General features: G+C 37.6%; 1 protein-coding gene across 1 annotated transcript; it reads right to left on the minus strand.

Moving 5' to 3' along the window:
* Nucleotides 1-16,157: 16,157 nt before the first annotated feature.
* LOC308414778 (charged multivesicular body protein 1B2) lies at nucleotides 16,158-50,590 on the minus strand. The gene is made up of 8 exons (XM_080910010.1): nucleotides 50,417-50,590; nucleotides 44,266-44,363; nucleotides 29,236-29,382; nucleotides 28,809-28,877; nucleotides 28,615-28,722; nucleotides 20,784-20,827; nucleotides 18,846-18,918; nucleotides 16,158-18,447 (listed from the first exon to the last, which is right to left on the minus strand). Exons 1-8 carry the CDS (start codon nucleotides 50,430-50,432, stop codon nucleotides 18,403-18,405), a joined length of 600 nt encoding a protein of 199 aa, XP_080766136.1. The 5' UTR covers nucleotides 50,433-50,590; the 3' UTR covers nucleotides 16,158-18,402.
* Nucleotides 50,591-63,028: the final 12,438 nt, after the last annotated feature.

The raw sequence follows: 63,028 nt of genomic DNA on the forward strand, positions 1-63,028 counted from the left end.
TATGAGTAGGGGATGATCTGAGTAGGGGGGATCTGAGTAGAAGAGGATGTGAGTAAGGGATGATCTGAGTAGGGGAGGATCTAAGTAGAGGAGGATTTGAGTGGGGTGATCTGAGTCGTGGGGATCTTTAATGAGAGGATATCAGTAGGGGAGGATCTTTGTAGGGGTATCTAAGGAAGGGAGGAACTGAGTAGGGGGATGTGAGTAGGGGGAACTGAGTAAATAGGATCTGAGTAGGAGAGGTTCTGAGTAGGGGAAGATCTGAGTAGGGGAGGAACTGAGTAGGGTGCATCTGAGTAGGGAAGTATCTCATGAGGGGATTATCTGAGTAGGGGAGGATCTGAGTAGGGGAGGATCTAAGTAGGGGGGATCTGAGTAGGGGAGTATCTGAGTAAGGAGGATCTGTGTAGGGCAGGATCTGAGTAGGTGAGGATCTGAGTAAAGGGGATCTAAGTAGGGGAGGATCTGAGTAGGGGAGGTACTGAGTAAGGGGGATGTGAGTAGGGGAAGATCTGAGTAGGGGATGATCTGAGTAGGGAAGGATCTGAGTAGGGCATGATCTGAGTAGTAGAGGATCTGAGTATGGGAGGATCTGAGTTGGGGAGGATCTGAGTAGGGGAAAATCTTAGTAGGGGGAAATCTGAGTAGAGGAGGATCTGATTAGAGGAGAATCTGAGTAGGCGGGATCTGAGTAGGGGAGGAAATGAGTAGGGGAGGATCTGAGTAGAAGAGGATCTGATTAGAGGAGGATCTGAGTAGGGGAGGATCTGAGAAGGGGATGAATTGAGTAGTGGAGGATGAGTAGGGGACGATCTGAGTCGGGGAGGAACTGAGTAGGGGAGAATCTGATAGGGGGGATCAGAGTAAGAGATGATCTGAGTAGGGGAGGATCTGAGTAGGGGATGATCTGAGTAGGGGGGATCTGGGTAGGGGAGGATCTGAATAGGGGATGATCTGAGTAGGAGAGGAACTGAGTAGGAAAGAATCTGAGTGGGGGGATCTGAGTACAGGGGATTTACTAGGAAAAAAAATCAGTAGGGGAGAATCTGAGTAGGGGGGCATCTGAGGAAGGGATGAACTGAGTAGAAGGGATCTGAGTAAGGGGGAACTGAGTAAAATAGGATCTGAGTAGGGGAGGTTCTGATTAGGGGGAATCTGAGTAGGGAAGGATCTGTGTAGGAGGATCTGAGTAGGGGAGGATCTGATGAGGGGATGATCTGAGTAGGAGAAAATCTGAGTAGAAGGATCTGAGTAGGGGGGGATCGGAGTAGGGGAGGATCTGAGTAGCAGATTATCTGAGTAGGGGAGAATCTGAGTAGGGAGGATCTGAGTAATGAGGATCTGAGTAGGGGAGGATTTGAGTAGAGGAATATCTGAATAGAGGAGGATCTGAGTAGGGGAGGATCTGAGTAGGGGATGATCTGAGTAGGGGAGGATCTGATTAGGGGGGATGTGAGTAGGAAAGGATCTGAGTAGTGGAGTATCTGTGTAGGGGAGGATATGTGTAGAAGAGGATTTGAGTAGGGGAGGACCTGAGTAGGGGGGATCTAATTAGGAGAAGATTGAGCAGGAGAGGATCTGAGTAAAGGATGATCTGAAAAGTGGGGATCTGAGTAGGGGAGTATCTGAGTAGGGGAAGATATGCATAGGTAAGGATTTGAGTAGGGGGGATCTGAGTAGGGAAGGATCTGAGTAGGGGAGGATCTGTGTAGGGGATGATCTGAGTAAGGGGGATCTAAATAGGGGAGGATCTGAGTAAGGGATGATTTGAGTTGGGGAGGATCTGTGTAGGGGATGATCTGAGTAGGGGAGAATATGACTAGGGGGAATCTGTTGGGAGAGATTCTAAGTAGGGGAGGATCTGAATAGGAAATGTTCTGGGTAGGGGAGGTTCTGAGTAGGGGGGATGTGAGTAGGAAAGGATCTGAGTAGGGGAGTATGTGAATAGGGGAGGATCTGAGTAAGAGAGGATTTGAGTAAAGGAGAATCTGAGTAGGGGTGATCTAAGTAGGAGAAGTTTGAGTAGGGGAGGACATGAGTAGGGGAGGATCTGAGTAGGGAATGATCTGAATAGTGGGGATCTGAGTAGGGGGGATCTGAGTAGAAGAGGATCTGAATAGAGCATGATCTGAGTAGGGGCGATCTGAGTAGGGTAGGATCTGAGTAAGGGGATCTGAGTAGGGGAGGATCTGAGTAGAGGATGATCTGAATAGAAGAGGATCTGAGTAGGGGAAGATCTGAGTAGGGGGGATCTGAGTATGGGAGGATATCAGTAGAGGGGATTTGAGTAGGAGAGGATCTGAGTAGGGGAGGATCTGAAAAGGGGAAGATCTGAGTAACTGGGATCTGAGTATGGGAGGATATCAGTATGGGGGATCTGAGTAGGAGAGGATCTGAGTAGGGTTGATCTGAGTAGGGGAGGATCTTAATAAGGGGTATCTGAGTAAAGGATGATCTGAGTATGAGATGATCTTAGCAGGGGAGGATTTGAGTAGAAGGTGTTCTGAGTAGGTGAGGATCTGATTAGGGGGGGTCAGATTTGGGGAGGATCTGAGTAAGGGTGGATCTGAGTAGGGGTGATCTGAGTCGGGGGGATCTGAGTAGGGGAGGATCTTAATTGGGGAGGATATGAGTAGGGGGAATCAGAGTAGAAAAGGATCTGAGTAGGGGTGGATCTGAGTTGGGGAGGATCTGAGTATGGGAGGATCTGAGTAGTGGATGATCTGAGTAAGGGGGATCTGAGTATGGGAGGATCTGAGTAAGGGATGAATTGATTTGGGGAGGGTCTGAATAGGGGATGTTCTGAGTAGGGGAGAATCTGACTAGTGGGGATCTTTTAGGAGAGGATCTGAGTAGGGGAGTATCTGAGTAGGGGAAGATCTGAGTAGGGGAGGATCTGAGTAGGGGAGGATCAGAGTAGGGGGGATCTGAGTAGGGGATGAACTGAGTAGGGGAGGATCTGATTAAGGGGGATATGAGTAGGAAAGTATCTGAGTAGTGGTGTATCTGTGTAGGGGAGGATATGTGTAGAAGAGGATTTGAGTAGGGGAGGATCTGAGTAGGGGATGATCTGAAAAGAGGGGACCTGAGTAGGGGAGTATCTGAGTAGGGTAAGATCTGCGTAGGTAAGGATTTGAGTGGGAGGTATCTGAGTAGTTGAGGATCTGAGTAGGGGAGGATCTGTAAAGGGAAGCATCTGAGTAGGGGTGTATCTGAGTATTGAAGGATCTTGTAGTGGGGACCTGAGTAGGGGATGATCAGTGTAGGGGAGGATCTGTTTAGGTGAGGATCTGAGTAGGGGATGATCTGAGTAGGGTGGTTTCTGAGTAGGAGAGTATCTGAGTAGGGTGGGATCTGAGTAGGGGAGGATATGAGTAAGGGGGAATGTTAGTAGGGGAGGATCTCAGTAGGAGAGGATCTGCATAGGGGATGATCTGAGTAGGGGAGGATATGAGTAGGGGGATCTGAGTAGGAGAGGATCTGAATAGGGGATGATCTGAGTATAGGAAAATCTGAGTAGGGGAGGATCTGAGTAGTCAAGGAACTGAGTAAGGGGATCTGAGTAGGGGTGGATCTGAGTAGGGAATGACGTGAGTAAGGGGGATCTGAGTAGGGGAGGATCTGAGTAATGGATGATTTGTATTGGGGAGGATCTGTGTAGGGGATGATCTGAGTAGGGGGCATCTGAGTAGGGGAGGATATGAGCAAGGGGATCTGAGTAGGGGAGCATCTGAGTAGGGGATGATCTGAGTAAGGGGGATCTGTGTAGGGGAGGATCTGAGTATGGGATGATTTGAGTTGGGGAGGATCTGTTTAGGGGATGATCTGAGTAGGGGAGAATATGACTAGGGGGGATCTGTTGGGGGAGGATCTGAGTAGGGGAGGATCTGAGTAAGAAAGGATCTGAGTAGGGGAGGATCAGAGTAGGGGGGATCTGAGTAGGGATGAAATGAGTTCGGGAGGATCTGAGTAGGGGAGGATCTGAGTAAGAAAGGATCTGAGTAGGGGAGGATCAGAGTAGGGGGGATCTGAGTAGGGATGAAATGAGTTCGGGAAGATCTGAGTAGGGGAGGATCTGAGTAGGAAGGATGTGAGTAGGAAAGGATCTGAGTAGGGGAGTATGTGAATAGGGGAGGATCTGAGTAGGAGAGGATCTGAGTAGGGGAGGATCTGAGTAGGGGATGATCTGAATAGTGGGGATCTGAGTAGGAGAGTATTTCAGTAGGGGAGGATATGAGTAGGAGAGTATCTGAGTAGGGGGGATCTGAGTAGAAGAGGATCTGAGTAGGGGATGATGTGAGTAGGGGGCATCTGAGTAGGGGAGGATCTGAGTAAGGGGATCTGAGTAGGGGAGGATCTGAATAGGAGAGTATCTCAGAAGGGGGGATCTGAATAGGGGAGGATCTGAGTAGGGGAGGATCTGAGTAGAAGTTGTTCTGAGTAGGTGAGGATCTGAGTAGGGGGGATCTGAGTAGTGGAGGATCTGAATAGAGGAGGATCTGAGTAGCAGAGGATGTGAGTAGAAGGGATCTGAGTAGGGGAGGATCTAAGTTGAAGAGGTTCTGAGTAGGAAATGATCTGATTAGGGGAGGATCTGAGTAGGGGAGGATCTGAGTAAGAAATGATTTGAGTTGGGGATGATCTGCGTGGGGATGATCTGAGTATGGGAGGATCTGAGTAAGGGGATTTGAGTAGGAAATGATCTGAGTAGGGGAGTATCTGAGTAGGGGAGGATCTGAGTAGGGGTGGATTTGAGTAGGGGAGGATCTGAGTAGGGGAGGATCTGAGTAAGAAATGATTTGAGTTGGGGATGATCTGCGTGGGGATGATCTGAGTATGGGAGGATCTGAGTAAGGGGATTTGAGTAGAAAATGATCTGAGTAGGGGAGTATCTGAGTAGGGGAGTATCTGAGTAGGGGAGGATCTGAGTAGGGGATGATCTTTGTAGGTGACGATCTGAGTAGGGGACCATCTGAAGAGTGGGGATATGAGTAGGAAAGTATCTGAGTAGGGAGGATCTGAGTAGGGGGGATCTGAGTAGGGGATGATCTGAGTAGGGGAGGATCTGTGTAGGCGAGTATCTGAGTAGGGTGGGATCTGAGTAGGGGAGGATATGAGTAAGGGGGAATGTTATTAGGGGAGGATCTGAGTAAGGGAGGATCTGAGTAAGTGATGATTTGAGTAGGGGATGATTTGAGTAGGGGAGGATTTGAGTAGGGGAGGATCTGAGTAGGGGAGGATCTGAGTTCGGGAGGTCTGAGTAGGGGATCATCTGAGTAGGGGATGATTTGAGTAGGGGAGGATTTGAGTAGAGGAGGATCTGAGTAGGGGAGGATCTGAATTCGGGAGGTCTGAGTAGGGGATGATCTGAGTAGGGGAGGATCTGAGTAGGGGGGATGTGAATAGGAAAGGATCTGAGTAGGGGAGTATCTGATTAGGGGAGGATCTGAGTAGGGGAGAATTTGAGTAGGGGGGAACTAAGTAGAAGATTGAGTAGGGGAGGATCTGAGGAGGGGATGACCTGAGTAGGGGAGGATCTGAGTAGGGGATGATCTGAATAGTGGGGATCTGAGTAGGGGAGTATCTGAGTAAGGAAGGATCTGAGTATGGGGGATATGAGTAGGGGATGATCTGAGTAGGGGAGGATCTGATTACGGGAGGATCTGCATAGGGGATGATCTGTGTAGTGGAGGGTATGAGTAGGGGGGATATGAGTAGGGGATTATCTGAGTAGAGGAGTATCTGAGTAAGAGATATCTGAGTAGGGGAGGATCTAAATAGGGGATGATCTGAGTAAGGGGGATCTGAGTAGGGGAGGATCTGAGTAAGGGATGATTTGAGTTGGGGAAGACTTGTGTATGGGGATCTGAGTAGGGGTGGATCTGAGTAGGAAATGATCTGAGTAAGGGGTTCTGAGTAGGGGAGGATCTGAGTAGGGGAGCATCTGAGTAGGGGTGATCTGTGCAGGGGATGATCTGAGTTGGAGAGGATCTGAGTAGAGGAGAATCTGAGTAGGGGGATCTGAGTAGTGGAGGATCTGAGGAGATGAGTATGTGAGTAGGGTGTGATATGAGTAGGGGAGGATCTAGGTAAGGGGGAATCTTAGTAGGGGAGGATCTGTGTAGGGGATAATCTGAGTAGAGGAGGATATGAGTAGGGGGGATATGAGTAGGGGATTATCTGAGTATAGGAGGATCTGAGTAAGGGGGATCTGAGGAGGGAAGGATCTGAATAGGGGATGATCTGTGTAGGGGAGAATCTGTGTAGGAAAGGATCTGAGTAGGGGAGGATCTGAGTAAGGGGATCTGAGTAGGAGTGGATCTGAGTATGGGATGATCTGTGTAAGGAGGATCTGAGTAGGGGAGGATCTGATTAGGAAGGATTTGTATAGGGGATGATCTGAGTAGAGGAGGATCTCAGTTAGGGGGATCAGATTTGGGAAGGATCTAGTTGGGGAGGATCTGAGTTTGGGGGATCTGAGTAGGGGAGGATCAGAGTAGGGGAGGATCTGAGTAGGGGAGAATCTGAGTAGGGGGTATCTGAGTTGGGGATGATCTGAGTAGAGGAAGATCTTGTAGGGGAGGCTCTGAGTATGGGAAGATCTGAGTAGGGTGCTATCTGAGTATGGGAGTATCTGAGTAGGGTGGGATCTGAGCAGGGTAGGATATGAGTAAAGGTGAATGTTAGTAGGGGAGGATCTGAGTAGGAGAGCATCTGCATAGGTGATGATCTGTGTAGCTGAGTATATGAGTAGGGGGGATATGAGTAGGGGATGATCTGAGTAGGGGAGGATCCGAGTAGGGGAGCATCTGAGTAGGGGGGATCTGAGTAGGGAAGGATCTGAATAGGGCAGGATCTGTGTAGGGGGGATCTGTGCAGGGGATGATCTGAGTAGAGGAGAATCTGAGTAAGGGCGATCAGATTTGGGGAGGATCTGAGTAGGGGGGATCTGTGTATAGGAGGATCTGAGTTGGGGATGGTCTGAGTTTGGGAGGATCTGAGTAGGGAGGATCTGAGTAGTGGAGGATCTGAGTAGGGGAGGATCTGTGTAGGAAAGGATCTGAGTAGGGTGGTATCTGAGTAGGAGAGAATCTGAGTAAGGGGGAATCAGTAGGGGAGGATCTGAGTAGGAGAGGATCTGGTAGGGGATGATCTGAGTAGGGGAGGATCTGAGTAGGGGGGATCTGTGTAAGGGATGATCTGAGTAGAGGAGGGTCTGAGTAAGGGGGATCAGTGTAGGGGAGGATCTAAGTAGGGGAGATCTGAGTAGAGTAGGATCTGAGTAGGAGAGTATCTGAGTAGGGAAGGAACTGAGTAGGGGAGGATCTGAGAAGAGGAATATCTGAGTAGGGGATGATCTGAATAGGGGAGGATCTGAGTAGGGGGATCTGAGTAGGAGAGGATCTGAGTAGGCAAAGATCTGAGTAGGGGTGTATCTGAGTATGGGAGGATCTGAGTCGGGGAGGGTCTGATTATGGGAGATCTGAGTAGGGGAGAATCTGAGTGGGGGTATCTCAGTAGGGCGGAATCTGAGTAGAGGAGGATCTGAGTAGGGGGTAATCTGAGTAGGGGGGAATCTGAGTAGGGGAGGATCTGAGTATGGGAGGATCTGAGTAGGTGGGAACTGAGTAGGGGAGGATCTGATTAGGGGGATATGAGTTGGGGACGATCTGAGTAAGGGAGGATCTGAGTAGGGGGGTCTGAGTAGGAGAGGATCTGAGTATGGGAGGATCTGAGTAGGTGATGATCAGAGTAGGGGAGGATATGATTAGGGGATGATCTGAATAGGGGAGGATATGAGTAGGGGAGGATATGAGTAGGGGATGATCTGAGTAGGGGAGGATCTGAGTAGAAGATGATGTGAGTAGTTGAGGATCTGAGTAGGGGAGCATCTGATTAGGGGAGTATCTGAGTAAGGGTATCCGAGTAGGGGTGGATCTGAGTAGGGGATTATCTGAGTAAGGGGATCTGAGTAGGGGAGGATCTGAGTAGGGAAGGATATGAGTAGGGGAGTATCTGAGTAAGGGGGTCTGAGTAGGGGTGGATCTGAGTAGGGAAGGATATGAGTAGGGGAGTATCTGAGTAAGGGTATCCGAGTAGGGGTGGATCTGAGTAGGGGATTATCTGAGTAAGGGGATCTGAATAGGGGAGGATCTGAGTAGGGGAGGATCTGAGTAGGGGAGGATCTGAGTAAGGGGATCTGAGTAGGGGTGGATCTGAGTAGGGGATGATCTGAGTAAGGGGGATCTGAGTAGGGGAGGATCTGAGTAGGGTAGCATCTGAATAGGGGTGGATCTGAGTAGAGGATGATCTGTTTGGGGGGAAGTGGTTGGGGGTATCTTAATAGAAGAGGATCTGAATTTGTGGGTATCTGATTGCCTGCTGGCCAGCATACTTTGTTAAATCCTAGTTAGACTATGAATTCTTTGAGATAGCTATGCACATATTTATAAACCAGGCTGTGGATATCAAATACTCATCTTGAGAACTCTTTCAGATATAGGCAGAGCCATAATGGCTTGAAAATTGTCTAAATGAAATCATAATTTTAGAAATCAGTGTAAAAATTTCAAGAATGCAAACCTCAAGAAACATTAAAAATAATTATGAATATTCAACATATACAACAAACATTATAAATTTTAAAATCAAACAGGTATTAAAAGTATCAAAAGAGGTATAAAAAGGCATATACAGAAGCAATGAGGTGAGTGTAACAATGTTTTATCAGAAGCCATACATAAGAAGGATCACATTGTCATGGAACCTTTATTGCAAAAACACAAAGCACTGTGCACCCATAATGTGCCATCTGAAAAAGCTCTCCAAATTTAAAATGGAAGACATGAAAAATGAAAACCCCCTCCAACAGAAAATTGCTGTTCTAAGCAATGCTAAAAAAAGTACTTGAGGTGGAAGGAAAATAGTACCTGAAAAAGTCTGAATATAATCATAAATAAATAAATAAAGTAATAAATAAAGTAACACATAAAATAGCAATGCTAGTCAAACTAAAGTGATATATGTACACATGTGTGAGCATATACACAACATCTACAATCACAATTAACATTAAAATTATTTACATCTCCTTATATGGTAGAACTTTTGGAAAATAATTAAGACATAATATGCTTATACTATAGGATCAAAATGCAAGCTGGAAGGAGAAATGGAAGTTATACTATACACGAAATGAAATATATTTCAGGTAGATTCTAACTAATTATAGCTAATAAGCCAACAAAGTAGATAAAACTTCATTGGAAAAAATGTTTGATTAATATGAATGTGAACCAAAGTTGAAATAAATGGAAAACAAAAGGATCAGTTTAAGGCTAAATATACTGTTTACTTTCACAATCTGCCACTTTTTTTATTGACATTAATCACACGAAGTAAGGATAGTCTAAATGCTCCAAGTAAAAGGCTGGATAAAGAAAAGTAAGACGTAAGTTGATACCACTTATAAAATGTTCACCTGCCATATAAGCACTAATAAATAACTTAATCTGTAAAATGATGGAAATGGGAACACATTAGTACCTTTAATCCAACAAAAATGGAAGTGTTTCAAGGTCCATCAGAAGTACTGCCTTCACAATAGTCACTTAATATGTCAATAAACAAGAGGACAGTTTTGAAAGTAGGCATTGTCAAGACTGATGCAGTTCTGACAATTTACTGAAGGCAAATTCAATTAAAAAGTGTCAACATATTCCTGCATGTGTTCTCTGCATGACCAATTACAAGTTGTTTAAATTCAACCAGGTCACAAATTTTCTGACAATTTAATCAGCAGGATCTTCCAGGTCAGTTCTGCCTCCCACTGATGCCATGTGGTCACATTATTCATTATATTTCAGCTAAGTGGCTCTTTGCATGAAAACACAGTTTAAACAGCAGTGTAGAATTTAAATACTGAAAAATTAAAGGTCATCGGCTCCAGGGGAGAAAGAAAGCAGTATGTTCTGACTTTGAAACAAAATTTCTAGCAGCATTCTATAATCTCCTTTGCTTTACTAAAAAAAATTAGCTTTTGGCATTAATATAATAAATATTAGTATTTGCTGCCTGAACAATTGAAATGTGGTAGGACATTAACATTTAATCGTGGAAATAAAATATGCTTGCAGAAGTGTATAGGTCTTTTGGGATGTTCAAAGTACTCTTTTTGTTAAATGTATGAAGGAAAACTTAGTTTTCAACTGTCATGGAGTTTATCAACTTCCAGGTCATATCAATTCGTCTCAGTCTGTTGTTACAGGCTGGAACTAATCTATACCACTAATGGAGGGCAAATTAAGGTTTCCTATGATATGTCTTAAAGGAAATCTTGATGGTTGTCGACTCTTCAATCATTTATCAAATACTTTTCAATTTTGAGTATGTAGGGCAGGGTGAAAGATGTAGGTGGATTTTTTTTATGCCGATGAAACTATTAATTTCATTTGTGAGACAAAGTGATGACCCTTGATGATAATGTATTTATAGAACTGTATCTTAAAAATCAAGACCAGTTCTCCTAAATGAAACTCTTAAGTGGCCACATACAGTCTCTCTATGGGCCGTTAGTTTAACTGCTGCTTTGCTGTAATGCTGCCCTTAAATTTAAGGATAAATACACCATCCCTGCTTCAGTCCATTCTTCAGATCCAGTTCAGGATCCTATTGCTTTTGATACACACAGTTTGTACAGTTCACAGGGAAATCTTAACTGATCACATGAACTTCGTGTCTTCTAAAAAGCAGTTCTTCTGTTTAATGGCTCATGCCAAATCAAGCATTTTGTTTACAGTGTGGAACACAAAGAGCTCAGATAATGGAGGAGACAGGGACAAAGAAGGGGACAGAATGTGAAATGGTAGGAAAAGCCTAGGATCCAAGATAAGTTGTCTTCAGATCACCACTTAGCTATGTCACTATTTCTGGAAACTCCTCTATAACTCTATAATGTCATTTTCTCTATAACCTTCATTTTTTACTGTATAAACAATAAAGATGTTATATATAAGGCAGCTAAAGACATTTCTATTTCTTGCCAAAGGATTTAATAATTCTAGGAATGCCTTGGTTTCTGACAGACTCTTTATCTCTACTTTTAGGAGAATAAGACTTCATAACCTCTTTTAGCAGTAAGGTTTACTTCACACTTCAAAGTGTATACTCATATTTTATATTAATTTGCTTCTAAAAATATTATTTATAGATAGCACAGTGAGTATCTTTGTTCTGAGTTGACAGGTGAAGAAAATTGAGGTTCAGAGACTGGAACTGATCAGTTAATTAATGCTTTGATGTCTCAATGGTCACTGATAACATGTCCTTAGTATACCTTTTAGAACTTTTATATTGGGTAACATAATAATTTAAATTTTACAGTGATGATGAAAATGTTGAGGCAGAAATTAACTTACTTACCTGTTATCTTAATTAGGGTTTCTATAGCTGTGCTGAAACACCATGACCAAAATGCAAATGAGGAAGGAAAGGATTTATGTGGCTTACACTTCTGTATCACTGTTCATCCCTGAAAGAAGTCAGTACAGCAAGTCGAACAGAGCAGGAACCTGGGGGTAGGAGATGATCCAGAGGCCACATGGTGGTGTTGCTTATTGGCTTGCTCCTCATAGCTTGCTCAGCCTGATTTCTTATAGAACCCAGGACCATAATGGGATGCACACTTCTCCATCAATCAGTAAATAAGAAAATGCTACCGATCTGCCTACAGCCTGATTGTATGGAAGCATTCGTTAAATTGAGGTTACCTCATCTCAGATGTCTTTAGCTTGTGTCAAGTTGACATAAAACCATTCAGCACACTTGTTATAATGAAAATGACAATATAAATGAGGTTTTAAAGTACTGCATATAAATATATGCCATGTATTGCAAAGGTAAATTCCTTATTGCACTTGGGACTAGAAGGTAAGGATAGAAAAAGCATATTAAGTTAAAAATATACATACTTTGGGCAGCACAGATACCTAGTAATATTGTAAACACAAATTATAAACTTCATTATCTTCTGGCATTTCTACCTCTACTAGTTTCTTAAAACCAATGAAGCTGGACACATTGTCATAGGTTCTACTCTTTGAAATGCAAGAAGTAGAATAGTAATCAGGGCAAAGGTTTATAATCCCTATTGGTCACAGGTGAAGATTTAAAAGGTATTGTCCTAGAAAAATATATTTAATTTACACATTCTCAATTCAGGATTTTGCCTTAAATTATTTTATATGTTATTTATAGGATCATTTCTTCTTCCTCCAAACACTCACATATACCTACTTCTTCTTGCTCTCTTTTCAATTCATGGCTACTTTTCCCATTAATTTTTAGGCTACACAAAGAACCATAGGCAACTAAGGAATGCTGAGAGCAGGAGAGTCTTCCTTAGGTAAGAGCAATACCAAGTGGTTAGTCCTGAAAAGATACATACAAGTGACATTATACGGATTCAACATGCTGTACTTGTGATTTTAGGGACACACAAGTACGTACACACACACACACACACACACAGAGATAGAGATAGATAGATAGATAGATAGATAGATAGAGAGAGAGAGAGAGAGAGAGAGAGAGAGAGAGAGAGAGAGAGAGAGAGAGAGACTGAAATTTTAATCTTCCCAAATGAAACATGTAGCCAAGGTTCAGCAAAAATATTAGTCCTGTCTAGTCCTGCAATCACTGGAGGGCTTCTAAGAGATTAGTAGTGTCCACCTTACAGAAAACTCAGTAGAAACTGGTGTTGTGTATAACCTAGACTTTTGTGAAATACTTAAATCTGAAACTATGTATTCTTTTGTTTGAGACTAAGTCTTGCTATGTAGCCTTAGTTGCCCTGGAACTTGCTATCTTGACTATGCCAGCCTCAAACTCATAGAAATACATCTGCCTCCACCTCTGAAATGCTGGGGTAATGGCCTTAAGTAATGTTACTGTTCATTCATGATAGAAAATTATGAATATACTTATGACTAAGATGTCCTTTACACTTTACTACATATTCTAAGTAACACTGGGAACTTACAAAATCCTAAATATAGTTCCTTCCTATTAAAAAAGAAAATAGAGCTGGGGATGTAGCTCAATGGTAGGGAACTTGTCTAGCAGATCTAGGACACTGAATTCAACTTCCATCATTGTAAAGGCATTTAGTGTACTAAATCTAATTAAAGCATTGATTCTCAAACTTTAGAATATACCAATGTAGCACAATATTCTATAGTATTTTTAAAACACTGCCTCTCTCCACTCATACACTAGGTATTTAATGAGGCTTTTTTTTCTTTTCTATTTTGTTTGTCTAGTTAAGGTAGGAGGCCCATGTCTATAGGCAGCAAAAACACTGATACAACTATAAGGTGTTCTTTCTCCTTTCCCTTCTTTCTGTCCTCTCTCTCCTCTCCTCTCTTTTCTTCAGCTTCATGAGCAATGGGATTACAAGTATTTACAACTACTACACTTGGCTTAATAACGTTTTCACGACAAGTTGCTTGTGTAGTACTGTTAGTGCCATTTGGAGTAGTACACTTGCAGAGACACTGCAATGTATTAGTTTTACGTTTCAGTATACCCTCTGAAGTCTCTCAAAATCTGTTCTAAATGGGACTTAGTTACAAAGCACAAATTTCCAATAATCATTCTAGAACTGTTTGTTGAGCACTGATGTCTCCAGCACATTCTCCCCAGTTTGGGAAAGATGTTATTGACATGCCAAATTCAGATGTAAATGTACACTAAGGCTAGTCAAACACATTAAGATAGTTGAGATCTAATTTTCTCCCAATAAAAACACAGAAGATGCTTTCTAGTGGGAGTGGTGAAGATATGACAAACGAAGTAATGATAGGTAGATTGTGCCTAATCCTGACAGATGTTGAAGTCATCAGATCTATGAGGGCCAAGACAGACTATGTATAATAGACTGACAGAATTTATGTACAACAGATTCTTCCCATGTCTTTCCAAAGTCCATGTCAAGCACTCCCTTTATAATATCCAGCCTTAGATTCCAATTCCACCCTATCCCTGGGAAGTTAACTTTATTGATGTTAATCTCTGCTCCAGTCAAAATTTACTTAGGCTTGCTATATTTCAGACATTTTTGCTAGAACAAGGCATTTGAGTTACTGTATTTAGATAAAGCCATATTTGCAGAGTTGGTGATACTATTAATAGTGTATGTGTTTCAAGGAATTTTCATAAAAAGTACCTCTAAGGAAGGATTACTGAATAGTGGGAAATCAGTAATACAGCAAATTGCTGAGGTTTGGTTTATTGCGATATATTGTAATGCTAAATTCTGTATCCCAAGGTCTAATTGTCTGAAGTGAACTTTTATATATGTCAGCTTTTGATGTGCAAACCTTACTCCTTAATTTAAAACTAATGGTTGAATAAAGATGCCAACAACCTGTAGCTGGGCAGAAAAGTTGTAGTAAGGGCTTCGGTTCCCAGGCTGGTGGTCTCAAGTAGGAGACCCAAGGCAGGAAAGAGAAGGAAGGCGGCGCAGAGAAGGTAGTGAAAATCCTGGAGTTCAGCTGCACCGGTGTTTTGGGCTTGATCTTGTAGAGATCACAGTATCTTCAATTGCAGTTATCTAGAATATGAGAATATCTTGCCCTGCTTCTCTTTAGTCTCAAAAAAACAAATTGTCATAGCACATTGCAAATACACTGTCAATTAGTATTAGAGGAATGAGTTTTGAATAACCAAATAATAATTATGATTGTGAAAAAAATCAGACTATGAAATTCTTCTGTTAAAAAAGTATTAGTTACTGTATCTTCAAAGAATTTTATTCATGTGTGTCTGAGTGTACACATTCATGTTCTTGTATCATATGTACACAGAAACCTACAGACATTAAAAAGGGGGTAGGGTGGATGCCCTAGGACTAGTTACAGACAGTTGTGAGCCACCATGTGGGTGTTGGCAACCACACCCAGGCCCTCTGAAAGAGCAGCCAGTACTCTTAACTGCTCAGCCATCTCTCTAGGTCTGTTTAGAATTTTTAAATGGGACTCTTATTTTCAGTTTATTTTGAAATCATTAGGAACAGACATCCATAGGAACCTGGAGGGCTTAATTCTGTCAGTTTATCATTTCATTTTTGCTCTCTCCTGATAAAACAAATGTTCTTTTCTAAGAACTTCTTAAACTCCACACCTCTTCTCATAAGTTACCTTTTCCATCTCTCATTCCTTATTCTCCATGTGGCATTTGTGAGTAATCAATTAACTAGGTAAAATAACCTAGTCTATAACGTTACCTAAAGTGGTTCACAGGCAACTAGATGGCAGTAAGCATTAAGACAGATGAAGAGATGGAGAATTACCATCAGTACCTTTATCCAATAGGGGAATGTGCAATGAGATATTTTAAGCATCTGAGTATATATGTTCAAACAAATACCATCATATGCTTAGATTACTGGTTTAGGAAAAAAGTCTAAGAGGTACATTTCCATTACAATGATAAAAGAATGAATAAATGAAAGGAAAAATAAAACTTAGTATCCATCAATTTATTTTTTTTAATTTAAAAATTTTGCACATGCAATGGAATGTGTGTAGAGGTCAGAGGACAATTTGCAGGAGCTGAATCTCTACATCTACCATGTGGGTCACAGGAACTGAACTCAGTTTGCCAGGCTTGGTGGCATGTATCTATATCTACTCAACTATCTTACTTGCCTCATCAATGTTTTAAAAACATTTTTTGAGATATAGTCTCATTATGTTTCTTGAGCTGGCCTGGAACTCATAGCCTCTCTCTCCTGACTGCTGGGGTGACCATGTCCAGTGTATTTTTATTTTAAAATTATGTGTGTGTCTATGTGCATCTATACACATGAGTTCAGGTACCCTGTGGAAACCAGGAACAATCACTTAATGCCCTGGAGGCAGATTTACAGGACATTGTGAGGTGACAGATATGCTGCTGAGACACAAAGGCAGGTCCTCTTGTAACAGTAATATGAGCTCTTAACTCTATAGCCCTGGCATTAATATTTTTAAAAGGTAAGTATGTCATGGTCACAACATAAATGGATGGGCAGTTAGTCATGGAGAAAAGCAGTAGTAATAAATCTAACAATTTTATTCAAGTTAAAAGAACAGAAACTATTTAATTTATACCAACAGAGAACTTATGTCATAAATATGTTAGTCCATCAAATCTCTTCTATGAGTACCTAGGGTGTTTCAATACAAACTTTGGATTAATGTTGCAGAATTTTCCCAGTATATAATAAATTGTACATCAAAAGATGTTAAAATTAATAAATAGTCATCATTAAATTACTAATAATTTAAACTTTAAAGTGGATAAAAACAGAGCAAATATTTACTGTGTTTATCTTCACATAATGTGGTGGCTTGAATGAGAAATTCCTCCCATAGACTCACATATTTGAAACTTTGGTCAGCAGTTGGGAAGGTTATGGTACAGGTCATGTACAACTCTGCTGGAGGAATTATTTTACCAGCAATAGGCACTGAGAGTGTACTGTCTTGCCACACTTCCAGTTGGCTCTCTCTGCTTCATGTGTACCAAGGACAGCATGATCTCTTATTCTCTTGCTCCTACTATCATGCACCCCTGCCATGGTAGACACTTTCTTATCCACCCCCCCTGGAATTGTAGGCTAAAATAAACTCTTTTCATTTATAAATTGCTTCTGGTCATGGTACTTAATCACAGCAACAGAAAAGTAACTAATGTAGAAGTTGGTACTAGAGAGTGAGCTGCTGTATCAGGCAGCAAAGCTGGAGGAGGTTAAGCTACCCAGGACCCTTGAAAGTAGTTTGAGACATTCAACACAGAGCTGCAGGATTTGCTTATTTGTATGCCCTGTGTGTTTTCAGTCTTTCTTTAGTCCAGTATTTCTTCACTATAACCCCATTCCTCCCTTTTAAAATGATAATGTATATTTTGTGCCATAGAAGTATATTAATTGCTTTTAGATTTTATCAGTGGCTACAGTTAAGAGACTGCCTTAAGCTTCACAAGAGATGCTGAACTTTGACATTTCAAATAGGATTGAGATTGGGAAAGATGATGGACACCTTTAAAGTTAGACTAAACACATTTTTCATTATGATATGGCTATGAGCCTATGGACATCAGGGAGAGAAATACGGTGGTCTGAAGTAGAAATGTTTCTCATAGGCTCATGCATTTGAATAATTGCTTCTCAGTTGGTAGTGCTTTTTGGGGAAGGTGTGGGGATATGCAATGTCACTGGGGCAGGCTTTGAGAGCTTCTAGGCCTGTCACACTTGCAGCCTGTTCTTTCTGCTTTGTGTGTGCCATCGAACATGCAACAGCTCAGCTTCCTGTTCTTGTTGCCACCCCTCCATACCATGATGGGCCCCTAATCCCCCTGGAACCATAACCAAAAATACATTCTTCCAAAAGCCACTTTAGGACATGGTGCTTATCACAGAAACAGAAAAAATAACTAACAGGCATAACAACCCACTCCCTCCCTAAAATTAGAGAAAATGAGCTAGGTGTGATGGAATATACCTAGAGACCAAGGCTGTAGGCTCACTGAGTTTCAGGCTTCTCTGGACTATATATTTCTGCCCTGTCTCTAAAATAAACAAGCCAAAACCCAACAAATTAATACAGAGATTAGACATGTGGCTCAGGAGTTCAGAGTACTGGCTGGTCTTCTAGAAGAGATGTGTTTGAATCCCAGCATCCACATGTTGGCTCACAACTGTCTTTAACTCTAGCTCCAGAGGAATCCAATGTCCTCTTGTGGTCTCTGTGGGCACCAGACACGCAAATAAGTACATAGTTAAACATGCAGGCAAAACAATCATACGTACAAAATAAAAATAAATTTAAAAATCCCATAGAAATTGATACAGCCTATTTTTGATACTTAAAGTAAGAAGGTCTGGGTTATGTAAACATATTAAATGAACATGCTTTCCCTGTTTTTATTTTTACAGAATCAAATAATAACAGAGAATAATTGAAAGTTACTTTCAATAAGTAAAAACAAAGTCTTTATTCTATACATTATTCTGACAGAATTACTTAGCAGTACTTTGGTGCTAGATGTTTGCTCTAGTATCTGTGAAAGATGCATAATGTACAGAAAACTAATGCTGGGTTTGCCAAAGACATCTACAAAAATATGGCCCTCACACTTTTACACATAATATACAGAACTATAACATCTGCCAATGTGGAAATTCCCTAGAATTTCTCAATGCATTGTTAAATACACAAGGCAAAAGAAAGCATCATATATAAATGATGTTCAAACATTCTGTCATGTATGTTTTTATGACTAGAATACAACTTATCTATATACACACACAAAGAATGTTTCAGAAATACACAGAGAAAACAGAAGCACCAGTTATTTGAGTTACACTTGATCACGAAGACGAGCAAGCCTCTGTGACAGTTCATCCTAGAGGAAGCCAAATTAACATATTATCAAAGGTCAGAACAAATACTAACCAAAACATTTTAATCCATTTTCATTTTAAACACAATTTAAAGTATTATAAATGTATACAAGCATTAGGCATTTAGTTTTTTTAAATATCACAAAAGAAATTGAACTTAGAGCAATATGAATGTTAGCAAGACAATATAAAAAATGAAATGTGCACGCCCACCATTACAGAGCTAACGCCTTCTCATATTTTCTTCATTTATAATGATATGTCATAGTAGAAAAATATTCTTTATAAAAAAGGTGAATATTTTCCTCATATGAAAATATGTTACATATAAATATACATTTCCTAAATTTAGTTTAAATATAAATGAAGTACATGAATTAAAATAAGATTTGATCTCTACCTGCTCTGTAGAAGCAACGCTTGCACCAACAGACCCTGTCTGACCCTGTGGTAGCTCCATATTGAGATCAAGTCTAAAGATAAAATTAAAAATAATCAGAATAAATGAATGTTAATATAGACATTTTATAATAATTATATAGGTACTGTAAACTTCAGCAGTATAACCTTTTATTACTTTAAGTAAAAATAAAACCATATTAACATGTAAGTAAATTAGAACCTGAATGTCTTCAAAATAAATTTGGATATGTGACTGATGATTTTTTAAGTATTTTCCTTGACTCTAAATTTTCCTTGAGCTAGATAAATGTATCTGTATCTGTTTAGTGTTCAGTTCCTGAATTATCTTAGTAAGAAGCAAGAATCTCTCGTTTTTTTATTATTGTTTTTTAGATTTTTCATTTATTTTTAAATTTAGTTTCATTAATTTTAAATCCAAAGTATAATTTTCCATTGATTGAAAATGTTCTTTTCTTATACAGTATGTCTTGATTATGGTTTTCCCTCCCTCTACTCCTCTGTGTTCTTCCTGACCTCTTCTCCCCTCTGAACCACTGCCTTTCTGTCTCTCATTAGAAAATAATAGGCTTCTAAGACATAACAAGTAAATATAACAAAATAAACTATACTAAAATGAAGCATGAACCATCAGCCGGAGGCTGGACAAGGCAACTCAACAGAAGGAACAGAGTCACAAGTGCAGGCACAAGTATCAGAGAACTGTTTATACACTCAAAAGTCCCATAAAACACTAAGCTGAATGCTATAACATAATGCTGAAGACCTGGTGTAGGCCCTGTGCTTGCTGCTTGTCTCTGTGAGCTCACATGACCTTGTTCAGTTGATTTAGAGGGCATTGAAGAACCAAGAATTTCATCCAACTACACAACTGGGGTTTTAAAAACTTAATGCATCTGTCCCAAGTTCATACCACCCCAGTGAGCATATGCATAGATCTTGGTTTGTTGATCGTTGTACTATTCTTCTAGGATATCAACTATTTTTTTTTCTGTTTGTCTATAAAATAGTCAATTCTAGTGTGAAAACTCTACAGGTAAAGCAGTACTTTTAAATGACATTAAGGGATGCTATTAGCAGATTTGTTTTTAGAAAGCCAAACATACACTATACTAAAATTTCATTATGAAAATTGTTAACTCAAAGACATGGATACCTAAAAGTGCTTAATGCTAGACATTAATGTTTCCATATCAGTGGTTCAATCTTCTTCTCTTGCTCCAATTACTGAATTAATTTCTCAATGCTGGTCTCATTTTCCCAAGAAATAGCTAGCAGTATCTAGAGACATATAAATCTGACACGACTGAGAGAAATGGTGCAACATCCTTCCTCCTAAACCATCTCCAAGGATTTCTTTTTTAAAATTTTTATTGGTTATTTCATTTATTTACATTTCAAATGCTATCTGCTTTCCAGGATTTCCCTCCAGGATCCCCCTTTCCCTGCTTCTATAAGGATGTTCCTCCACCCACCCATCCATTCCCACCTTACCACCCTAGCATTCCCCTACACTGCGGCATCAAGCCTTTACAGAACCAAAGGCTTCCCCTCCCATTGATTCCATCATACTCTGAATGAATCTATCTCCAGAGACTTGCTGGAGATGATGCCACTGTGGTTTGAGAATTCACATTTGTGTGTGTGTGTGTGTGTGTGTGTGTGTGTGTGTGTGTGTGTATGGCTAGAAAAGTGGTAACTGTTAAAAGACCTTGAAAAGGTCTTATAAAGAGTCAAAACTCCAAGTTGGACAAATGAGTTTAAAGACAAATTTTTCAATCCATAGAAAACATAGGAGTGTTTATACTTCTCCAGTCCAGGGCCTCACATATAGTAGGCAGAAACTCTCCGCACCACCCTAACCTCATATTATCACCATATAGAAGAACCTAGATGGACTTGAATAACAACATCTTACCCAGCTTCATCTGCCATTTCCTGAAGCAGCATATCCACTTGGTTCTAAAATAAGAACATACGAATAAACAGTTTTATAGTATTAGTTTTGGGATGGCTTTTTGGGGTTGGTTAGGCTTGGAAAACTGATTTTCAACGTTTAAAATAGGGGCTAGAGAGATGGCTCAGCAGCTCAGTTCCTATAAACCATGTCCAGAGTCTCACAAGTTGCCTTTAACTCCCAAGCCTTGGGGACACAGTGCCTCTGTCTTCAGCAGGAACATGTCACTAGTACATAGTTCCCTCATCCCCAAATAAATAAAAGTAAAACAATAAACCTTTTGTAAAACAAAACAAACAATATGTTCTCTCTCATTCTCTCTCTCTCTCACACACACACACACACACACACACACATACACACATACACACACACACACACACACACACACACACACTCCTTGCCCTACAAAACTTAAAACAAACTTTAAAAAATATTTTTGCCACAAGAGGGCGATACACCATTTCAGAGAGCAACTTACTGAATGCTAAGCTTTATTTTATTTTTACTGGAGATAAATTTTTATTCCGAACAAATTTTAACAATTAATTTCACATTTTAAGCCACAAGGAAATAGGAAAACAGCAAAGCGAAGATCAAAACTGAAGAAAAGCAGTTTACTGTCTTTCACTTTAACTTGGAAACACTTAATTGACCCAGACCCTGTCTTGGCCTGTTTCCCCAAAACCCTTTTCTAGTTTATAGCTCACTCTTAATTCTGAGTTAAAAGCACTTTTCTCCTGAGGGTCAGAGGTTGTGGATGGGTTCTCTAGGGTTCCTAGAACCTGGCTGAGGCAGAGGTGCAAATGTAAGCTTCTTTACTGAGAGGAACCATTTATCACAGTTCAGAAAGTGAACTACAGCAATTATATTGTGCTAGCCATTACTTTTAATTAAGAGGCAATTGCAATTATATGAGATGTGTGTATGCTATATGCAGACTCTAGAACTATAAATAGGAAAACAGAGTATCACCGGGCTTTGATGTCTATGAGGGATCTTTGAACCAATCTCATATGGATTTCTGGTTACTTTGTTATTCTTGCTTTCATGACAAAGGGCTTCACTAAGTAACTTAGGGTGATCTGGAATTCCTGAAACTTGAAGTTCATTCCTTTCAGGCTTCTAAGTCTTGGGCTTATAGGTGCACACCATCACAACTAGTCCTATATTGACACATTTACTACATTGTAAGAGTTCTCAAGAAGTATAGTCTGCCTTATCAAAAATCTCTTCTTATTTTTAAACAATTATTTAAAATGTTCTAAGCACACAAGAAGAAATTCTAAATTGTGGTTATAATTGTACCATTAATAAGTTGCACAGTTTAAAGGAAACGATTAGTCTTATTTTTGGGACCTTACTTTCTTTTGTTCTTTGAAATCATTCAAAAAGGTTTTCAAAATGTATAAAATATTCAGAAAATAATAAAAACCTATAAACAAGCTTTGTTTATATCCATAACTAAAGTAGCACTGTTTCCTAAAATTTTGAGTATTTTATTACTCTACAACTTACATTCCTTAATTTTCTATATTTAATTTTACTGGTATCTGGAGATTTAGTTCATTCAATATAACTCTTTGATGGATACTTGCAATATATAAATATACTAAATTTAGCATATATACTCAATTTCTGGACATTTATTTTTTCTTAATTTTTATCACAGACAATGGTTAAATAAATATCCATGTGTGTGTGAATATGTTGGTTACATTTGTCTTCTTGAAACATAAAGGAACTTCTTGGTTCATGAGCTTAGACATGTAACTCCTTGGTCATAGGATATGTGTATTTTCATTTATCCAGTTCTGACCAATAATATTACAAAATATCAATACCTGCTTATATTATTTTTCATGCAATTGAGTCATTGATGAGAAACAGGAGAAGGCAGGAAGCAGATAAAAGAAGGAAAACACTTTGTGTATCACCTGTGCAGATGTATGCGGATGCTTGCTATAAACAGGTGGAGGCATATGTATTGCATGTAATTATGAAGGCAAAGGAGGACACCACATGCTCCACTCTCCACCTTACGTACCTGACCCAGGGTTTCTCAGTGAACCTGGACTGGTGGTCAGCAAGCCAAAGAGACTTTCTTGGCTCTGCCTACTGCAACACTGGGTCATAGGTATGCTCTGTGCCATGCCCATATTCTTACACTTGCTCAGGAGATTTGAATGCAAGTCCTCATGCTTGTATGTAAAGTGCTCTTACTCACTGAGCCATCACCCTAAGCCAAGGGAAAAAAATTAAGCACTGCAGTCTGATTTAATTGCAATGCTATAATTGTTTTAATATATACATTGTTAACAAGTAAAGATGGGGAGGGATTTTACATAGAGTGGGAGGAACAATCATTCTGTAACAATTCTCACCATAACTGGAGTGGCTGTATTCATAAAACTAGGTAGAAGATCTTGAAATCTATATCAGTATGCAAAACAACACATATAGTCAAAGATGTAAGGTATAAAAAGATCAAGGCTAGAAAGAAAACAGCATCTGACTGCAAGACATACCACAGAAACTTAGTAACCAAAGTAACTTAAGGTACTGGCCTAAAGAAAGACATACCAATGGAACCGCGTAGGCACATAGAGAGAAACCCATGCTACTACTACAGATAAAAGAATTTTTGGACTAAGGTGCTGGAGAAATGTCAGCCACTTCAATCTATGGTGTAAAGAAAGCTGCATTCAAAATATTGAAATATGATCTCCTTTTATATCATATGAAGGTCAACTCAAGGTGGAACAAAACCATAAATATAAGACATGAAGCCCTGAGAATACTTGAAAACTCAGGGGCAATACTTCAATATTTTTGGATGATATCCAAAGCACAGAAACAAGGACATTTAGGATCCCATCATACAGAAAATGTCTGTATAGGAAACAACTGGCAAAGTGAAGAGACAACATGAAGTACAGGATAAAGTGTGTTAGCTGCTAATCCCTACTAGAATATACCAAGAAGTCCAAAAGAATGCAACAAATAAACCCAAATAAATCAAATAAAATGGGGAATAGGTCTAAATAGACATTTTTTTCCAATGGAAGACACACAAATCTCTAATAGGTATATGAAAAAATTCCTCAATATCAAAATAAGGGTAAAAGCAAATCAAAATAAGAATGAGGTATTATCATAACCCAGTAAGAATGGCTCATATACACCTGAAAATGGGGGGAAATTACCATTCGGGAATACTGGAAACACTCTGTGCTTTGCTTTTAGGCAGTAGAAGGCATGGGCTAAGAAGGGCACAGTGACTGCAGACCCACCTTTACTGATGTGGGTAAACTCCTTCAATTTAAGGTAATAGTGGACACTGACAGGCCTGAGTCCATGGCTAAGGGACTCTGTAGCTCGTTCCCTTCTGTGTTATTTGCTATCATAAAGGATTCAGAGCTCTGAGGTTAAGTTCAGTGAATCACTTGGCTTCTAGTCTCATGTATCACAGGATAATTAACTCCTGCATGGGATATGAAACACTGAGACATGCAGGCTAACTGCCAGGCTCCCTTGGTTCACCCTGTCCAGCATAGACTTTTGTGTTATTTGCTTTTCTCATTTTCTGTGGTCTGGGGGCCAACTTCTGGCCTCGATATTAGCTACCCCAGAATGAAATATCTCTGTGGATCTCTCAGGTGAGTAAGAACCTACCAAGGACATGCACAGAAAGCTAAATGTGGCCACCAATGACTCATGAAACTCAGTAACGTATTAAAAAGACATGTATTTTGTGCTTATGGTAACTAGTGGGATTTCAATGCATGCTATCAAACCTCTAAAAGAATTAAGTACTGACAAAAATATATTCACATACTGTTATGCCAAAATGCTTTTTAAAATCTGTACATTCATCTCTCCTTTTAAAATAAAGTTGTAAGAAAAAAAAAAACCAACAGATGTAACAACGTACAAATTAAGGACTATAAAAATCACATGGTAATCAAGAGAAAATACCTTGACAAAGTTCAACATTGCTTCATGATAACAATCTCAAAGATACCAGGAATAAAAAGGGAAGAGAGGGGCAAGGAAGGAACTAGGGTGGATATCAACTAACATTGATCTATTTTGGGGGGATCATATGGAAATCTACTACATAGAAGCATCTTGTATATAAAGATATGAGAGAAATCTAAATGACATCACAAAATAAAAGAGAGACTAAGGACCAACTAGACATCTGTCAGCACCAAATGAAACCTCCACTGCCAGAAATGGGTTACATACCATAGAGCTGTTGGCTGAAGGGCTTCCATGAAAACCCCCAACATCCCAGGCTATTGGTAAGGCTACTACTGATTGCTTTCTATGAACTTATGGTAAGGCCCTATTGCTGAAGATCATACCTATATAACCCATGGAACATGAAGAAGTTGAGCAGGTACCTACCTAGAGCCTTCACCTCTACTGACTAGGGTTCACTGTACTAGAAGGTTCTATGAATTCTCCGAGAGGAAAAAGGTAAACAACAACCCAGCTATAAACTATTTGATCCACAATGTTATCTTACATACATGTTACATTGGTGTAATAGTAACACAAAGTTATGTTAATAACCAACCACTGTCTTATTGAATTTAAGACCCACTCTTGATGCAACCAATGCCTGACACTGCTCATGTGGCCAAGAACCTGGAACTAGAGAGGCCAAGGGCACAGGGGAAGGTAAAATCTATTGTTCTTCTAAAGGAACATAGCAATATGACTCCTAATAATATTCTGCAATATCTATAGATCAGTGTCTTGCTCAGCCGTCATCAGAGAAGCTTCCACTCACCGCAGATGGGAACACATATAGACACTCAACACTCGACACTGTGCAGAGAGTGAGAAACTCTAGAATTCTCAGTGATAAATGGGATGTATTCATCAAACTCTCAAAGCAAGGATCAAGGAATTGTGCAGTAGAGGGGGCTGAGAGACTGTAAGAGCCAGAGGGGATGGACGACATCAAGAAAATGATGCCTTCTGAATACAAAATGACTGACACATTTGAACTCACAGAGACCGTAGCAGCATGCACAGGGATTACGCTAGGTCCAAACACTGAGAGGAGGAAGTGGACATGATCTCCCATCCCCGAATCAAGAAGCTATATCCAACTGACAATAATTTGCAAAGGAAAAATTAGTTTTCTCCAACAGATGCCTAGCAGTAGATGGCCAACTTTAAATTAAATTAATGGTTATTTTTATATTTTTGTCTCAGGTTGCTTTGACTGGTCATTTTTCACCTTACCAGACTTCATGATTTGTTATGGTTTTTAGCCCTTATAAAATATATTATGGAGAGTCCTTAGAAAAGAAAACAACAACCCTAAAATACAATTAGTGTATAATCCAGTCATACCACTCTTGGATATGTACCTCAAGAAATTTAAGTCAGCATACAACATAAATACTGGCAATATCCATTTCAGCATTATCCAAAATAGCTATGTTATAGAATTAGTCCCTATTTCTGCCAATAGATGGATGGACAATGGAAATATAGTAAATATTCACAATAGAGAACTTTCAAACATAAAGAAGAAAATTATGCTATTTTCAGGGAAATCAATGGAAATGGACATCACTGTGTTAAATGAATGACTAAAAAAATATACGTATGCCATTTTTCTCCTATGAAGAATTTAGAGTTTAAAAGTCATAAATAAGAGGAAATTAGAAGGAAGATGTATTTACCTAGAGGTTTAGCATAAGGAATAACAGGGGCAACTATGAAAAATATGAATGAAAATGTCATAATGAAACTTATACAATGAATACAGGTCTTCTGCATCTACATCATGGTTATGAAGCTTGGTATTCTTGTTGGACTCATAAACAGTGGGCATGGGGTGGGGGATGTCTCTGTTTCCTTTGCCTGCACTTAGGATCCTTTCTCTCTTACTGGAGTGCCTTGCCCAGTCTTGATATGAGGGGAGGTTCCTAGTCTTGTAACTTGTTATGCTGTGTTAGGTTGATATTCCTTGGCCTGCTCTTTTCTGAAGGGAAAAAGAGAAATAGTAGATCTGGGGAAGAGGCAAGGGCCTTGGTGAAGTGGAGGGAGGGGAAACTGTAGTCAGGATGTAATGTATGAAAGCAGAATAAATAGATAGTAAATTACATTAAAAAGCACATGTATATGAACTACATGCTTCAGCAATTCCACATTTGAGCATATATACAAAGTGCATGAAACCACCATACCAAGTTGACACCCGAACTCTCTAATGCAATAAAACACTTCATAACAGAAAAGTGGCCATCAAAGAATAGTGTTCATAAATTGTCCAGGCTATGCATACATTCTACTAACTCAGCTACATCAGAACTTCAGAGTAGTGTATTTTTATTTATATACCTAAATGCTGCCTGCCTCCTGCTCACCCCTCATAGAGTTCCACCCTCTCCTTCACCTCTGAGAGAACACCTCACCCCAGTATCAACCTATGCTGGGGCATCAGGCCTCTACAGGATTAGACTTACCCACTATCAGGGTAGTATCTTAATCTAGATCTCAAAGTTCGTTAGCAGCAGAGTAGGACTGGAAATTCAAATACCTTTATTTAATCCATGCCATCTTTCCAATTTACTCGTATTTCTGAAATCTGGCTAATTATGAAATCATCTTGACCTAATATAATGTACTTTAATAAGGAAAATGTTGAAAAAAGGAGACATATATAGTACTGGTGAAATGTATGGCCATTATGGAAAACAGTATAATCCTTCCTTAAAATCTTAAACTACAATTTGATTGAGCAATCTCACCATAAATTATATATTCCAAGGAAATGACAATATGTTAAAGAGACATGGGTGTACTCTCACATTCATTGTGATAGCATTTACAAGAGTTAAGAAACAGAAACATCTTAGATGTCGATCAACCAATGAATATAGAAAAAGAGCTTGTACTACATACAGAATACTATTTACTCACCCCAAAGAACAACAGTCTATCATTTGTGACAATATAGGTGAAACGCAAAATGTTAAATGAAATTATCTAGGCAGAGGACAACAGGTACTCCATAATATCAATTATATATACAAGTTGAGGATATGATTGTGGTTATCAGAGGGTGAAGAAGATTGGGTCATAAAAAGGTTGATAAATTAGTAATAAATAACAGGAGGACTTGAGATACAATTTCTGGTGTACTTCTGTGCAAAAGAATAACTATGGTAACAATAATGTATATTTCTAAACACTAGAAAAAAGAATTTTCCATTTTAAAGCATTTAAAATATCAAATGTTTAAGTAGGTATGTGGACACTGATTTAAACATTAAACAATATATGTGTCAAAATATGTTATCCAAATATTATGTGCCTATTAAGTTTTATTAATAAGATAAGAGCATTAGCCAGCATGTGGAAACAGGCTCTAGATTCTACATGTGTGATTTAATAAAATTACCAGAATTCCAAACCACACTAGGTGCTAGGTAACATTATCCTCTAAAACATTCTTAACAATCTGAGGGCAGAACAGTACCAAGCTTCCTACCAGCAGTTGAGTACGTTTCGCTTATACAAGGTAAGGAGATGATTTATATTCATAAAGCCATTATATTTTAAAGGTGGGTGATTGGTATTTTGAGAGTGGTTCCCACTATGTAACCTAGGCTGGCCTGGAATTTACTCCATGGCACAGGCTGGTCTCAACCTCTTAGAAATCTTACCTTAGCTCCCAAGTACTATGATAACAAGCATGTGTGAATATGGCCAGATCAATTCAGCTTTAAAAAAGTACTCAAAGGAAAAGTGTTTCTCTTACCTGTGGTGTTGTGAGGGTAGTAGTGCTACTCATTGTATCTTCCATTTGCTGTGTCTGAACATCCAGTGTTTCAAACTGATGTTCAAATTTGTCCATTAAGGCAGAAATCTATAAAGAGAGGGTCATGAGAAAAATGTATCCTGAAAAGATGCTAGCTGAACATCAAGTGAGAATGGTGCTTCTTCACAGTTTACCTTCTCAAGGTTCATACTCCTCAGTGTAGCATCCATAGATTTAACTACACCTGCCATGGATTTTGTCACCTATGTGAAATACAAAACTGATTGAGTAACATGTAAACTTCGTAATCGTTTAAACATACCATTAATACATATATCAACTTAGGAAACTTGTCTATAACTAACTTCTTTCACAGTAAAACCACATTATGCATCTTAGTATAGGTAATATTTTATATTATTGTCATTTCTTTAATAAACAGCAAATAGAATGGCTGAAAAGTTCACTGCCAAATTCACTTTTCTCACTAAGTACAATTTTCCATGAAGTCCTTTATTTACATCCTATAATACCTTGCAATAGATGCAGACTTGTGGTTTCTGTAAATCTTATTTTCCTTAAACTCCTTCAAGTGTTACTCTGACAGATGCTTAGTCTTACCTTCCCCATTGTTACTGCAGTTTGAACTCTGGCTGCTACAGCATCAACCCTAGCACTCATCCTCAGGAAATTAATTGCTTGGTTTTTCTGACGGATTGCGTTTTCAGCATGTATTCTTGCAACTTCTGTATTGCCCTTCTGAATGGCCTATTTTAAAACATAAGTAAAATAGTGTTGGAAAAATAACAAACTGAGATACCAGTGAAGACAAAGAGCAAAAGTATGGATATTTTAAAAAACATAAATGATACCAGATTTACTATAGTTTATAAAAGCTTTTAATTAGCCATTTAATAACTAATTATGATTAAAATAGTAAAGGAATAATGTAAAATCTTATTTTCTTTTAATCTCACAATTAGAAAATACACATGTATTAACAGTTTAAGATATCAGAATATACTGCACATGGCACATACTTTTAATTTCAGCAATCAAGAAGCAAAGACAAGCTGACTCTAAATTTGGGGCCTGCCTTGTCTACATATCAAGTCCCCCTGCTACATAATGAGACCCTGACTAAAAATATAATAGAAGGAAATGAAAAGTTAAAAATTGATCCTAATCCCATCTCCATGCCCACTTCACTGTAATTTTTAGAATATGCCATCCCAGCATATAAACATATTTATTACTACATAACAAATTTATAAGAAAAGAAGGTGCATGGAATGCACTGTTTTCTATCTTGTTTTCTCTTAGGTAAAAAAGGAATCTCTTGAAGTTGAAAACAAAGTTCCAGTACATTTGTAAGGGCGGTATTATACAGAGGTTATATATAGGAAGAAGCTAGCAATCATACATAAAGTGATTCTACATGTTACACAGACATTAAGCAGTTTTTCTGTATGTTTTTACTGAATATGCATATGACAATGCCTTGACAGGAATCCAGCCTTTTCCTGGTATAATCCATAGGATCAGAAGAGCAAAAGAGGAACAAATTTATCTAAAGAAAAAAAATTAAATAAAATAAACAGTTCATATAATCCTCTAATACAACAAAGTAGAAGAGAAATTCAAGAAGGAAAGCCCAGTTTTTCAACAAAATAAATGGCAATTTTATAACTCTCCTAGTATATATAGCTTTACACACTTTACAGATATTATCATAAGATAGATATCTGGATATCAAATTAGTGGATACAGATATATATATTCAAATACACACTCTATGCTGCTTATAACAATTTTCATCTTCTAGAATAGTGCTCTAGTTTTAGTCACAGGTAATCAACATAAGATCTTATTATAGGCCACCATAATCTCAGAAGTAAAATGTAATACTTTCTCAAGGATAGAACCTATAGCTGACACTGCTTGGGTGGCCAAGAACCTGATACTAGATCAGTCAGAGACCTAGGGGAAAATGAAATACTACTGTTTTACTAAAGCACTACTTCTCAGCTTTCCTAATACTATATAACCCATTAATACAATTCCTCATAGTATGGTGACCTGATTATTTTTATTATGTCTTCATAACTGGAATTTTCCTACTGTAATGAGTTGTAATGTAAGTATCTGATATACTGGGTATCTGATATGCAACCTCTGAAGGAATCAACTCACACATTGAGAACCACAGTAGTAAAGAACTGCCTTAGAAATTTTGGACAATAAAATGTCTCAAAATGACATTCTTTTATACTCATGGATCTGTGCCTTGCTCAGCCATCATCAAAGAAGTTTTCTTAAGCAAGAGATGGGACAAATAAATACAAGAGATAAAAGTGAGACAATGTACAAGGAATGTGAAAGACCTTGAGCACTTAGAGATAAATATGGCCTCTCTGCCTGAAGAGGACTGAGGACAGCAAGAAAACAAGGCCCTCTGAACAGAACAAACATACATATGAACTCACAGAGACTGAGGCAGCAAATACAAGGTCTGTAAGCATCTTCAGCAGATGAGTTCCTAGAGCTGACAGAAGTGGACACATTCCTCCATCCCCAACAAGAATCTGGTTCCAATAGATAGCCACTTGCCAACACAAAAAGAACTAGATGGCAACTTTGGCGGTTCCCCGTCTCATAATGTTGGGTCAAGGCATTTTAATTTTTAACCCCTTACAGGTTCTTTGCATATGTATTATGGCTTCCAGTTTTGTTTTTATGTATCCCTGTGTGTGACTGTATGTGTTGTTGTGCTTCTTTTTTTGTTTCCCTGTTTGTTTGTTTGGTTGTATTCTAAATAGTTTTTTTTTGTTTGTTTTATCTGATTTTTATTAGTATTCCTTAGTTGCCTGCTTGTTTTTTTTTTTTTTTTTATGAGACAGAAAGGAAGTAGATATATATGGAAGAAGGAAGAAGGGGGACTGGGATGAGTTGGGAGAGGGAAATCCATAATCAAAGTATATACTATATATTTTCAATAAGAGAATATATTACTTCATTGCATTTCTTTGACTAAAAGGGAGACTGAATATGCTGGTGCATATATGAGGAAAAGGAACTTTTACCCCTTACATACTGTTGGTGGGACTATAAACTACTCTTTTTAATCTTTTAGGAATCAATATAAAAGTTCCTGAAAAGGTAAAAATAGAACTGGCAAATGATCTGATTTTAATTCTCCTGGGTATATATTCAAAACCAACAAGTAATACTGTTTATGATGGCACCATTTACAATAGACAAGTTATCGAATCACTTTAGATGATACATGAACAAAGAAAATGTGGTATTTCACACATTTTCTGTGTGTGAATTTCTGGAGTACAGATCCACCATAAAGGATATAATTGTGACATTTGTGCAAAAGTTAACAGAAGTGTGCATTATTATTAGCCAGACTCAGAAAGACAATTTATATCTTCTTTCAAAAGTATAATTTAGATTTGTATTTAAAGACAAGGAAGTAGAAAGAGGGTGTTTTGGTGAAAGTACCAGCAGGAGGATGGAGAAAGAAAAGCAAAGGTAACAGGGAGTGACTATAACCGACGTATATTATATACATGCAGGCAAATAATGATTTTTGTGGATTTCTTTGTCTCTTGGTTTTTTTTTTTTCTTTTTGTTTAAGATATAGAGAGAGGGAAGGAGAGGGGGAGAGAACATAATGTTGGGCAGGTAGTTAGGTGGAGAGGATCTAAAAGGAGTTGGGGAAGAGAAAAGATATGATCATAATACATAACAAAAAATTTAATAAAAAAACATAATTAACCCCATTAGCTTTTACAGTACATAAAGAAGTTTTATGGTTTTTCTGAGGATTTTACATGTATTCTACCTGTTTGGACTTTTTCATATTAAGTGGCTGTGTATCTATTACATGTCATATAAACTTTTTCTCTATTGTTGATTAGTATTTCATTTTGTATGTGATTAGATTTTTTAAATAGCTGTCTATTTATTTTACTGTGCTTTAAACAACACTTTATCTCAAGGTAATTTTATGTAATTTTTAATGGTTTAATTTCTGGTATTTCAATATCTATTAAATTTGTGGCTTAGGTGTTAAAATTATTGATCTATATTCCTACTCAAATAGAATGTTTTTAATTCTGACATAGGTTCTCCTTAAGTTACCCAGGGTGGCCTTGAACTCTCAGTTCTTCTGCCTGAGCCTCCTGAATAGCTGACTAGCTGGGTTTGCCTCTCACGCACATATACATCTATTGCCTTTCAACAATAATTGCCTCCTTAATTGAAGCATTTTCTCCTGTAATATATTCAAGGGATTCTGTTGGTTTGATGCCCATTTTGTTAATTTTAGCTAATTAAAAATTCCTACAAAAGGAACACCTGCATGTGAATACAGAATTAAAGTGGAAAATATTACCTTATATTAAAATGGCTTTCTCTCAACAGTTACTCACTTTCTGAAAGCCTAGCATCTAGCAAATGCAAGGCAGCATTTTAAGCACTTGGAATTTGCCAGTAAACTCAAAGGAATCCCTGGGTTCTTATGAAACATACAATCCAAGCATAGTCCGATAATAAGCAAGACAATTACAAATGGTAATGGTGACAGATATATAAAGAGGTGGCACATGGCTTTATTCTAGCACTTGGGAGGCAGAGGCAGACAGGCATGCATGCAGTGCAATTTCTGAGTTCAAGGCATACCAAGGCTATGCAAGTAAGATCCTGTCTTAGAGAGAGGGGGGAAGAAGGGGGGGAGGGAGAGAGAGGGTTAGGGAGGGAGGGACGGAAGGATGTAGTAGTAGGTGTCAGGGAGACGAACAAAATAAAGATATGACAGTAAAAAAGGCTATGAATTTAAAAGAGAGTAAGGGGGTATATGAAGTGGGCACTAAAAGTTTTCAAAAAGTTTTTGAAGGGTCAGGTGTATGTATGAAACTAAGTTAAACATAATACCATTTAAGGCTGTTTGTTCTATCTGAATGACAGAAAATGCCTTCCAGGCACACAGAAACACTGTACAGGAGGACGGCATATAAGGAGCTGTATTTAAAGTTTGATTTTTCCCCCTTGGTCATCAGCATAGAAGAAATAAACAGTTGAAAACAGGAGTTCACTGTTCAGGTCCACTGGCTAGATTTATTTAACAATATGCAAATAATACTAGAAGACTAGACAAACTCATTTCTGGAGTCAATGTAGATTAGAAATACAAAAGGAAACAACAGCTTGAAGAGTGGTAAACTTGATTTCCTAAAAGCCAAATCAAAAACAGTGTTTGAAGGGGTAATGAGCCCTAACAAATGCTACTGGTGGTTTTATTAAAATATGGATTAAGACATGATGATTTGAATGAGCAGTACAAATATTTTTTGTTTCCATTTGGGAGAGAGATGTAAGGGTAAACAAACAAAACAAAAATCCAACAAAAATTAAAGAAAGTGGAATTACAGTTAATAAAAACAGCGGGCTTTTCAAAGGCATTTGCAAATAATGAGTGAGGGGGGACAGCAGGAAAGGAACTGGGCACAGAACTTAACGGTTTGTTGTTTCCCTAGTACCAAAACCAAGTAAACAAACAACCCCTTCCCCATTAAACCTCATACAACAGCAAAAAACATTTTTTCATGTCCCCTGGAGTACTAACGGGCTGAATTCTTATGTATCAGGTACTAATGCTAAAATATTTAGTAAGCGATGTTCCCCAGAGGTAGAAGAAAACAAGAATAAGTAGAGCATATACCATATGAAATGATACTTATTACATAAATGTAATACGTGCTTTAGCGGAAATAAAATGAGTGATATGATGAGGTACTTTCAGCTAGGTAGTTAGGGACAAACACTTGAAAATAAATGGCATTTAAAGTGAACGACTAGAAGGAACCAGCCCTACAAATACATGGGAGAAAAAGAAGGTTTTTGTCCAGGAAAAAGATACAGCTAAGGAAAACCTAAAAACAAGGCTGAGAAATCCACTGTGCTCTGGACCACATTAAAGAGAGGAGGCTGGGAATGTAGGTAGAGTGGATCAGATAGGGCCTTCAGGGACTGTAGGTTTTACATTAGATGTGCTGTAAGGCACCTGGAAACTTTAAACTAGTAGTTCTCAATCGGTGGGTTGCAATCCGTTTGGGAAACAACCATTTCATAGGGGTTGCATATCAGATATCCTACACATCAAATATTTACATTATGATCCACAACAGTGACAAAATTACCATTATGAAGCAGAAACGAAAATAATTTTACAATTGGGGGTCACCCCATCATGAGGAACTGTACTGTATTTAAAGGTCACAGTGTTAGGGAGGATGAGAACCACTGCTTTAAGCAAAAGACTAAAACAACCACAATATACTGTTTAAAATGACCACTTGAATACCCAGGGCAGACACAGCCAGAGGACAGTGGTAGATCCAGATAAACCAGCTAGTGGTAGGGTATAAGGGCAGTGGCTAAGTGGGCAGATAAGGAATTATGGAGTCTGGCTTAGGGTATGGGAGGCACATATATCTATATATTGGACAGCAAGTGAGCTAAAACAGTAAGCAACAAAGACTCGCTTATGGCTTATGCAAGAACATGAGTTCTTTACTAAAACAAAAAATAGTGGATCAGAACCAGTTGAATATTTTGTGTATACAGAAATCTGCACTCGCATTTAGTGGGGGACAATAGTAGATGTGAGAAGTGGATTAAGCAGAAATGATATAATCATGGGCAAATACTTAAGTCTGGAGCAAAAGGCAGAACATGCCTTCAAATTCTCACCATTGCATTCATAGTTCAACTTGGTGTAACCAGGACCTTACTACTGTGCCACTAAAATTGTTCTTTAACTAAAGTCATTACTGTCTTTCTTCTGGTCATATCCAACCGGTAATTTTGAATTATCTTATATATTCTGCCTGTCAACCCTTCTTGCCATGAATTGCTTCTGTTTCTTTCAGGCATTTCCCAGACTGGTTTAGTTATACTGCTGTGGTCCTTTCTGTTTACTCTCTCCCACATGAGGCCATAATCCTAGCACTAAATCTTATATGTTATCTCCTGATGAAATCTACCAATTAGACTCCTGAGAAAATTAATTTCTTATTAGGCCACTATATCAGGTAGCATATATCACTTAGCACTATCAAAAGCTCAACATTCTCCCTCAACCAACCTGATAAATTGTTGGCATTTTTATACTGAAACAAAAACCAACACCTCCACCTAACCATTTGCCCAAGCCAGAACTCAAGAATCATTTTTCATAACTTCCTCTTTCCCTCCCTTATCAGCCATCAAATTCAGATTCTACAATATCAGTAGCTTTTAGTTTTATAAAACTTTAATTTTTACGAGTGCTTTGTATGCATGTATGTCTATGGAACCTTTATATGCCTGGTACCTTCAGGGGCCAGAAAAAGATACCAGATCTACAGGAAGTGGAGTCACAGAACCCTGAGTCATCCTGTGGGTGCTGAAAATTGCGTCTGGATCTTTTGGAAAAGCAGCAAGTTCTTTTTTGGTGGCTTTTTGAGACAGGGTTTCTCTGTGTAGTTCTGGCTATCCTGGAACTTACTCTGTAAACCAGTCTATAAAAACATGCACCAAAGTGCTCTTAACTGCTGTGATGGTTTGAATATACTTGGCCCAGGGAGTGGCACTATAGGAGGTGCTGCCTTGTTGGAGGAAGTGTGTCACTGTGGGGGTGGGCTTTGAAAGACCCTATTCCTAGCTGCCTAGAAGACAGTCTTCTCCTGTTTGCCTTCTGAAAAAGATGTACAGTTCTCAGCTTCTCTAGCACCATGCCTACCTGTATGCTACCATGCTTTATGCCATGATGATAATGGACTACACCTCAGAACCAGTAGCCAGCCCCAACGATTTAATGTTGTCCTTTATATGAGTTGCCTTGGTCATGGTGTCTGTTCATGGCAGTAAAACCCAAACTAATATAACCGCCTAAGAATCTGTCCAGTCCTTCAAGAGCTTTTAAATTCCTCACTCTGTCCCTGTTCCCATTAATACTTCCCTAAGGAAAGCAACTCAGTGTTTTAACAATCATTACCCATATTCTGAAGAGGGAAAAATGTTAATTCAAAAATTTCCCCTTCATCTGTCTGTATTGTTTCTGAAAGCTTTTTTTTACTTTATTTAAAAACTTTCATACATGAGCACTATATTTATAACATTCTCTCTCCCTCCAGCTCCTCATGTACCTTTCCCTTTCCCTCTCAAATTCACACCCTCTTTTTCATTCATTATTAGTGTTACATAGGTAAATGAATAAATTGATAAATACAATCTGCTCAGTCCATTTAGTGTTCCTTGTGCGTATATATTTTTTAGGCTTGACCATTTAGTATGGGGAAATAACCAATAAGGATATCTCTCTGATTCTCTTTCTTAGCTGTAATTAACTGCTTGTAGCTCTTCATCATGGGGTGAAGCCTTGTGAAATTTCCCTTGTCCACACTGGCCTGTAAACTGTTACTGCCATTATCCAGGTTTTGTTTTGGTTATCAAATTGTTGAGAGTTGGTAGTTGCAGTTTTCCTATTTTTAGTTTCAAGAGTTCTATAATGTAGCGATCTGAATACTTTTTATTTTTTTGTAGAAAGTCAAACAGTAAGTAATTTAAACTACATGAGTCATATTGCTAGGATAGAAAATGAACCAGGGAATTTCAAGCAGAGGCAGGTTCTCAAAAGACAACTTAAAATATTCAAATGTTTTAAATTAAAGTGTGGCTAGAACTCTAATGTGTTAAGGCTCAGAAAGACAAATGCCTAATGTTCTTCTGTATGTATTAGCTTCTAACAGCTAAATATGTATATTTAGGTTGGGGTAAGTATGGGTAGAGGCCAAAAAAACAGATAGGGGTCCATGAGGCATTGAGGGAAGTGTGTAATAAGACAGAATATAGAGAATTTATCATAACATTGGAGATGAAGGAGGATCAGGGGGAAGAGAGAATCAACAAAAACTAAACATATGAAAAAGACGTAATGAAACATTATGTTTTAATAGATAAATCAATAAATAACAAAACAAAAAACCCTTTCAAAGAAACAAGCCTCAAACCTATTTGCCACTGGTTTGGTAAACATGAACAAAACAAGCAGTGATGGCCACAAAATTAATAGACAAACATTAACAGATGCTACTATTTCTGCTGTGAAGCTACCAAAAGCTAAAAGGCAATCTCACAGTATGAAATCTGGTTAGCCGCTTCCTATCTCAAATGTCTATGCTGAGTTTTAGACAACAGAAGATAGTCATCAACTGAGTACAAAGTTAAAATTTTGGAGTACAGTTAATTATTTCTTCCTCAGTTGGCCCAGTAGTAAACAGCTTTCACACTTAATGCTCTGTCATTCAAGGCAGGACACAATTTTCATGCCCATTCATCTAAGGTTTTTCCTATTATAGTTCTCTCAAGAAAGAAAGGACAAAATGCTCAAAATAAACTCAATTTAACAAAAGACATGTGCAATTATGAAGAAGGATCTGAATATCCAAAGCAACACTGTAACCTCAGTCCTGATGCCTGAAGAACTCCAGGAGTCACACCCTGACATACTTCCCCAGGTCACAACCTGGAGTGACCTCAGCATGCTAACTTGAATCTGTGAGAGAAAATGTAGGCATACACTTGAACATACAGGTACAAGAAGGGATACTTGAATATTCTTATAATGTAAGAATCATATTAGCCATTATGATTATTAGAAATTATAAATACCCCAGATGTCTACCGACGAATAAAAATGCAATATATTTACATATGGAATATTTTTTGTTGTTGCTTTGGTTTTTGTCTTTTTGTTATTTTTGTTTGAGTTTGGTTTTATGAGACAAGGTTTCTCTTGTGTAATAGCCTTGGTTGTGGTGAAACTTGCTTTGTAAACCTTGCTGGTCTGAAACTCATAGAGATCCACTTTCTGGGTTTAAAGGCCTGTGCCACCACACCAGGCTTATGGGTTGTGTAGGGGAGATCTGTGTGAGGTGGTATTGGGAAGAGTGAGGACTGAAGTTGGGATGTAAAGTAAATACATAAATAAAAGTACTCTCTCCTTCAACCAAGGAAGATACCTAAGAAAAGACAGCCAAGAAGAAAAAGTACCCTGTGCCTCCAGCCTCATGAAAAAGTCCAAGGCCAAGAAGGTAATGAGTTCTCTGAGAAAAGGCCCAAGAACTTCAGCATTGGGCACGTTATCTAGCCCAAGAAATCTTATTTGCTTCCCCAAATGGACCCCTTACATCAGGCTGCAAAAGACAAAAGGCCATCCTCTATAAGCAACTCAAAGTACCTCCTACCATTAACGAGTTCACCCAGATAATCAAAATGGAATAAATGAATACAAGGGAAGGAAAAGCCCCAAGGAGACATCCCTCCAATGCCAGAATGGGTTACATATAATTGAGATGTTGGCTAAAGGGATCCCATGAAAACCTCTAAATATTCCAGATTATTGCCAAGGATATTAGTTGTTCACCACAAACTTACAGTAAGTAAGGCTCTACTGCTGAAGACAGCACCTAAATAATCATGGAACACGGAGAAGTCAATCTAGTCTCTACTTAGAGCTTTTACCCCTACTGACTAACGTTCATGGTACTGAGAGGTACCCTGTATATTATAATAGGAGGAGCAAGGTAAACACTAACCTAGATACAAACTCTTTGATCTTGCATGTAAGATACACTGGTGCAATAGTGTACAAAAGTTGTGGAAATAACCAACCATTATCATATTGGATTTAAGGCCCAGTCTGTGAGAAGGAATACTTATCTAACACTATCTAGGGGACCAGGAATAAGAGGTTTCATAGGTGAGGGACATAGGGGAAATCCAAATACTACTATTCTACTAAAAGAACATGTCAATATAATGTATCCTAATGACATTCTGCTATACTCATAAATTGGTGCCCCACTCATCTATCATTAGAGAAGCTTCCTCTCATAGATGGGAACAAATATAGAAACCCACAACTGGACAATGTTCTGAGAGTAAGAGACACACGGCTCAGTGAACCCAGTGAAAGAGGAATCAGAAAGATTATAAGAGCCAGAAGGGATGGAAAACACCAAGGAAACTTGGCCTTCTAGACACAACAGAACTGATGTGGCACATAGGAACTAACAAAAACTATAGCAACATGCACAAGACCTGTACAGGTCCAAGCCAGATGGGGTCCCAGCATTGAGAGGCTGAAGTAGACTTGATTTCTTATCACTAACCAAGAAGATATCTTCAATTGACAAAAGCTTGTAAAAGAAAAATAATTGCTCCAATGGAGTCTCACTGGGTATATAAACCACATTAAAGGGTAGGTCCTATGCCCTAGCAGTAGATGGCCAACAGAAAACAAACTCAATGTTATTTTCATAGATTTTTTTGTCTCATATTGCTTCTTTTGGGCATTTCCCTTACATGCACATTATAGTTTCTGATTTTTTTATTGGTTGTGTGTATATATTTCTTGTGCTACTATTTTTAATATCATGTTTACTTAATTTGTCTGTTTTCTAAAGACTGTGAAAATGAAGGCATTGGAATAGATGAATAGAAAAAATCTGCGAGAAATTAATAGAAGAGAAACCATGATCATAATATATTACATAAAATTAATTTCAATATGAACGAAATAAAATAAAAACAAATGGGGAATAAAACTATAAATGCCCCCCACACCAAAGAAACAAAAATGGCTAAGAAACATTTTTAAATGCTCAAGTAGCCTTACCTATCAAAGAAATGCAAATTAAAACTACTTTGATATTTCATCTTACTCCAGTGGCAAGCTAGTAATAGCTACTATGGAAGTCAGCTTGGAAGTTCTTTAAAAAGTTAGCAATACATATATCATATGGTTCAGCTATTCTACTCTTGGACACACTCCCAAAGGATTCAGATGCTAATACTAAGATCCTTGCTCATCCATGTTCATTGCTGCTCTATTCACCATAACCAGGGAATGAAAACAGCATAGATGCCCATCAATTAACAAATATATAATGAAAATGTTTAATATTATTCATTGGTGAAGAAAAATAAAATTATAAAATTACAGGCAAATGGACAGAGCTTGAAATAATCATCCAGACTGAGCAAGTCCAGACCCAGAAGGACAAAAGCCACCTGACCAGTTATGTCTCATATCTGAATGATAGCTTTGAAATTTTAGATACATTTCTTTCAACTAGAGTACACAGGGAAATCAAGAAACTTATAGGAGGAGGCCAGGGGAGGAGGTTTCCAAAGGAACATTGATAAATCGTAGGAGGTAAGAAGGATAGGGAACAATGGAGCAAGGACGAAGTAGGGGTGCGAGGGGAAAGGAGTGCGAGTACAGGAGGGAGTTAGGGTGAAGGACCATAAAAGACCTTTGGCCTGTTGGCTACATTTATGCCAACTTGATACAAACTATAATCATCCAAGAGGAGGAAATCTTGATTGAGAAAATGTCTCCATGAAATCAGGCTGTGCAGGCTCACCCCACTCTGGGTGGTGGTGCCACTGCTGGCCTGGTAGTCCTGGGTTCTACAAGAAAGCAGGCTAAGAAAGCCATTGGGCTGAGCCAGTAACACTCCTCTGTGGTCTCTGCATTGGCTCTGGCCTTTGGCTCCCTGCCCTTTCTTGAGATTCTGTCCTACATCTTTTCAGGGAAGGACTAAAACAAGGAAATGTAAGCCAAATAAACATTTTCCTCCCAACTAGCTTTTTGATCATTGTGTTTCACAGTGGCAATAGAAACCCTAAGACACTTGGAAAAATAACATATGGAAACCTACTACTGTAGAAGCATTCTAAAATAAATGTATATATAAAAATGTTTAACTGTAGCACCCTATAATAGGGGCAAGGAGTAAAGGACAAACACTATAGGCTACAAAACAAAAAATCCAGTGTCAGATATAAGTTAACCCCTTTTTATTTGTTTGCCATTAGAGTCTGATAGATACATTCCTATGCCCCACACTTCCAGGCTATTGTCACTACTTTTGATTACTCCTTTCAGATCTTGAAGGTAAGACCTTATTGCTGAAGATAGCACACACCCAAGTCATAGAACATGTGGGAAATCAAGCTAGATTTGAGCTTGACACTTCATTCCTACTGGCTAGCTTTCATAGTAGGAAGCTGCTATGCATAATATGGAGGGAATGAAGTAATTAATAGTTTTACCCAGCTGTGAGCCCTTCAAGCAACTGTACTGAGTGGCCTGGGAGTAGCCAATAAGTTATTTTTTTCTTTATTAGATTTAAGATTGTTCCACAAGATCGAACTTAGGCCAGGTACCTTTAATGGAGCCAAGAGTCCATAGCTGGGCAAACCTACTACTATTATTTTGCTAAATGGACATAGTATTAAACTTATTCTTAAATACTTTCCTTTATAACCACAGACCAGTGCAGCTCTCAACTTCTATCAGAGATGCTTCCTTTTTCAGAAGATAGTGATTAATGCAAAGATCACAACTAGTTAATGTGAATAGAATAAGAGACCATGGAGTGCTCAGCTCTAAATGACACATTTATATCACTCACCCCCACTTCAAGGATCAAGGATCACTGTGAAAGAGTGAGCAGAAAGAGAACCCAGGGTAGTAGATGAGTACTATGAAACAGAATGGTCTAGATGTGACGGGCCCACATGACCTCCCAGCAGCTATTGACTATGCGCAGGGACCTGTACAATATCAAGTCAAAAAAAAAAAAAAAAAAAAAAAAAAAAACCCAGCAAGGAGGTGGAGCAGATCAGAGTCCCACCATTAGTTGGAAAGGTAAACACAACTGATGGCTGCTGGTAAAAGAAGAATCAGTTTTCTTCAGAGATGTGGCTCAAGATGTGCCAGTAGCAGCCCTAGACCTATGTACTGATGGATCTCACCAAACAGACTTGGTGGGTTTAAAGTGAAAGCACAATAAATTTGGAGGGAACAGTGGAAGGGCTAGGGGAGACACTAAAGAGGACACATCAGATGTATTCATGGAATTCTCCAATAATAAAAAGAAAATGAGAGAAAACCATGTAAATCCACATGTACACAACCTAATTAACATAGTATGCTTGAAGATGTTATCCTTCAAAAGTTTTACTCCTAAGTCTGCCTCTAGCCTTAGTAACCTATATTTTTCAGATAACATACAGAACTGCTAAAAATAGCATATAATCTAAGCTATAAATGGCATAATAAAATCAGCAAACAGGTTTCAAAAGATAAATTTTTAAAAGCAGATAATTTAAAAAAAATGTTTAACGTCCTTAGCCAGTACAGAAATGAAAATTAAAACAAATGAAGATTCCACCTTATCTGCTCAGAATTGCTATCATTAACTAAACAACATTAAATGCTAATGAGGATGTGGATAAAATGCAACCTTTATATACAGCTAGTAGGAATGTGGATTAGGTGAGTCACTATGGAAGTGAACACAGAGGCAGAACACAAAACTAAAAATAGACATAAAACTAAAAATAGATTATCTATATGACTCAGCCACAACATTCCTGGGGATATATTCAAAGGACTCTAAATCTTCATATAACACAGTAACTTATATAGCCATATTTATTGAACCATGTTAGGTTTCCCCCAACAGCTGAGAAAAGAAAATTGTATTTACACATATGTCCACACCCAATGATGTTTCCATAGCCATCAGAGGGAGTTTGCTGAAGAATGTATGCAATGAGGAGCATAAGAGTATATGAAATAAGTCAAACTAGTGTACGCCTATTTTTCTCTCAGTTCTACAAATCCAAGCTCTTATACAGATACAAATATGGCTATAGGGCATGAAAGCAGAAGTGAGACTGTGTGAGGTAATAGACACCAGTTCAAGACAAAATATGGGAAAGGGTGTGGCCTGAATATTGTCACGATACACGATATACCTGTTCAGAAATGTCTTCGAAATCCATCATTATGTACAATGAATATGGAGACAAAATGTTTCACTATGGCTGACTTGTTTGTGCAAACAGTAGTATTTTGTGTTAAACAACTAATTTCTTTCCAGAGATCTGGAATTTGAGCATGTACTAGGTAAAAAGTCTAAACACAACTGATTACCAATAAAACCTTCAGAATTCTATATCCAGGACTTCTCTGTTAGGCAATGTTTCATATATGTTATGATTTGTTGGAGAACTTAAGCTTGTCCCAATGTGACTCCACTAAAAATGTACTCTTAGAAAGAAATGTGACCAGAAATCTCCTAGACTTCCCCATGAAGTCTCAGAAATCTCAGGTTTTTGTTGCTGAGTCTGCATTGAAACCTTTTACTATATCCCCGAGGAAAACTACTTACTGTGTCCTGAGACACTTGGTAGTAAATAACCAAAGCAAAATACACATCAGTTGTCGGTAATGTTTAGAGATAAAACCTTAGAATGCATTGGTGTTAGAATCAGCAGAAATGGGCTCCTCAAGAAGAATGAAATTAGCTAAGGACAGATTTTATTTGCAGCAATTCAAAAGTACACAATCTTGTAAGCTATGTTTACACATACAAATAGCAATAAAGCTTAAGCAGAGTAAAGAAGGCATTATAAACTACATAGGACAATAATTTACCTAAAGAGACAATATATAAGTAACTTATCTTTATTTATCTATTTTTGTGAATTAGAAAAGTAAAAATATTAAAAGTGGTCTACCTTTTTTATCTTGGCCTTTTCAGCTTTTTCTTCTTTATCACACTTCTTGGCATTCCTATTAAGTTCCTTTGCAGCAAACTTCAAGTTAAATAAATGTTCTGAAAATATAGGTTAAGGTTATCTAGTCAAAGAATCATTTGTCCAGCATAAAGACATACCAACTTGATGTTAAAATAATTAAAAATGATCAGATATTTTTATAAAATAAGGCAGCTAATCACAAAATTTATGAGTAAAGAAAACAAGTTATTTCTTTTTACCCCCCCCAAACAAGTTAGTAGAAGATACAATATTAATTACAAAAGAAAAATAACTACACTGAAGAAACTAGGTATTAGTCAAGTTCAACACCATCAATAATGAGGTATGTCAATATTAGTTTCTGAAGTGATGTCTTGAGAATAATATATCATTAATATCACAGTACTGTTACTAAGACCTATGTCATTTTTATAAATGAGCAGTTTGGATTTTCAAGTATCAAATTCACCAAGAACAAGGAACAACTGAGTAACTAAGGCACATAGAGACTGCAGAGAGAACGTGACTATGTGAAATGTTACAGGAAGGCTCCCAGAAATTACCAATAGCCCTCACTGAAGGAAAGCAAAGCCAGGCAGAACTGAAGAGAGACCATGGAGGAACACTGTTTCCTAGCTTGTTCCCCATGCTAGCCTGCTTTCTTACAACACCCAAGCTTACCTGCCCAGGGATGGCAATGCAAACAGTGGGCTGGGCCCTCCCACAACAATCATTCAATGAAGTGCCTCAGATACTTGCCTGTAGGTGTTCTTTCTTCCCAGATGACTAGCTTGTAACAAGTTGGCAAACAAACAAATAAATATAACTGAGTTTCAGAGCCTACCGAAAAAAGCTGTATGTGGTGGCATGCATGTATCATCCCCAAATTTTCACTGAAAGGTAGGAAGAGAAGATTAGAAAACTGCCCAGAAGTTCTTGGGCCAGCTCTTCTGGAATACAAAGTATAACAGAAACAGTAAGAAAGACCTTGCTTCTACAAAGACCTTGACTCAAAGAAAGAACAGACAGCCAAATGCTGACCTTTGACCTCAATATGTAGTGTACACACAAATAATAAACAAAAAAGAAACAAAGGTCAGCAAAAATGAACCACTTTTAAATATCAACATAGGGTTGGACTGATGGCTCAGTGGTTAAGAGCACTGGCTGTTCTTGTAGAGGACCTGGATTTGATTCTCAGCTCCTATGGGATGTCTCACAGCTGCCTGCAACTCCTATTCCAGAGGATCTGATAACCTCTTCTGACCTCCACAGGGACCAGGCAACCCCACGGCAAACAGATATCTGTATGTGCAAGGCAAAACATTCATACCATAAATGGAAGTTAAAATATAGTTTAAAAAACATCGTGATGGACTAAAAGTAATGAAATAAATTATAGGCAGGACTTTAAAATACAAAGACTCAGGACTTTAAAAAAACATGAAGAAAGCAAATATATTAACTACTGAGTTATTTTTTGAAATTTATTTCAGCTGACAATTTTTTTGAAATTTATTTCAGTTTATGGCCTAATGAATAAGTATTCTTATGTCTAATTAATATGCTTGAAGATGTATGTTCTCAAAATACTGGGGAAATATTAGCTCTATTCTCTTTTTCTAAAAAATGCCTTTATCTAAAAGTTCTTTTTTAAAAATTTGATTAGTGTACAAAAAATGCATTTAATTTTTATCTATAAACCACTGTACATTGCTTTTCCATTAGGCTCCTAAGTCTCCTTTTTCCTCCTCTTCCTCCCTTCTGTTTTCATGTATTATTGTTATATGGTTAAAGCCAGATTACCAGTACCAGAGACTGTTTATGTATTTGATAAGTGGCATTATGTTTTAAACTGGCTGGCTTACTAAGTTTCCAGTATGTTAATTACTACTGCGTGTATTTTAGGGAGGTAAATTTGAGAGCAAAAGAATCAGGCTCAAGATCATCTGAACTAACTTTAGAGATAAGTTTACTAATATGAAAACACAAACCTATTGATCAGTGGTTCTCATATAGTTCATGCTTTGGTGACCCCCAACCATAAAATTATTATTTTTTGCTACTTCCTAACTGTAATTTTGCTACTGTTATGAACTGTATCGACATGCAGGATATCTGATATGTGACCCCTGTAAAAGGGTCCTTCAACACCCCTAAAAGGGTTCATGACCCATAGGTGGAGAAGCACTGCTATGGCCGGATATGTATGTAGTAACTAAGGAATACAGAAACAAAGAGGCACTCAAATGCAGCTTATCTCTCTAGTCATACTAACTATTCCAGGGACTCTCAGAATTGTTCTTCATATAGTACGGAAAGGATGACCTCAAAACAAGATGTCATACTTCTTGTAAAAGACATCATTCTGTTGATTTTACAAGCCATAAATTACGTATGTACTGGCAGGGGACCAATGTAATGGGCAAATGTAAAACTCTGTTAGCAGTGGGAGCTGATTCTGGTAAAGAGGCCACACCATTTACTGAACTTCAGCAAGGCTGACATAGCTGATTAGATTTTCCATGACTGTGGAGAGCATGGAATTATGCAAGTCCAGGGCCTAATTACAATATGTCTTGGGCTATCTTTAGTCCCTTTAACAGTCATTCCTTGCCCACCTCTACCTGGCCTAACATCCTGTGACTAACAGATAAAACCTTTTGAAATGTATTAACAGACCAGCAGCTTTCACTAACCAAAAAGCTAAGAGTGTTCTCAGATAGGTATGAGGCCTATAGCTGAGATTTTTCTACTGTGCTGTACCACCTATCTGATGTCTCCAATGAAATATTGCAAAAGAGCCTTAAATTATAACTTTCTTCTGTTGCTATAAAACATCCACTCAACTATTAGCAGTTTTGGTAACCTGAATCTATGTTCCTCAGCCATGGTTAATCATACTTGGCTTCAGAATTAAACTATGTCATTCCCTTTGGAGCAAGGATGGTTGTTTATGTTGACAGTGCCTTGAGAAAAACACATAGGGTATCAATGCTGGCAAGTCTGATCCTGATATGTGAGTTGTTTTGCTTTAGGATTTAAAGGGATTCATAAGATCTGCAACGACTAACAGCTATTTTTAAGGACCTAGACATCTCTGTGTGCAACACAGCCCCGGGTGATACCAGTCCTTTATTCCCTTTTTGAACTTAAGAGTATGTCCAGTACTTATTATCTACTTCATTGGTCTGTAACCTCCCTCGAGTCAAAACGCCTAAAACTATTATAGCTACAGATAATATTATCTGAAAAATACACATAGTAATAGTCAAAACTATACATACAATCTTAAAACATTTACTAAGTCCACACATTAGCATTCATCTGAATTAGGAGTTGCTCTGCATTGGTATTTAGGTTCATGTATATATGACTTCTGTTCCCAAATCAAAAGCTGCTAAAAGATGGCAGTAGTATGTTTAATTTAATGTATTGATCTGGTCTATAATAAAGACCCAAATTCAAGTATATTAATAACTAACTACTCACAGAATGTCATTTGCTCAGTTTTTGTCTACAACAGGACCATTGCTGTGTATGCAAATGAGCATTTGAAGACAAATCACCCCATTCCCCAGGAATTCATAGTCTAAGGAAAGAGTTATGTAAACATCCTTTCCAAGGGTAGAGATGATTAAATAAAGGGTAAAAGGATGCAGAAAGAAACAGGAGTAACTGGTAGAAAACACTAATCCTAAGATTTTTAGAAATGGAAGGACCTCAGTTTAGACTAGGAAAACAGAAAGTTCCTGTTAATGAATCACACTTGAATTCCAATAGTAAAATGACTTATGCATGGGTTTATAAGAGAGGAACAACAGCAAGGACCACAGGAGTAACCCTTAATTATTTATCTAATTTTTCATTCATTTAATTAACCTAACACTAAAACCCATACATACATGTCACAGTAATTAAATCCGGCTTCAATTAAAAATTTAAAGTGAGCTTTACCATTGTACAAAGAGTAGATGAACATACTTAATCAAAGGCCGAGAAAAGTTACAAGGGCAACTAAATTATTTAATCACAGCCAATCTTTTTACAATACAATGAGATTTTTACATTTTATAAAAGGGTAAGTTGTTTTTCAAATTTGACTTCAGGTTATTTATGAGTCCATATTATTTCCTACCTCTATATTTTTTGTGTGTGTTGGGGGGTCTGGTTTACACATAAATGAGCCAAGATGAGTAATCATATGGCTTGAGTCAACTTAAACCTTACTACTTGTACATAACAGACTAAAACGCAGGTCATTGTTATTAGGTACATAAGTTATTTATATTGATATTTTTATAAGTATTATACAATATAGTTTCCTGGATCTGACTTGGCTGTTGTACATACACAAGAATATCCAGAAGTTGTGTCTACCTGTATAATATTTATACAGGTTTAAGCCCATTACAATCCAAGCACTGATAGGATAGGGGTTACTGAGGCCTCACCTCTAGCTGAGGAGTTACTGGCAGTTGAGGCTATTGGAGTTGAGGGAATGACTTTTCATCAAATGGTTGCTACTGCTAGGCTGCCCACGTCTGAGTGGATGGGCCAACAGCCATCTAAATAGGAGCAGCACTAATTGGACTCTGTGAGTTAAAAATAAAAGAACATGTTTATAGTTTTAACTGAATAGTAACCATATATTTTGTCATTAGGAATACAAGGCAGGCTAGACAAAGTAAAAGTAACCTGTCCCTATATTTTCAGAACAAAAAAATAAAAACTTTCAGAGGTATCACCTCTAAGCCTTTCAAAATTTCCAGGAAAAAGAGCTAATAATTTTTAAGCTATTAAAATTTCTCATACTTCAGAGTATGTTCAAAATCAGTAGGCACTACTACTGTTTCCTTTGACGTTAAAAACACCTTTCTAGGGTTGAGAAGGTAGATAATGTGCTTCCCAAGTGAGTGAGGTGGGAAATAAAACTGATCTTTTGACTCAGAGTTCAGGGTTCTTCGCTTTATGCCTCTATATTATACTACACACACAGACATACACACATATTATACTATACTAAACTATACTATGTTCACTATTCTTTTATATGTAGTAGAAACTGGGCCTTCCTTGGTCACCTATTCTTTCCATGATCTCCACCCCTTCTCAAGGCTAGCATTTTAATTTTCGCCATATCTTTCTTGGCTAGCACTGCATAAGTAGTTACGTTAGCAAGATATTCTGTATGACATAAAATTTAGCCCATCAAAAAAATTTACCTGTATGTCAGGCTTATAAACTAGTATTGTCAAAGGAGCTTCTAACATGAGCTAATGAACAATTACCATTACCCACGGTTTATCTTTTTGCTACCTTGGAGTGAAAGAAAAAAAGCAATTTATCTTATTTTTTTTTCTAAAGCTAACCTCTGGAAAAAGTAAAAATTACAGCAACATGGAGCTTCTGTGATGGAATTTTAGTACTAAAAAAAAAAGTGTTCATGATGTCATGTCACCAGGCAGCTTTATTCTTAGCCCCTACTAATTGCCTAAGTGGCCCCACAGGTTTGGCTGGACTTCATGGCTTCAGAAATAACCTGAGTTTCCTCAACTGTTAAATTAACATGCAGCGGGAACAGAAAGCAAGCACAGTTAGTTCGGAGGGTTCCTAGCAATCGCTCAACCTCATCAGCGGTCACCTGCTGTCATTAAAGGGCAGTTCTCCAAAAGCTGTTCGGCCACGTACGCATTCAGAACCTACATCTCCGCCCAGAGCCATAGGCACACTCCAGTCGCCTCCCCTCGGTTCTGACAACCGTTCCCTGTCAATTTCAAAGAGGCCAAAATTCACTGATAAAGCAGGTGACAGAAATTCTCAACAAGAGGCGGTATGGACTCAATCATCTCAGTTTGTCCACAGGCTCCCCTGACCCTCCCCACAGTCCAGGATGGCGGCGGCGGTGGCGGCGGCAGCAGCAATTGCGACGGCCACAGCGGCAGCGAGCAGAAAAAAAAAAGCCAAGCCCAGACCGCTGGAGCCTCCCCAAATGCGCTACAGCGCCCTCGCCCCACGTGGGGGCCCAAAAGGTCAAGCCCCTGGGCGTGTCCCCGGCCCCCTGCCTTCGCCCTCCCCCCTTCCCTGGCCCCCAAGGCCCTGGTAGCACCTTGACCGTCCGAAAGGATACTCTCCATGTTTGACATGATCTCTCGGCTTCCGGGGCTCGGAGGAGGGGGAGGGGCCGGTAACACGCAGGACAAAGGCCGGGCACCCGCGAGTCGCGAGACGCGGGTCGCGGGTCGCAGGTCGCGGGTCGCTCGGGCGCGCGGTAGGTGGCAGTTGTCGCCGGTTTCGAGGGATCCTAGCCCACTTCCTGTTTCGGTTTGGAACCGGTGGTGGGTGGAGTCCCATGAGCCAGAGAGGCGGGGACTGGGACGACGCCAACATGGCCGCAGTGAGTATCTTCGGTTAGGAAAGCTCTGGTCGCTTGGGGGCGGTAGAGTCCGAAAGCTGAAGCTTAGGTCCCTCCCCCTCAGATGCTTCACGTGCGCTCAGGATAACTGCGCTCAACCTGGTCCGGCATCCCACCAGACTTCTAGTTCTTTCTTTTGTCAACCGGGACGCCGCTAAGCCTTCCGCCCCACCTCGTCCCTCAGATTTCACACTGTCCTGGGCGTCCCTCACCCCTTTCTCAGAGCTTAAGTCTCAAAGGATGAAGACAAAGGTATAGGACTTTTAAAGTACTTTTTAAAAATTCTGACAGTTTAAAAGAACGGCTTGAGGGGTTACTGTGGTTGGTAATGTCGAGGTTTTTAAACGGATCTTGAGCCTTAGAGTTGTAGGGTTGAAGGGGAAGGGGGGAAAAGTCAGGCTTTACTTGAGAGTTACTGCTGCTATGAAATTCCTTCTCATATTACTTGAGTTATTATTTTTCTTAAGCATAGCTGATGTATGGTATAAAATTAATGTAAAATCTCTATAATGGGTGGGAGTGGATCGTGGGTGGCAGTTGATAGTGCTTGGCGTTTTTTACGTTCCTTCGACTTTCTGTAATGTCCAGAGGTGTATTTATTAGACCACTCTTCAGACTTAGGAAAAGAGGGAATTTTAAAGATATTTGTTGCATTTCAAATTCAGTGTCATAGAAATTACATGTACTATGTTATTTCTCTGAAAGTTAATATTTATATCATGATGGCTAAATCTCAGAAGTTTTGTCATTTGCCTCACTTTTAAAATTCAACCTGTGGAAAATGTATGCAATGCCACACACTTTTTATTCTAAAGGTTATTTCCTTTTTAACAAAACTGGCTCTAAAAGCGAATATTTTGTATTAAAGATAGTTGATCATAAGCTTCTATGACAGTTTTCTAACTGTCTGTGCTTCTTTAAAAGGAGAGAGAGAGACACAGAGAGAGACAGACAGAGAGAGAGAGACCATTTCTCACTACAAAGTTCTGGGAAAGTACAGTTTAGAAATCATTTCAATTGGCAGAACCGTGCAAAGGTTATTTTTAGGTTTGCATCTCACTTTAGAGTTGGAGAACAAGACTTATGAACCTGAAAGCTTTGGAAATGTCATCAGTTCTCTGTGTGCCCTTAACAGTTGTATTTCATTGCTGGAAAACTAACTTTGGGGGGTTAAGGTAAAGATATATGTTTTGAAAGACTTTCCCTTAGCATACTATTTTTAACATCACTCCTTCAGTAAAACCGTAGATACTAGAACAATCGACCAAAACTTAAACAAATGTGAGTTTCAAAAAGTTGTTGTTAAAGTTATATGTATGTAATGTATAAAAATAAACTTTAAATTTTTAACATGTTTTTTCAAACTATAGAATTTTTAAGAAGCATCTTTATTGGTATAAGATCATTTAGAAAGTATTTGTAGAGAGTATTTGCTGTTGTTGTTTGTCTTAAGCAAAAAAAAAAAAAAAACTTTTATAGTCTGTACTAAACACTTACCAGGTTTATTGCTTATATGAGTTCTTTGATGTTTTAAGTCCCAAAGGTACCCACATATTTCTAGAATATCTGATTGTAAAGTATGTGTTAGAAAGAAAATTAACTAAGCCACAGAAATTAAACTGCTTAAATTTTATGTGTATTTATTTAGAACAGCTGCTGTTGAAAGATATGGTTCTTAGGATCATAAAGCTTACTAGAAAAATATAGAAAATAGACTGTATCTTGAAATGTATTAAGTGTTCAATACATATTGAATGGTATTTGTAAAATATATGAACCAATAATTTTCTGTGTATGACATAGAGAATAATTCATTTGTGACATGTCACCCAATTCAAGGAAAAAAACCAGCATTTTCTGTAAGTTCACCACTGTGCACTTAGAGTACTTTTCTAACTCTAATCCTCCAATTCTCTTTTCAGAAGCATTCTCTTGTTTGAGTTCATGTATAATTTCCCTTTTTTATTTTTAAATTTCTCCAATAATATATTTTTATTCATTTTCTCTCCTGATTATGGGAGAGGTCTCCCTCTGTCTTCTCCTTCTTGTCATGCATGTTGCTTTTTTTTATCTCCTGACTTCCCAATCAATATATTACTTAGGTTAGGCAGCTTTTGAAATTTCTTATATAGATTAAACCATACTGCTTTGTGCTCCTGTCTTCTTTTGTAGCCCATCATAAAGTTCCTCAGTTGTATTCTAATATATAGTGGTGATGGATTTATTCTGCTTCTCTATAGTACTTTATTGTATGGATTTATACTCATTTATCCATCTTCTTGATGATGGCTGTTTAGGTTGTTTCTATGTTGATATAATCTCATGATTGTTCATTTAACATATATTTTAATAAAGTGTATGTTTCAAAATGCCCAGTGGTGTTTCTAAAAAATGACTTTGTAAACTCAGGAAACCTTATTTATTCATTATTATTGTATTCATATTTCCTTTAGTTTTAAATGATCTTGATTTTGTTTGTTTGGTTCTTTTTTTTTTTTTTTTTTTTTTTTTTTTTTTTTTTTTTTTGCTTATGGTTATACATTGCTACTTGATGTAAAAAAACTTACTACCCTGTCTCCTCAAGTTGGAGTTTTCCTTTTACTATGGTTATTCATAGCTTGTTTGGGTGCCAAGCTGTGAAATACAGCATCATAAATCACATGTAGATAAGTAAATATGTTTAATTTCATCTGTTTATACTTGAAAGGAGGCACTGTAATTTCTATGGCTTTTTGCTGGAATAATGGAGATGTAAAGAATGAGTTAATTTTATGTCTTAAAATAATTCAGTAACTATTACATGTGTTCAAACTTAGCATAAAACAAAGCTAACGTGAAATTATTATAGTTCCTATGGAAGTTGAGTTCTTTTCTGCGTTATTTAGTTTTATAATTGAGTCAGTTACATGAATAACTATTTTAAATGAAAAAAATATAAAATAATCTTTGGATCCTAAACACTAAAGTTTTAATATCTGATTTGGCTGCTTTGTGACAATGTCTTGTAACTTTTTAGCAAAATTTACTAAAATTATAATGGTTCATTGCAACTAAGCCCCACTGCAGGAAGGAATAGGAATACATCAGGAATGAGAATAGTGTATATTTTTATGATGTTTTCTCAGATTTTTCAGTTGTTATAATATCAGGTGGATAATCTGAACTTCTATAAATTATGATAGAATAAATTTGGAGATGGACCCAAAGGTCAACATTTTTCCTCTATTTACATAGTGGAAATGAGTATTCAAATATATAATCATAAATTCTTTATTTAACTAACACCTCAGTCTAGATGGCATTCAACAATTTATAAAGAATCTCATAATTACTTCATTTGTTAGTTCATATTCTGAAGTAACCCGGGCAGGTATTGTCGACATCTTTCCTAATAAGAAAATAATGACAAAAATAACAAGAACAACAACCAAAGCTTTTAAAAGATGATTTACTTAAGCAAGTTTTGAACAAATCGGCTTGATACAACCTGGTCTCCTAGGTTTCTAATGCACTTTTTTTGAATATGTACAAGAGGTTTGCTGTGCAGGAGTTCAGAAGTAATTACAATTGAGATCTCTTCTGTTGCTTGCTTTTTCTATGTTAGGCACCCATTTTATAAGAGAAACTAATTGTCTTAACTGGTGTGCAGTTTTTCCAGCTTCTCTGTGGAGAAATAAGTTCAGGTCTAAAAATTCTAGAGAAGTAGAAAGTGAGAAGCTTTCTAGTTCATAATAGATAAACTTTTTGTTCTGGCATTTCAGATTTCATTTGCAAATTGTACTAGCAAAGAACTATTCAGGTGACTGATGGAAAAGATTAGAGCCACTGACGAGATAAAGCTGTATTTGCTAAGGCAAATAGAGGACCAGATGAAAAATAGTTCAAACACAAGCAATATGGTCAGTTGTGGTGTCACAGGCCTAGAAACCTAGCAGTCAGCAGTCAGAGTCAAGAGAAGTGTTGCTATTGAGGTCATCATTTTCTGCATGTGAAGGTCTATGTCAACCGGAGGTTCATAGCATGATAATTTAAAAAAAAAGCATTCCCCTGAAATAAATAAAATTAATAAAACTAATACAAATAAAAGGAATATGTCTGATTGGTGGACATAGGTGACCTAAAAATTACTCAGTTTATGTTTAGAAAATGACAAATGGATCCAAGAAACAAGATGAAAAGTTGATTGCAAGATTCGTATGACTATAAAGAGAAAAATAAACATTGGATCATTAATAACATTAATAATATGTAGGTATTTTTGTGTTAATGTTTCATTCTTATTAAATAATAAAGGGTGATAGTTGATGGTTATATCTATATATTATCAGAAGAGTATTTTTGGTAACCTCCTATTCTCAGAGAGCAATCAAGCCTTAAAAATTTCCCTTTGTCAGAAAACCTTTTCAATACTTGAATAATCAAAATAAAATTATACTTTACCACTAAAAGATTTGATTGATTCTTAAAAGATGATATGATAAAGAAGAATAAAGCATTTGCTGTTATTAGGGATACATTATACTTTAGAACGAATCCGCATTAATTTTGGAAATTGCATGATTGAGAAATTCTTCAATATGAGCGTAAATGTTCAGAGAAATCTATTATTAAATAAACTCTTTTCTTTATTATTTTATCATGCAGGCACTGTATGAAGAAAATTGTTAAGTGGAGAAGTAAAAAGTTTTTTTGAGAAGTGTGGATGAAGACAAAGTAAGGAAAAGATAGCTCTTTTAAAAAAACTGTCTTGAACTCTTATATTGAACTCTTATATTCCATTTTAGTAATCACGGAACCTATACATTTACCTATAGTTAATTAATTTCTTTACTATTTTGTTATGACTACACAAATCCTTACCCTAGACTAATTCTCTAGTCAGAATTCTATCAAAGTCATTCACATGGTTCTTATAATTTTATCTTCTGAATTGATTAAAGCAATACCTAAAAGTCTTAATAAATATTTGAGTCCTCTGTGTTTTACTACATTTAGTAATTTAGGTATATATATATATATATATATATATATACACATACATGCTATTTCAGTGATTTGTAGATATTATTATCCTGAAGACCAGATTAAAATACTTTAAACATAAGCTTTATGGTCAGGTGTGCTGTCACAGGCCTAGAAATCTAGCACTCAGGAGACAGACACAAGAGAAATGCTGTATAGTTCTTATAGATCTACACATTTTATCTCTGAGTAAAGGTTTTTCTGATGTTGCTATAGGTATTTGATGCTGGATACTTCTTTCTGGCCTCAATCTGCACCCTTTTATCAGAGATGTGATAACCAAAATATGTCTCCAGATATCACGTAAACATTCTCTCAGGAACAAAATTACTCCTATTTACATAGAGTCGTTTAGTCAAACTTTACAATTATATGGCATTGCCTATATATTAAGCCATCAAGATTGACAACAGTAATAGCAAGAGAAGCAGATGTCATACTGCTTCTGCTCATACACATTACAGTAAGAACAAAGCAATATCACCATGTCTAGCTTTTAAGTTACCCATTCTTAGGGATGATACACGTAAAGAATAAGTAAAAACCATATGAAATAAATATGTAGTTCATTAGAAAAGTTAGACATTTCTTTTGAGTATATTTCAACAAAGAATTAATATCTAAAGAGGCCTAGAGATGTCCTGTTAAAAATACTATAAAAGCTTTAATCAGAAAGAATAGGCTATTAATAATATGTATGCAAATAACAGGTATACATTTATTGAATTAAAGTAGATAAAATTAGTAACAATAAGGATCATATTTGAATTTATATTCATACAGTCTCCACAAATAAGTGGACATAGTACATTTTATAGCATATGATTTCACTATTATGTGATTGTCCTTCGGATTTATGAAACTTTTCTTTAAGGACTCCCGAGCTCCATCTAATGTGCTGAAATGTTTATGCTAGGTTTTTGTCTGCAAGCACAACAAAGTATCATTAATAGTGTCAGGGATGGGTCTCAATTTGGGGCAGTCATTGGTTGGCCATTCCCTCAGTCTCTGCCCTAACATTGTCCCTACATATCTTGTACGTAGATCACATTTTGGTTTGGAGGTTTTGTGGGTAGTTTGCTGTCTTTATCCCTCTACTGGGAGTCTTGCCTGGCTGCAGTCAGTGGCCATTTCAATATCCATATCCCCCACTGCTAGGAATCTCAGTTGGAGTTGTCCCCATAGACACTGTGGGACTGTACCCCCATCCCAGGACTCTAGCATGTCCTAGAGACTGTGCCCACCCCTGTGGATCTCCTTTTCTCTCCCCTCTTCTCCTTACCTCCTCATCTCCTCTTCCACCCAGTTCCCTCCTTCAGTTGACCTCCAGTGTTTATTTTGTTTCCCCTTTCGAGAAAGATTCAACCACCCTCTGTTGGACCCTGCTTGTTACTTGGCTTCCTTGGAACTGTTGATTATACCATGGCTATCCTGTACTTTATGTCTGATTTCCACTCAGAAGTGAGTGCATACATTGCATGTCCTTTTGGGACTGGGTTACCTCATTCAGGATGATATATTTTCTAGTTCTATCCATTTATCTGCAAAATTCACAATGTCCTCGTTTTTAATAAGCCATGCAAATTTTTTAAAATTTAAAAAAATATAAAGAATTATGTATAAGCCATTCTCATTCTTTACAAGAAACTAAAGTTCTTTACTTTAAAAATAAATCAAGCACCATAATACAGCTAAAGTTTTGACTGTACTCATGAATATTTTTATCTCCATCATGTAATAATTTCATAAAGTGTTATGTATTATTTTCTGTATATAGGTGTTTATTCTAAAACAGTATATACTTTGTGATTTAAAACATATGTGAATATTTTACTTAAATATCTAGTTGTCATCCCCATTTTCAACATTATTTTGAAATCTATTTATATAATTTATCAACATTTGTATATAATTTACCCTAAAATAACCATTCTACCTTTATGAACATTTCACTTGCTTTCCTTCTTTCAATTATCAACAGTTAATCATTGTGGCATGTGTTTCATTATATATCCGTCAGGCTTTTATGAGGAGACTAGAATATTGGGACACGGTAAAATAACTATTCTAACGGAAAATGAAGCAAATACTATTTAATACAGTAAAAGGTTTTTTCATCTGGAAATTAAAATTCAGGAAATAATTACATTCACATTAATTTCATGTAAAGCCTGGCTTTCATTTAAAAATGTGATCTCAGAAGTTAGACGTACACACTTCAGAGACACTAAAATGAATACTGTATGTTCATCATTGAATAACTAAGAACTAGAGTTTGTTGTCCACAGAAACAATGGGTCTCATCTAGAATGTTTTCTTTTTCTGATCTCATCTATTTAGAATAAAAAACTATCTCTAGGAAACAATTGGTATATCGAACAAAAGCTTATACTGTGTAAGCCTAACAGATTGTCTATTTCATTAAAATAGGCCTGATATAAAGAGTATGTCATAGATTTTCCATCATCTCTGACTCTCATAAGACCATTGTTTAGAGGTTATCATTGATTTACTGAAAGTGAATTTTTCATGTATAAATAGATATTAGAGTTCAGCATTGAAATTAAAGATCATTGCCATAGTATTAAAATAAAGTAGAGTTCATATGGTAACTAAATTAACTGTGCATTTCTAAGGCAAGTCCTAGATTAAAACTTAATAAGAATTAGACAGTGACTCATATTCTATTGGAAATAGAAACCTTCGATTTACAGATACCTCAGTGCATGTGTAGCCTAAAATTCAGAAACTTCTGTATTCCATGTCCAGCACCAGAGACTGGGCTAGAGAATGGGCAGAGGGAGAAAATGAAAGAAGGCTGAGGAGAAGAAAGACAGGAATGTGGGAGAGGAAGGGAGGAAGGGCTGGGGAAAGGAGGCAGGGAGACAATAACCAGAATGTACTGTATCACATTTTCAGACTTCCCAGTGAAAGTAAATGAAATTATCCAGTACTTCAAGTCTATCTTGCTGAAGTGTCATTAACTGGAGGTAAGGCATAAAGTTTACCAAAACATGAATTTATAAATTACAGGGAAATGAAAGATTATTTAACTTGTAAAAGAATATATACCATGTTGATAGGAATTAATCCTTTCATTTTTAAAGGTTTAGTCTTCAGATAAAATGTACTTGTGAACAGCATGGAAAGAATCTTCTTAAGAAACCACTGAGAGTTACACTAATAAATGAGTATTCAACTTTGGAGAATAGGAGCAGAAACTATGGGTACATATTTAGGTAGCATGTTCTCTATTATCTTGCTCCTGTTTTTCTTTTTTAAACCAGTGGTGCTCTCCAGTATTTGTTCTACTTTGCTATGTGTTACTGTGATAAAACAATGACCAAACTTACTTGGGGGAAAAAAAGGGTGATTTCATCATACACTTCCAGGTCACCGTCCAGCCCTGAAGGAAGTCTGGGCAGGAACCAGAGCAGAAACCACAAGGAAAGTTTTTGTTGCTTGTTTTCCTTGATCTGCTCAGCTTGCTTTCTTACACCACCCAGAGCCATCTCTAATGGGTCTAGTCATCCCACAAAGACCTCGGATGTTCCGCATCAATCATTAAGGAAAATATCCTCACACACTTGTCCAATTCCTCAAATGAGGTTCCTCTTACCAAGTGCACTTGAAAAGTCAACTAGACAGAAAAACAAAACAAAACAAAACAAACAAAACAAACAAACAAACAAAAAAAACCCAAAAATGACAACCCAAGCTGAATGTATTTTCCATTAGGGTTTTTGGAATTAATGGACTGCTGTGCAGTCAGGATGAGGATTAGGCAATGTTTTATGTTATATAGTGTTCAATTCAAGTACATGGTACATTGAATTTCAATACTTCTCCTTTCTTTTTTCATTTCTGAATTGCCATTTGTTTCATTTAAATTAACTTTATTTTAAGGAACACACAAACAAAAGCATCATGAAACTTGATTAAGGTAGCTATGCAAACATGTTCCCAGACCAAAACTCTACATATCTATGTGGATTTCAAAATATTTCTATATTTTACATATATGATATCTGTAGATATGGAGTTTTGCTTAAGGATTTTGGAGGTTAATTATTATTTACATTTTATGCTTATATCTACCACAAAAGTAGAAAATATGACAGATTTATAACTAGGAAACTAATTAGCTTTACTTTCTTTTACTATCCATGTGTCTTTTGCTTATATTGTCTTTCCTCTCCACTCAATATTAAATAGCATCTCTTGGTCTCCACTCTAAGTACTATACTATACCCACACTTTTGACTGCTATCATAAGTACATATGTATCCAGTATGTGTTAGGTTCTGTATAGGGAGAACACATTTTTTAATTATTGTTTTTCTTTCTGAGATTAGTTCACCTCACTTAATATTATACTTTCTAAAACCATCCATTTTCTACATATTTTCTGTTACATATTGATATCTTTAAAAACTTCTGACAATGCTTTGTCTAGAAATTTGAAATAAAATATCCAGAGTGGTACAATCAATGTGATATCTTCTGAAAAGCAACATTAGTTATTGTATATATCTACCCATTTATGTGTGCCTTATTTGTTAGCTGGTTTATATGATTCTTTTTTAAGCTGTGTTTATAATTGCTTTATTTTGGTATGGGAACACCAGACATCATTACTTTCCTGCATTTTCACATACACATTTCATAGAATACAGTACAATTCACTATAGCTGAAAGAAAAATACTTAAACATAGATGCTTCAAAAAACACAGTACAATGTGCATGCCTGTGTGTTACACTCCTTGTTAATAACCAGAAGAGTATTTCATTTAGTGTTCCCATGTACAGTTAGCTTTAAATATGTTAGATGGTAAACATGTGTTTTTAAGAAGATAACAGAAACATTTTTCCTGTAGCTTTGAAGAGTCAAACCAACATAATTCCTTATCAATTGTCAAAATTTACTAGGCTATAATTGAGACATTAACATGTTTTAATTAGAGCTATCATAAATTATAGATAAGTCTTTCATTCAAAGAGCTGTCTTCCAATCATTTAATTTTCATAACTGTAAAAGTGTATAAATGCTTAAGAAGCAAGAGATAAATGGCTTACGTTTTTAAATTCAATTTATTTTCAATGGCTAATGAGGTCTCTTTAAATCATTCTATTGAGGTGAATACATCCAGTTGAGGAATAGTAATTTGAGATAGATAGCAAGATATCTTTTAAATATGATTTACATTTAATTTTGTGTATGCATGTATGTGCCCGTATTTGCATGGGTGCAAGTATACTATACATGTGCAAGGTGTACTTGTGAATGTTCAAGAACAACTTGCAGGCATCAATTCTCTGTCTTCTTGGTGATAGAATTTAGGTCATAGAACATAGGCAGCAAGTTTCTTTATCTATGGAGCCATCTCATTGGCCCAGATAGTAGGTTTTTTATATATTTAAAATATATCAGATAATTTGGGTAATTGCCATGAGCTAGGCATAAATCTGCTTCCAACAAAATTAACACTATAAAATACTCTAGTGAATTTCAGATGTCTTGTCTAATAATAATTATAATCATCATCATCATCATCATCATCATCATCATCATCATCATCTATAAATTTGGGGCTAGCAAGTTGTAATTTCATGACACCCATATGACTAAGAATGAGAATAATATGTTACTTAACTAATAAACCTATAATTTCCCAATTATTACATTTCTACTAGAGTACCTTTCTGATTAGTTTGCTTTTTTTTTAGTTTGCTTTTTAAAGGTAGTGTACCAAACATACCAGAGCATTTATTTTATGAATAAACCAAAATTCCTCACTGTATCATATTGGTGCTATAGGAAATAAGTTCTAATTGTATTATTATGTTTAACTGTATGAAACATTTTTACTCATAGAAATAAAGGAAGCACTTCAAATATATCATTTCTAAAACAAAGGTAGGGAAATATTTTGAAGTTTTCAGTCATAAGAAAATGAGTTCCCATACATTGGGGAATGCACAGGTCCATATTACTTACACTCAAGAGTTTACCTTGCTGCCTATATCTGACTTCCAGATTCAAATTCATTTGTGGACGCTTTCTTTGTATAAATGCTCTTTATATATTCCTACTATGTCAAAATAATCAAAAGATACCTGTGTTTAGTCAAACTACTCAGAACATATTTCAGGTAACTCTTGAGTTTTGTAATATTTTTATATCTGAAATATTAAACTTAGAGATAGTAATGGTTCTTGTAAAACACGTTAACTCTTAAAGAATTATAATGTAAATAAAATTAATTCAGGATATGATTTACCTAATTTAGAACTAGAAAATAGTTTTAGAAAGAGTTATTTCTTAAGGTTGTGGAATGAAGAAGTTCCTGGGGTTGTTGCATTTTGTTCATTTTACGTGATATGGAGAACAAAGATATGTTGTATTTAATAACTTAGTTTCAGAGAAGCTCTGCTTCTCTGCACACTGTGATAAAGGCATAAAACGTCCAAAGACTGCCTTGTTTGGGACAAGCTAGGTGCCAAATACGGAATGAGGCTTCCGGTCTCCATCTGCACCCCAGAGTAAACCTTGTGCCACAGCTCTCTAGACCGAAATCCCGCCCCGAGAGAGCTGGTCTCCCACGAGTGCTAAACTCCTAACTCCACAGGTGAGACAAACACTTTTGTTCCAATAACTGCCAAAGAGGGACCTGCTAGGAGACTACGGGGCTCAGGAACCGCGGAACAGCTGGGGACTGGATTCTTCCAATCTCCATCTGCACCCCGGAGTTAACCCTGTGCCACAGCTCTCCAGACCGAAATCCTGCCCGGAGAGAGCTGTTCTCCTAGGAGTGCTATACTCCTAAGTGCACAGGTGAGACAAACATTTTTGCTCCAATAACTGGTCAAAGAGGGACCTGCCAGGAGAGAGCAGGGCTCAGGAATTACAGAAGAACTGGGGACAGGATCCTTACTGTCTTCATCTGCACCCACAAGTTGACCCTGTGGCACAGCTCTCTGGACCTGAATCTCATCCTGCACAAAGAGCTAGTCTCCTAGGAGGTCTCTCACTCTTAAGTCAACAAGAGGGAGATTCTATATGTAGAAATTTGTAACTTATAAATCACCTTTATACAGTAGAAGTAAATATGACTCAAGACTACATAGGGCTTAACCCAGAAGAATGTATCCAAAAGGTGAGGTTTTGAATTCTCAATTTAGCATATATTTGGAGTATCTGCTTGCTGTTAGATAAGCAGAAATTATAGTAATATTTTATATATATTTTTAAAGAGTTGTTTCAGGAATGAACACTTTGTGAACTTTGCTAAGACCTAAGAGAT

Source organism: Micromys minutus (assembly GCF_963924665.1).
Source record: "Micromys minutus genome assembly, chromosome: X".
In the NCBI taxonomy this organism is placed as follows: domain Eukaryota; kingdom Metazoa; phylum Chordata; class Mammalia; order Rodentia; family Muridae; genus Micromys; species Micromys minutus.

Excerpts from the sequence above, each read along its gene's own strand:
- LOC308414778 (XM_080910010.1), bottom strand. Across the intron at positions 28,878-29,235 it reads CTGCAGTAACAATGGGGAAG|GTGACAAAATCCATGGCAGG; the intron begins GTAAGACTAAGC and ends TATTTCACATAG. Across the intron at positions 28,723-28,808 it reads GGAGTATGAACCTTGAGAAG|ATTTCTGCCTTAATGGACAA; the intron begins GTAAACTGTGAA and ends CTCTCTTTATAG.